The sequence below is a fragment of the Aotus nancymaae genome, unplaced genomic scaffold (genome assembly GCF_030222135.1).
Source record: "Aotus nancymaae isolate 86718 unplaced genomic scaffold, 86718_ANA_hifiasm-v0.15.2.pri h1tg000036l, whole genome shotgun sequence".
Lineage (NCBI taxonomy): Eukaryota > Metazoa > Chordata > Mammalia > Primates > Aotidae > Aotus > Aotus nancymaae.
The window spans coordinates 93,425,867-93,497,232 of NW_026988450.1; the positions used below are offsets into that span (position 1 = coordinate 93,425,867).

General features: G+C 43.4%; 2 protein-coding genes across 7 annotated transcripts; one reads left to right on the forward strand and one right to left on the reverse strand.

Moving 5' to 3' along the window:
• The first annotated feature begins 7,190 nt into the window (after positions 1-7,190).
• Positions 7,191-35,433, forward strand: LOC105731546 (zinc finger protein 16). Of its 6 annotated transcripts, none has more exons than XM_064384743.1 (3): positions 7,191-7,271; positions 10,011-10,215; positions 32,931-35,429. In XM_064384743.1, the coding sequence occupies exons 2-3, from the start codon at positions 10,020-10,022 to the stop codon at positions 34,781-34,783; spliced, it is 2,049 nt and encodes a 682-aa protein (XP_064240813.1). In that variant the 5' UTR covers positions 7,191-7,271; positions 10,011-10,019; the 3' UTR covers positions 34,784-35,429. The 6 variants fall into 6 exon arrangements, with proteins under 6 accessions (XP_064240813.1, XP_012328799.1, XP_064240814.1 ...); XM_012473376.3 differs by lacking the exon at positions 7,191-7,271 and adding an exon at positions 7,656-7,755 and having other exon boundaries at positions 32,931-35,430; XM_064384744.1 differs by lacking the exon at positions 7,191-7,271 and adding an exon at positions 7,790-9,123 and having other exon boundaries at positions 32,931-35,430.
• Positions 35,434-48,980: 13,547 nt separating this feature from the next.
• On the reverse strand, positions 48,981-49,523 carry LOC105731545 (ADP-ribosylation factor 5-like). The gene has a single exon (XM_012473374.1). The coding sequence runs from the start codon at positions 49,521-49,523 to the stop codon at positions 48,981-48,983; it is 543 nt and encodes a 180-aa protein (XP_012328797.1).
• Positions 49,524-71,366: the final 21,843 nt, after the last annotated feature.

The window sequence follows — 71,366 nt, forward strand, 5'->3', positions numbered from 1 at the left end:
ATTTTGGTAATTTTAAGTCTGCAGTAGCTGAACTCATAAACTCCCTTTTCTTCCCGCCAGGTGTTCTGTCCCAGGGAGTTAGGGCTTTATGATTTTCAGCTCTCTTGCTGCTGTTTTCCCTGCCCACAAGGTGGCAGCCTAGTCACACTCAGCCTGCAGAAGCTTCACTTAGCTGCTGTGGGCTCCGCCCAGCTTCCGTGTGAACTTCCCTGCTGTCCTCTTTATATGGGTGTAGTTAGAACTGCTTCTGCTATGCTGGCCTGCCCCTGTAGTGATGTAATCTCTGTCGTGGCGGGTTGTCTTGGTTACAGCAAATTGCCCTGGGAACTGCAGGGTGTTTCCAGGTGGTAGACGCCCCTCCTCCACAGAGCTGGAGCGTCCCGGGTTCAGCCGTGTTTCCGGTGGCACCCTCTTTGCCCGGGAATCTCTTGGCTTGACTCCCTGCCTCAGCTCCCCTTGTGGGCTCAGAGGGGACTCAGACTCTCTCACTCTGCATAAGGAGCCGCTGCTCCCCACCCCATGGCATAGGCCGAGCGGCTGCGCCGCTCAAACCAGCGGTGCTGGCGACCCATGGGGCTCCTCCTCCTGTGAATCTCCTGGTCTGTGGGCAGTAAAAATCCGCTGCCCTGTGTGCCACTGCATCAGCCGAAGCAGCGGCTCTGAGATTCGTGGTGCGCCCATGCCCAGGAGTCTCCTGGCTTGACTCCCTGCTTCAGCTCCCCTTGCTGGCTCAGAGGGGAGTCAGACTCTCTCACTCTGCATAAGGAGCCACTGGTCCCCACCCCAGGGCGTAGGCTGAGCAGCCACGCTGCTCAAACCAGCAGCGCTGGCGACCTGTGGGGCTCCTCCTCCTGTGAATCTCCTGGTCTGTGGGCAGTAAAAATCCGTCTGGAAATGTGGCATCCACTCACCCTCTGTGCCTTCTCTTGGAGCTGCGATCCCAAGTTCCTCCTATGCGGCCATCTTGGATCAATCCCTCCCTGAGGTATATTTTCTAATGAGTAGGCAAGTATGTATGCTGGGCTCAATGCTCATTCCTTATGACTACAATGGAAGATTGTTGACCTTTCTAGGAAAGAGACTTCCTAGCTAAGTAAGACAATCAGTGTTGGTACTGTAAATGCAACCAGACTGTTGATTTATGACCAAAAGGGGGAATGTGAGACAAAGCACCAAATACCTGTCTCTGGCCAGCTACATAGTTTGCCCTTGCCATAAAGAAGATGTGTCTTTCCATGCATTTGTCAGCAAACTTCACAAACCCCTGACTCAATGACTGAGCACAGCCTTCCAGGAGAATGCCTTGAACACAAAAAGCAGGATAGAGCCCAGGTCACCAAGTCTCTTGCCTGAATCATTGCTTTATTTATTTATTTATTTATTTATTTATTTATTTATTATTTATTGTGACAGAGTCTCATTCTATCTCCAGGCTGGAGTGCAGTGGCTTGATCCCAGCTCACTGCAACTTCCGTTTTCTGGTTTCAAGCAATTCTCCTGCCTCAGCCTCCTGAGTAGCTGGGACTACAGGCACGCACCACCACACCTGGCTAATTTTTTGTATTTTTAGTAGAGATGGGGTTTCACCATGTTGGCCAGGATAGTCTCGATCTCTTGAACTTGTGATCCCCCTGCCTCGGCCTCCCAAAGTGCTGGGATTACAGGTGTGAGTCACCTTGCCTGGCCATCACTGCATTTTTAGAAAAGGTAAGTTGAACAATTCTAGCCCTTGCCTTTTCCTGTATATAGGATAATGTCTGACAAGATTAATGATTATGCCTCTGTGACCAGATGTACTCTTGCACCCAGACTATCATGAGATTTTGCTCTTATGTAACTTGTGAGCATGTGCAGAACCTCTGCCATCTGATATATAAACTGTGAGCTGAGCCAGCCATGGTGGCTCAGGCCTGTAATCCCAGCACTTTGGGAGGCTGAGGCAGGTGGATCACCTGAGGTCAGGAGTTTGAGACCAGCCTGACCGACATGGTGAAACCCTGTCTCTAAATGAATAAATAAATAAAATAAAATAAAATAAAATCATGAGAAGATATTTGTTTAATAAAAAATAAAACAAAACTGTGAGCTGAAACACTGCTTTGGAGTAGTCTAACAGAAATTCTCTGAGAGACTCTCCTGGTTTGCAATCCTGAGTAAGACTCTAAATAAAACTGACTAATTCTTTCAATACCTGATTTTTTTTCTGTAGCTGACAGTCCGATGCTTAATTAGCAAAGGATTTCTTCCATTCTAGGGTCAAAAACAGTATTTCCTGTATGTTTTTCTGTAGCCTATTTGCATATTTAGGTCTTTAGTTCATTTAGAGACCCATTGTTTACATTTTTAGGTAGGAGTTCAGTTCAGTTTTTCACCACTGATGAGTTCATATTCTCAACACCTTAAACTAAATGACCTACACCTTGCCACGGATTATGGTGCCACTTTTTTCATCTATGAAATGCCCATTTGTACAAAAGTCTGATACTGAACGCTTTGCCATGCTGCTTCTATTTGTCAACTCTTGTGCCCTTACTGGTAGCACATCCTCCTTTTCCTTTTTAAAACTGATGCAAGTTCATTTATTTTTCTATGTAATTTTCAGCTTCCACCTAAAATTTCAAGTAGAACTTGGATTGTATTACAGTGAATTTGTAGGTTAAGTTGGGGGAAATGTACACCTTTAAAGTATTTTGTTCCATCTAAGAGCAAGTAATATCTCTCCATTGATTCAGATCATTGTGTTCTTTACCAGAATTTCAGAGTGTTCTCTGAGCAATGTTGGGTATTGCAGTCTTAAGTGATGTTTGTTAATTCCCCAGTATTTTATGATGTGTAGGATATTTTGTTACAGTATTTGGTTGGTTATTGCTGGTGTAGAGAAATGCTATCAATGCTTTTCTAACTTAGTTTAATTGACTCACAGTTCCACATGGCTGGGGAGGCCTCAGGAAACTTACAATCATGACAGAAGGCCAAGGGGAAGCAAGCACCTTCTTCACATGATGACAGGAGAGAGAGCAAGGGGGAAAACTGCCAAACACTTCTTTTTTGAGTTGGAGTCTCACTCTGTCACCCAGGCTGGAGTGCAGTGGTGCAATCGCAGCTCACTGCAACCTCTGCCTCCTGGGTTCAAGTGATTCTCCTGCCTCAGTCTTCTGAGTAGCTGGGACTACAGGTGCCTACCACAACACCCAGCTAATTTTTTTTTTTGTATTTTTAGTAGAGATGAGGTTTCACCATTGTGAGAAACACACTCACCTGTTCAAACCCAAAAAATGGACTTAGAGGCATGAAGAACAGGGAAAATGAGAGTTTTAATAATGGCCTTGCCAAGATAGGGTGTCTGGTAGGCAGGCATATCTGGGGCAGTCACAACAAGTAAATTATCCCCTAGCATGCAAGTCCCTCCCTTAGTTCCTCACTGGTTGAGTACTATGGGGTTACAATCTTCCCAGACGTCACCTAAGTTTTATTATACCACTTGTAACATTATACTGTGTCCCCTTTCCCGCTTATGTTTTGATTTCCCAATAATGAAACTTTCCTCCATTTTATGGGCTGACTCCTCCTCTACATTCTGTTTGCTTATTGTGATATTCTAGGTGCATAAGCCATGTGGTTTGTTACATTTGCAGGCTGGCTGCTAGTACTTAGATTTATCATGCCTTGAAAATGGACCATTTAAAATGTTTTCTCACTAATTCTCTTCTCCTTCCTGCTTACTTCCTTTGGTCTAATTTTCATTTAAACTCTTTTGGTCCTTGAATCGCTCTGGAAGTCATTTACTTTATTCTTCATAGGAGAGTGAGTTTAATTTTGTTTCTAACAGTAGCAGGTTATTTTGCTGGTATGTCATGGTCATTTATTTATTAATAGCTGTTAAAATTAATCTCTGTGCTCATCCCCTCACTGCTAGTAAGACTTCTGCCACAATTATGAGAGATGTAAGGATTGAGGCTACCATGCCTTTCCATTTTCCAAACCAACCTTCTAGCCAATCCATAAATGGGTCATCAATTGCAGCATTTTCTGCCAGTTCATTGGATAGAGTTGTTAGTCCTTGTAAAGCTTTTGTGATGATCCCATCTGGGGCAGTATACTTGGGAATGAAAGTACAACATTTCCCACCCACATAACCTTTTATGTTGGGTGGCATAACTAGCCACGTTTTTCTGCTAGTATAATGTCTAGCACAAGTCTATTCTCCTAGGCCATTTGGCTAGTGGCATTTAACTGGCTAGTCACCCATTTGAGGGCATCCCGAGTATAACTGATGAATCTCTATTGATTATAACAGATGTAGTTAATCCAATCCACATTCTTATTAATAGTTGACCACCAGAAGAGTGCTGACTCAAACCCAGCAGCTATTTGGTTTTGGGCCTTAAATTCATTAGGCACCTGCCTAGGGATGCCTAACAAGTTAACATATATTGGGCTCAAAAGAATTTGTCAAATCTTTCCAATTTTGGTCACCATGTGTATTTTCGTGTATCTTATGGAATGCCAGGGTGAAGGGAATGACCAATTGGGCTAAATCACAAGTCTCAGTTCAGTTGGATAATAACAGGTTATGGACATCAGCCCAGGGTATATGGAGAGCTAATTGCCATTGCTTGACTCACCAGTGATGTTTAGGATGTGGGTACAAGTTGAGAGTTCTCCCACAGTCTTATTGAACTCTGCCCCCTGCCTTGAGAGGCAAGAGGAGTGGTTTATATTCCCTATGGAGAAAAAGGGGATTGCTCTGGGATCTGACCTCTGCAATGTGGGAAAGAGCAATGACAGATTCTTTTTTTTTTTTAAGATGAGTCTCACTCTGTCGGCAGGCTGGAGTGCAGTGGCACAGTCTCAGCTCACTGCAACCTCCACTTCCTGGATTCAAGTGATTCTGCTGCCTCAGTCTCCCAAGTAGCTGGGACTACAGGTGCACACCACAATGCCCAGCTAACTTTTTATTTTTAGTAGAGACGTGGTTTCACCATGTTGGCCAGGATCATCTCGATCTTCTGACCTCGTGATCCGCCTGCCTCAGCCTCCCAAAGTGCTGGAATGACAGGCATGAGCCACTGCACTCGGCCAATGACAGACTCTCGTAAGTGTCATTTCCCCATGCAGCCTTGTCCTGGTATAGAGCCAACATGCAACACATTCCTTTAGGATTTGTGTCCCATCCAAGGGGAAACAGAACCACCTGTGCCTGAGGTCATCCCACAGCACACACATGGCAGTTACTCTTGTTGAGGGCTTGTACCAAAAATTTGACCCAGGGGTCCACTGCCAACCAAAACGCAGAGTCCGGCAGTGTCCACACACTTTTTTATTGAGTACAAAGCTGGGGGCAGGGTAGGTAGGGTGAGACATTGGTGGTCAGTGATAGGGTCAAGTACATCACATGAGGGCCCAGGACTTTCAAGTAGCCGAGATGAGGTAAGAAGCATAATGTGTCAGCGCTTTTTCCGTACTTGCCAAGAAAGAACAAAGACATTTAGATTTACGTTACTTTTACTGATTATATCTTCTAAGAAAAAGAGGAAGCAGGTGCAGAAGCGGAACATGAAAGTGGACATGGAATGTTACCACCGAAGCCCAGCATCACATAGAGACAATTAAGCCCCCAATGTCTACCACAAGAGCTTGGGGGAGCAGAGTTTTCTCCTAACTCCTCCGGGGAGGGAGACATCTTGGATGTCTCCTTCCATAGCTGTCTAAACAGCGGGTGCTTTCCCATCGCTGGTGCTGCCACACAGCCAACGTGCCCTCCAGTAGCCCTTACACAGGCATGACAGAGGGCTTAAAGCATCCCATCTTGCCTTAGGGTCCCTTCTTTCAAAATGTCACTTTAGGTTCACACTTAGCAACCTGAGAGGCATTAGTAAAATATTATGCTGAGTATATATATATATATGTATGTATGTATCTTCTTTCAAAATGTCACTTTCAAAACTAAGATCACCTATGAATAACTAAATCACCTATGAATAACTAAGATCACCTATGAATAACTACTATGGTTATATCTCTAGTTATTTTCATTATTTGCATGGGAATAGGCTGAGGCTTCTGACTCCTGCCTTGGCACTTACGGAGTCTCCCACCCACAAGAAATTTCTTCTACCAGTTGCCCTAAATTCTCTCTCTCAAGCTCAAAGTTCCACAGATCTCTAGGGCAGGGCCAAAATGCCACCGATCTCGTTGCTAACGCATAACAAGAGTGATCTTAGCTCCAGTTTCCGGTAAGTTTCTCATCTCCATCTCAGAGCACCTCAGCCTGGACTTCAAAAAAAAAAAAAAAAAAGGTTATCTAGACAGTTTTTCTTGAATTCCAATAGAGTTTGTTGTGAATTTTTTAAAATGTATTCCTGATTTTGATAGTTTAATCTGCCTGCAAAATGAACATTAAAATATTTGTGGGTGTTTTTTGTTGTTTGTTTGTTTTATTTTTTTGAGACAGGGTCTCACTCTCTCACCCAGGCTGGAGTGCAATGATGTGATCCTGGCTGACTGCAGCCTCATATTCCCTAGCTCAAGCAATTCGCCCACCTCAGCCTCCTGAGTAGCTGGGACTATAGGTGCACACCACCACATCTGGCTAACTGTTGTATTTTTTGTAGAGAAGGAGTCTCCCTATATTGCCCAGGCTGGTCTCAAATTCCTGGCCTCAAGCTATCTGCCCACCTTGGCCTTCCAAGTGCTAGAATCACAGGCATGGGCCTCTGCATCCAGCCTTATTTGTATTCTTTATGTCCAAGTGTACCATTCATTTCTGTATTATAAATGATCCATGTACAATCACACGAAAACGTATTAGCTACTGAAGGAATCTGAATTCTATTTATCTATCAAATCACTTATTGATTGAGGGATTCAGTTCTTCCAAAAAACGTATCCTTATGTTTTTATCAAGCTACAATATGTTCAGATTCTGGGGACCTGTGTATTAAAATCTCCCACTACGATAGTATAGCTCATTATCTCTGCATTTCTAACAGTGTTCCCTTTTCTTTATTTGTCGCCTTGTTCAGTGCACGGGTCCACTCTGATAAAGAGGAACAGAAGGGTCTCTGGGCTCAGGATTAGCGGAAACAGGTCTGGGGCTGAATCACAGAGTCGCCCCGGCCTCCCGTTGTCTAGAGAGACTACGCCGTCCCAGATAGAATGAGCCGCGGGCCGGAAGTTGAGGCGGGACTTCCTGGAGGATCAGCCGGCCTCGGCTGAGGCGCCTTCGTGCTGCGGTGCTGTCTCTCTTCCAAGCGCGACCCCTTGAGGAGGTGAGTTGGTTCTGTGAAGCTCCACGCTTGGGACCACGCGTCCGTTTTGTCCCCAATGGTTGGGGGCCCAGGGGCCCCTTAGGGCTCATACGGGGCGGGCGGCGAGACTGGTTCCCCCGGGCGGGGGCGGAGCCGCGCGGTGGGGTTGTGGGGCGGGGGCGGGGCAGGGGCCGCTCGGCCTGGGCCGGAGGTCGGAGCCTGGGAGCGGCCTCCGGGAGAGGGATCTCCAGGGAGGGCCCTCGGGAGGGTCCAGGAGCCAGGACTCCTCCCGCAGACTGGCGGCGGTCAAGTTCAGGCGGAGCGACGGGGCAGCAGTGACGTGGGGTGGTTCCCGGGGCGTGGGAGACAGAGTGGGTTCGCCGTTCCTGGTCTTCTGTGCGAAGTCGGAGATGCATGGAGCAGAGCCGGGGGAGAAGGGGGGTTTCTCTCGGCCTCGGATGTCCGCTGCCCAGTCAGTGGCGGAGTCGCTCTCCGTATGCAGGAGGTGCTCTGGGGAGGGAGGAGAGTTGGACTCGGACTCCCGCTAGGGGGAAGGCGCTGCGGGGTGGCCAGGGCCCGACCTGTGCTGCTTGCTATGGGAGGCGGCGACCGGCCCTTGCAGTTGCCCGTCTCCTCACGAGCAGCCTTAGTTAGCCTTTAGCCAGGAGGCTCCGCTTCCGAGTTTGTTCAAGCTGTTGGGCGAATCTTTTTCCTTGGGGTTGGTCCTTGGAAGTGTTGGCAGTCTGCCCGGGTGGCCCTTAGCTCTCCGAGGTCCTTCCTTGTGGCCCTGTCAGATCCTTCTCAGGCTTTTAAGGGGTCATTTGATTAGATTGGGTCACGCCCATAACCTTAATTCCCTCTGCAAAGTCCCTTTTGGCATGTAGTGTAACATAAGCACAAGTTCCAGGGATATGGACACGGGGGAGAGGGAGCGTTTATTCTGTGGGCTGATAGGCAAGATCCCACACATAATGAAGTGAGAAAAATAAGGTGTGAAGCAATAGCATAGTTGGGGGTGTGTGTGTGTGTGTGTGTGTGTTTATATATACATGTGTGTATATACATGCTGTGTAAGCCTAGATTAATTTGGAAGGGTACACTAGAAATAAGGGAAACTGAGTGGCTGTTTGGGCGTTTTTCACCATAAATCCTTTTTTACCTTTTAAATTTTGAGCCATATGACTATGTCCCCATTCAGAAACAATGAGAATTTAAAGTATTTTTAAATAAAATGAACTAAATAAATATTGCAGATTATTACATCTCCCCTTCTCTGGGGAGAGGTTTCCCTCATTGAAACTGGGCATCTGCACTGTAAGGGCAGGCAGATGCAGTCATGAAGGCCTTGTCACCCCCACCCCCCATGTCTGCTGCTCTGTTTCTGCTGCCACGTGGTAGACGCCTTAGTGCTCTGCCTGCTTTGAATCTCATCTCACACCATTCCTCTGAGCACCCAGCCAGGTTAATCTTGAGATGTTTTGTTAGTTTTATCTCTCCTGACATAGAAATGTGGCCAATGCTTCACCTTCGTCTGGTAGCCAAGCCCACTTATCATCGGTCCACAGTGACCATCACTGTGAGCTCTGTTCATATCTCTTTGCCTTCTCCCTCAAGCTTTGTCCCTACACTTGTCCTCTGACCTTTTCACCCAGACCACTAGCTGTGCACTCCTCCTTGATGATGATCTGAGTCCAGGTGCACTACCCAGCCCTTCTTTCTTCCCCACATAGCCTATGGGTGACACCTACCAACACTTTGACTCCCTGCACCATCCTTCTGGCACCTTTATTCAGATCCACTTTGCAGATCCCCTTGACCAAACCCTCACTCTCAGCTGGTCCCATGAGGGCAGAGGAGTCAATGTCAGTACAATGTGAGTGAAGGGCCGAGGTGTGTCAGTTCTCCCAGTGGGCCCCTGGGCAGGGTATGGTGCATTTACACAGAGGGTAGGGAGAATCAGTAACTTGGTCCATGTGAGGAGCCCATCATGCCTCCACATGAGAGTGTCTTATCTCCTGCTCAGAGAGAGTGGTTAGGACTGGGGATGAGCCTAAGTTTGTGAGTCTTAACAGGGGTGTTGATGCCTTAAGGCTGGACATAATCACCAAGGAAGTTGGTGTCAGTACGGAAGTGAACACTGGGGTACCAACATGAAATGGGGAATGAGAGGCTAGGAGGGAGTAGCTGGTGCACTGGGAGAACGTCCCAGGCAAGTAAAGATGGGAACACCTGCTGTGGATGCTGCCAGGATGGTGCATCTCAGAATTGACCACTAGGATTGGTAGGCATTGATGCATAATGACTACAAGTGGGTCTGCGGCACAGGCTGTCCCTGGCTGCTCAACCTTTGGAGCTGCTGTTCTCCCACTCTAGTTGGGTCTGGCATGCCCAGCTTCAGAGCACTGTGAATGTCAGCAATATGGAGTGAGAAGAGTGGACCCACAGCAGAATACAGACCCTGTGGGGGCTGCCCTCCTATCAGGGCAGGCCTGGGCCCCGTTAGCCCACTTTGCCTTAGGGTCAGCAACTTGCCCCTTTGTACCTGTGGCCCTGGCTTGTGAGTCTGTGTCTCCATGTCTGACTCCCTCTTTTTGGGTTCAGGATCAGGGAACATAGCATCAGCCCCTGAGCCCTGACAGCACCAGGCCGTCTTCAGGTCTTGGGCTGTAAGAGTGGAGGAAGAGACCCCTTTCTTATGGGAGGATGAATCCCTGGAGCTAGCCTGTCTGTATACTTACCTGTGTTCTTTCTGGTCTTCAGGTCCTAGTCATGCCCAGCCTTAGAACTCGCCATGAGGAGGCAGAGATGAAGCTCTCAGCTCCAGGACCATCCCCTTGGACCCCAGCAGCCCACGCCCATGTGAGTGATGCTCCTGCTGTGACCCACTCTGGATCTGTAGTCTGTAGTGCCCTCTGCTGTGGTGATACTGAGCCGGAAGCCATCTGCCCTCACTACCAACCACCAGGTACTTTAAGAATATTTCCCCACTGGTGCCCTTATTCTGGGGAAATGATGTCCATGGAACCCTGTGCTTACCTCTAGGAGGCATCTGTGTCATCATAGGTGGGAAGGGTGAGGAGGGTACTCATTGACTTAAGGAGCCAAGACTGGATGTCAGCAAGGAAGTTGACCTGGCCTGGCCCCTGGCACCTTGAGCAGAACTGTGATTTCCCCACTTGACACAAAGAGGCATGACATGATGGCCTCTGAGGTGCTTTGATTTGCCCTATAGTCCTGACCCCTTCCCAGTTCAATAACCAGGCTAGTGGCAGCCCCCTCCCCCCAGGACTCTACTCTAGTCCTGGCTTTTGTACTATGGTTACCTATATAGTTAGCCATCTAAAGCCTAGGAAGAAAAGCTGAGGAGTTTCTTGTGTGAAAATAAAGGCATTCCAAAAGCACCCTTGGACTGGGTGTGGTGGCTCATACCTGTAATCGAAGCACTTTGAGAGGCCAAGGCAGGATGATTGTATGAGGCCTGGAGTTCAGGACCAGCCTGTATAACATGGCACGATCCTGTCTCTACTAAAAAATTAAGAAAGGCTGGGTGTGGTGACTCATGCCTATAATCCCATCACTTTGGGAGGCCAAGGTGGGTGGATTGCTTGATGCCAAGAGTTTGAGACCAGCCTGGCCAACATGGCAAAACCCTGTCTCTACTAAAAGTACAAAAATTAGCCAGGTGTGGCGACACGTACCTGTAATCCCAGCTACTCGGGAGGCTGAGGCATGAGAATCACTTGTACCTGGTAGGCGGGGGTTGCAGTGAGCTGAGATCATGCCACTGCACTCTAGCCTGGGAAACTGGAGTGAGGCTCTGTCTCAAAAAAAAAGGCACCCTTTTATACTGGTGAATCCAGGAAGTCACATGCATACCCATGCATGAATGTGTGCTCAGAAAAGACCAGTTAAGACCATAAGCTTTCTTCTCTGGCTAATCTCTAGGCTAAGTGAAGGCAATAAACTCAAAAAGAGTTCTGAACAGTGTTTAAAAAGTACCCCAACACACTGTCAATCCACAAAGACTGAGGGAAGTGTTTTGATTTTTCCCTTAACATTCAAAGAAATCAAAGTTTGACAGTGTTCAACTGTCAAAACACTAGTTGAACACAAGCTGAAGAAAAAGACTTCAGTGACTGTACTTGACAAAGAATAGGCTTTGCAAAAATAATTTGATTAAGTAACTAAATGAACATATGACTAGTCTTCAATAATCAAAAACAGCAAAGTCTAGGATAGGGGTACCACATTTTAATATTCAGATGTGCAGTTTTTAACAAAATAAAAATCATGAAGCATACAAAAAAATATGTCCCATTCAAAGGAAAAAAGTAAACTGACAGAAAGTGTCCTGGAGAAAGTACAGACATTGGACTTAACTAGATAAAAACTTTAAATTGACTGTTTCAAATATGCTCAAAGAGCTAAAAGAAACCATAGAGAACTACAAGAACCAAGAAAATGATGTGTGAGCAAATGAAAATATCTAAAAAAATACAAATTATAGAAGAAACATAGAAAATCTGGAACTGAAGTGTTTAATAAAATGAAGTGGAAATTTTGCTAGAGAGTTTCAGCAGTAGATTTGAGCAGGCAGATACATCTGCAAACTTAAAGATAAGACAATTGAAATCATTAAGTTTGAGGAGAGAAAAAAATCCAAGAAAAGTGAACTTAATGAACCATGGGACACCATCAAGTAGACCAACGTGCATAGTATGGGTGTTCAAAAAGGAAAAGAGTAGAGAAGGGAATGAAAAGAATATTTAAAGAAATAATGGCTGAAAGTATTCCAGATGTGATGCAAGACATGTCTACACATGCGAGAAGTTCAACGAACTGAATAGAGTCAGTTTAAAGAGATCCACACCAGGTCTCTTTCTAATCAAATTGTTGAAAGACAAACCAGGAATCTTGAAAGCAGCAAGAGAGAAGGGACGTATCCTGAACAGGGGGTTCTCAGTAATATTTCATCAGAACTCATGAAAGTCAAAAGGCAGTGGGACAGCTTAAACTCCTAAGAGGCGGAAAAAAAAACCTGTCCACTAAGAATTCTGTTATCTAGCAAAATTATTCTTCAAAAAGAAGGAGAAATTAAAATACATCCAGACACATAAGAGCTGAGGAAGCTTGTTACAAATAGACTGCCCTACAAGAAATGCTAAAGGGAGTCCCAAAGGTTGAAATGAAAGAACACTAGACAGGGACTCAAAGCCATACAAAAATAAAGACCTCCAGTAAAGGTAACTAACTATGTAGGTAAGTATAAAAGTTAGTATCCCTGTTTTTGGTTTGTAAATCCACTTTGTATTGGGTTGGTGCAAAAGTAATTGTGGTTTTTGCCATTGCGTATTTCCTACGTCACCTAAAGGACAAATACATAAAAGGTCTGCATTATAAGTCTATGTTTTTTACCCCACCATATATAAAGATGTAATCAGTGATGACAATAACATAAAGGGGGTAGCAGCTGTAGAGAAGCAGAGATTTTGTATGTTTTTGAGGCTAAATTGGTATAAATTGTTTTAGGATGTTAGAACATTTATTGCAATCATTGTGGTAACCAGTAAGAAAATATCTTACAGATAGGCCAGGGACAGTGGTTCATGCCTATAATCCCAGCACTTTGGGAGGCCAAGGCAGGTGGATCACCTGAGGTCAGGAGTTTGAGACTAGCCTGACCAACATGGCAAAACCCCATCTTTACTAAAAATACAAGAATTAGCCAGGTATGGTGGTGAGCACGTGTAATCCTAAGCTACTTGGGAGGCTAGGCAGGAGAATCACAGGAACCCAGGAGGCAGAGGTGTAGTAAGCCGAGATCGTGCCACTGCACTCTAGCCTGGGTAACAGAGCAAAACTCCATTTAAAAAAAAATCTTGGCCGGGCACGGTGGCTCACGCCTGTAATCCCAGCACTTTGGGAGGCCGAGGCGGGTGGATCATGAGGTCAAGAGATCGAGACCATCCTGGTCAACATGGTGAAACCCTGTCTCTACTAAAAATACAAAAAATTAGCTGGGCGTGGTGGCGCGTGCCTGTAATCCCAGCTACTCGGGAGGCTGAGGCGGGAGAATTGCCTGAACCGAGGAGGCGGAGGTTGCGGTGAGCCACAATCGCGCCATTGCACTCCAGCCTGGGTAACATGAGCGAAACTCCATCTCAAAAAAAAAAAAAAAAAAAAAAATCTTAAAAATGAACACAAGAGGGAGGCCGAGGTGGGTGGATCACGAGGTCAAGAGATCGAGACCATCCTGGTCAACATGGTGAAACCCCGTCTCTACTAATACAAAAAATTAGCTGGGCATGGTGGCGCGTGCCTGTAATCCCAGCTACTCAGGAGGCTGAGGCGGGAGAATTGCCTGAACCCAGGAAGCGGAGGTTGCGGTGAGCCGAGATTGCGCCATTGCACTCCAGCCTGGGTAACGAGCGAAACTCCGTCTCAAAAAAAAAAAAAAATGAACACAAGAAGTAAGGCAGGTACACTACAAAAAAGGTAATATACAAAAATACAGCAGCAGAGGAATTGAGGAACAAAAAGGTAAAAGATATATCAGAAACAACAAAATGGAAGAAGTCCTTCCTTTTCAGTAATTACTTAACATGTACACTCTTCAGTCAAAAGGCAAATATTTACAGAATGTATAAGAAAGCGTGGTCCAACTGTGTGCCACAAGAAACTTTAGATTCAAAGATACAAATAAGTTTAAAGTGAAAGGTGGAAAAAATATTCCATGCAGAGAATAACCAAAAGCGAGCTGGGGTGGCTATACTAACATTAGACAAAATAGACAGCAAAGAAGGGCGGTATATATTTATAAAAGGGTAGATTCATCCAGAAGATACCGCAGTTATAAGCAGATAAAAAAGGGCTCCAAACTATCCGAAGCAGACATAGAGAGGTTGGAAGGGAGAAATAGATAGCTCTATAGTAATAGACACTTTGGTACTCTACTTTGAAAAATGGATAGAACATCTAGACAGAAGATCATTAAGCATATAGGGGACTTGAATAGCACTATAAACCAACTAGATCTCATGGACATTGCTATGGTCTGAATGTTTGTGCCCCACTCCCACCCCTCCATTTGTATCTTGAAATCTAATCCCCAGTATATTGTTATTAAGAGGTGGGGCCTGGGCTGGGCACAGTGGCTCACGCCTGTAATCCCAGCACTTTGGGAGGCTGAGGCGGGTGGATCACGAGGTCAAGAGATCGAGACCATCCTGGTCGACATGGTGAAACCTCATCTCTACTAAAAAAATACAAAAAATTAGCTGGGCATGGTGGCGTGTGCCTGTAATCCCAGCTACTCAGGAGGCTGAGGCAGGAGAATTGCTTGAACCCAGGAGGCAGAGGTTGCAGTGAGCAGGGATCGTGCCATTGCACTCCAGACTGGGTAACAAGAGCGAAACTCCATCTCAAAAAAAAAGAAAAGAGATGGGGCCTTTGGGAAGTTACTAGGTCATGAGAACAGAGCCCTGTAAATTGGATTATACCCTTATAAGAGGCCTGAGGGAGCTTGTTAGCCTCTTTTCTTGCTCTTCTACCATGTGAGTACACATGGAAGGCAATACCTAGGAGGAACAAGCTCTCATCAGGCAGTGAATCCCCTGGCACCTTGATCTGAACTTCACAGCCTCCAGAACTGTGAGCAACAAATTTCTGTTGTTTATAAATAACCCAGTCTAATGTATCTTGTTATAGTAGCCCAAATGGGTGAAAACAAAAGTATATAAAAATTCAGAAAAGAAGATAAACATTTTTCTTAAGTGTACATGTAACACAAACTATATGTTAGACCACAGAACAAGTCTCAATAAATTTAAAAAGATTGAAATTTTACAAAGTGTCTTATCTGACCAGTAACAGTGGGGAAACTGGAAAGTATACAAATGTATGGAAATAAAGCAACCAGTGGGTCAAAGAAGAATTCAGACAGTTAGACAATACCTACAGACGAATGAAAACACAACATGCTAAAACTTATGGGATGCAGTGAAGGCAGTGTCAAAAGGGAAATTTATAGCAGTAAACACTTCGTTAAAAAGGAAGAAACAGGCCAGGTGTGATTGGGAGGCTGAGGTGGGTGGTTTCCTTGAGCCCAGGAGTTCAAGACCAGCCTGGGCATCATGATTGAGACCCTGTCTCATACCAAGAATATAAAAAATTAGCCAGGCATGGTGGCTTGTGCTCATAGTCCTAGCTACTTGTAAGGCTGAGGTAGGAGGATCACCTAGGCTCAGGAAGTAGAGGCTGCAGTGAGCTGAAATCATGCCACTGCATTCCAGCCTGCGCAATGGGAGTGAGACCCTGTCTCAAAAACAAAAACAAAACAAAAATGGAAGGAAGAAAGAAAGATATAAATCAGTAGCTTAATTTTACATCTTAAAGGACTGAAAAAGAAGAGCAAATAAAGTTCAAAGCTAGCAGAAGGAAGAAAAAAATAAGAATTAGAACAGAGTTAAATGAAATAGTGTAGAAAATCAATAGAATCAACAAAATCAAAAGTTGGTTTTGTGAAAAGATAAACTTAGATTGATTTAAAAAAAGACAGAAATAACTAAAATCAGAAACGAAAGTGGGGACATTACTAACCTTACAAAAGTAAAACAGTAAGAGAATATTGGGTCTAGTTGTACACCAGCAAATTAGATAATTGAAAGGGACAAATCAATAGAAACACACAAGTTCCTAAAACTGACTGAAGCATAGGTAGAAAATCTGAACAGACTTCTAACAGAGATTGAGTTAGTAAAGACTCCCAATAAAATAAAGTCCAGGACAATGACTTTTCTTTATTATTATTTTTTAAGGCAGAGTCTCACTCTGTCACCCAGACTGGAGTACAATGGCGAGATCTCAGCTCACTACAACCTCTGCCTCCTGAGTTCAAGTGATTCTCCTCTCTCAGCCTCCCAAGTAGCTGGGATTACAGGCATACACTGCCATGCCCAGCTGATTTTTTGTATTTTTAGTAGAGATGGGGTTTCACCATGTTCCCCAGACTGGTCTCGAACTCCTGAGCTCAGGTAGTCCACCTGCCTCAGCTTCCCAAAGTGCTGGGATTACAGATGTGAGTCACCATGCCTGGCCCACAAGGACTTTAAAGTTGAATTTAATGATTTAATACCAAGCCTTCTACCAGCATTTAATGAATTAATACCAAACATTTGCAAACTGTTCCAAAGGAGAAGAGAACACTTCCTAACTCTTTAAGGTCAACATTACACTGATTCCAAAGCCAGATGAAGATATTTCTTTCTTGACAAGAAAAGAAAATTACAAACCATTATCCCTTATGGCTAGAGATGTAAAACTCCCAACAAAAAAACAGAAAACTGAATCCAGTAGCATATTAAGGATACTATACCTGATGACCAAGTGGGATTTAACCCAGGATATAAGGGTGGTTCAATATAAGAAAACCTGCTGTTGTAATTCGTCACGTTAATGGAATGAAGGAGAATAACTATGATCATCTCAATTTATGCAGACAAAATAGACCAAATCTAACAGTTTCATAATTTTAAAAAAAAGCATTCATAAAACTTGTAATAGAAGGGGACCTCCTGAACATGATAAAGGGCATTTGTGAAAACCCTCAAGTTGACATCATACACAGTAGTGAAGAGCAAAGCTTTTCCCCAAAGGTCAGGAACAAGATAAACGTGCCACTGTGTAACCTTGTATTGCAAGTTCTAACCAGAGCAATTAGTCAAGAAGAAATAAAAGGCATCCAGTTGGAAAATGAAGTAAAATTATATTTCCATAAAGTGTGACTCCATATATATGAAATCCCAAAGAATCCATGAGAAAGCTACAAGAGCTAATAAACAAATTCAGCAAAGTTGCAGCAACTGAACAACACATGAAATCAGTTGTTTCTGTATACCAGCAATGAACAGTCTGAAAAGGAAATTAGGAAAGCAATTCCATATACAATGACATCAATAGGAAAAATAAAAACCTAGGAGTAAATTTGTCCCAGGAGGTTTAAGACTTATTCACTGAAAATTGCAAAAGATTTTGGAAAGGAATTAAAGAAATCATAAATAAATGGAAGGCATATTGTGTTCATGTATTGGAAGACTTTAATATTAACTGTCAAAATACCTAGAATGTGGTGTTGGTCATGTTGGGGTCACCACCTGAGACATTGATCAGCACCTGCTGAGGTCTGTCCTGCAGACCCTGACTCAGCGACGGATGAATAAATACACTCACACACACCAGAGTACAGTGTAAGAGTCAGGCTAGGGATGGTTGTCACCTGCTTTCAGAGGGTGATTGTAGCTAACTGACCCCTACTACTTGTCCTTCCTCACATTTATTCAGTATAGATTTAATGACAGAGGTTCTGAGTCAACACACTTGTGGATAATTAACATGATTAAGAGTTGTTTTACAAATGATAAAAGCTTTTAGTTCTGGGGCCCAGAATAAACACCATTAATGGGTAATTCTCCTTTGACCTCCCCCCTGAGAGGGCCACTCAGCACACAGTTTACATGACTAAACAGTAGAGACAAAAGAATGTGGGATAAACAGACTTAACTGGGGAAGCTTTTATTTTCTTAATCTTTATCCTATGACTTAATGCTCTAACTTAAGAACTGGCTGCCTTCAGCCCATCTCACTAAAAACCTTTCAGCCTTCCATAAGCTTTGAGACTGTAATCTATAACTTCCCTAATATTTCCCTTAATATTTTGTCAGCCACTCTGAGTGGATCCCAGTATCTCCCCCTTCTCTGTTATTAATATTAGGCTTTGTTGTCTGCCAGCTACTGATGCGTTCAGCCATGGGTCTGTCAGGTGAGGCGGTCATTGCTCTTATTCCGGCTTTGTATCGTAGAATTAATAAATAACATAAGACAATTCTGAGTACAATTAACAACATTCTTTTCTAGTCAAAGAGCGACTCCTAGGAATGGGGGTTTAACTAGGAGAGAGGATCTCGCACACCTTTCCACATGGCTGTTTGTTGGGTATGTAGATCTATAATGTGAAGAGATTCTAGAAGTTTAGTTTTAAATTGCTTTACATCTGATGTTAAATTGTCTTGAAAGTTCCTTAGAGGTGTTGTTTTACCTCATCCACTGCAATGCTGTCAGTTGCTAGGATGACTGTGGCTGAGAATATAAAGGCTATAAGTGTAACTATGAATCTTTTGTGTCTGACCTGTAGTGTTACTTGACATCTCAGTTCACTGTATGCTATTAATGAGGAACTTCACTGGGGGTAAGTTAGTCTCTTTTATTTAAGCAGTTGGGTTGTTAGTAGCTTTGAAGGGGGTATTAGTTTTAAGTTACAGGGCAGAAAAATGTAGATTAGAAGATGGGCTTGATAGAGTGTAGTAAGTACAGGTTGCAGGCAAAGTAAGAGAATAAAAAATAAAAAGGTTATCTGGAGTGAATGATGTCTCTGTCTGGAGCAGGATTTGCTTTGCCTCCTATGTTGTCTTCTTCAGCATTCTCCAGGTGATGTCCAGGGCTGTGTTGTCTGTGGAAGCCTCATTGTTTGGAGTTGTGGATCCTGTAGAGTCTTTCTTAGGATGGCTCGAGTTTTTTCTTCTTTCCGTCCTTTGATGAGGACACAGTCTCTAGACTGGTGCTAGTGTACTGGAAATTCTATAAGTGGTGCCTGTGCTAAGAGACCTTTTATAATCTTTGTAAAAGAGCAGGTTAGTAATTTTAAAAAAACTTGTAGTGCTTTATCTTAATGTCTTGTTTACAGAAAAACTAGATGTTACTTCTTTAACTTATAACCAATATGTTTACACACAGTAAAGGTACATTTTTTTATTTTTATTTTTTATTTTTATTGCATTTTAGGTTTTGGAGTACATGTCAAGAACATGCAAGATTGTTGCATAGGTACACACATGGCAGTGTGATTTGCTGCCTTCCTCCCCATCACCTATATCTGGCATTTCTCCCCATGCTATCTCTCCCCAACTCCCCATCCCCACTATCCCTCCCCTATCTCCCCCCGACAGACCCCAGTGTGTGATACTCCCCTCCCTGTGTCCATGTGTTCTCATTGTTCAACACCTGCCTATGAGTGAGAACATACGGTGTTTGATTTTCTGTTCTTGTGTCAGTTTGCTGAGAATGATGGTTTCCAGGTTCATCCATCCACGTCCCTACAAAGGACACGAACTCATCGTTTTTGATGGCTGCAAAATATTCCATAGTGTATATGTGCCACATTTTCCCTGTCCAGTCTATCATCCATGGGCATTTGGGTTGGTTCCAGGTCTTTGCTATTGTAAACAGTGCTGCAGTGAACATTCGTGTGCATGTGTCCTTATAGTAGAAGGATTTATAATCCTTTGGATGTATACCCAGTAATGAGATTGCGGGGTCAAATAGAATTTCTATTTCGAGGTCCTTGAGGATACACCACACTGTATTCCACAATGGTTGAACTAACTTACACTCCCACCAACAGTGTAAAAGTGTTCCTGTTTCTCCACATCCTCTCCAGCATCTGTTGTCTCCAGATTTTTTTAATGATCGCCATTCTAATTGGCATGAGATGTTATCTCAATGTAGTTTTGATTTGCATTTCTCTAATGACCAGTGATGATGAGTATTTTTTCATATGTTTGTTGGCCTCATGTATGTCTTTTGTAAAGTGTCTGTTCATATCCTTCGCTCAATTTGAGTGGGCTTGTTTGATTTTTTTCTTGTAAATCTGTTTTAGTTCTTTGTAGATTCTGGATATCAGCCCTTTGTCAGATGGGTAGACTGCAAAAATTTTTTCCCATTCTGTTGGTCTCTAGTTCACTCTAATGACTGTTTCTTTTGCTGTGCGGAAGCTGTGGAGTTTGATTAGGTCCCATTTGTCTATTTTGGCTTTTGTTGCCAATGCTTTTGGTGTTTTGGTCTGAAGTCCTTGCCTACGCCTATGTCCTGAATGGTTTTGGCTAGATTTTCTTCTAGAGTTTTTATGGTGTTAGGTCTTGTGTTTAAGTCTTTAATCCATCTGGAGTTAATTTTAGTGTAAGGTGTTAGGAAGGGGTTCAATTTCTGCTTTTTGCACATGACTAGCCAGTTTTTCCAACACCATTTATTAAACAGGGAATCCTTTCCCCATTGCTTGTTTTTGTCAAGTTTGTCAAAGATCGGATGGTTGTAGATAAGTTGTGTTGCCTCCGACGCCTCTGTTCTGTTCCATTGGTCTATATCTCTGTTTTGGTACCAGTACCATGCTGTTTTGATTACTGTAACCTTGTAGTATAGTTTGAAGTCCGGTAGTGTGATGCCTCCCACTTTGTTCTTTTTGCTTAGAATTGTCTTGGCTATGCGGGCTTTCTTTTGGTTCCATATGAAGTTTAAGGTGTTTTTTTCCAGTTCTGTGAAGAAGGTCTTTGGTAGCTTGATGGGGATATCATTGAATCTGTAAATTACTTTAGGCAGTATGGCCATTTTCACAATATTGATTCTTCCTAACCATGAGCATGGAATGTTTCTCCCTCTGTTTGTGTCCTCTCTTATTTCATTGAGCAGTGGTTTGTAGTTCTCCTTGAAGAGGTCCTTTACGTTCTTTGTTAGTTGTATTCCTAGGTATTTTCTTCTCTTTGTAGCAATTGTGAATGGCAGTTAGTTCTTGATGTGGCTCTCTTTAAGTCTGTTATTGGTGTATAGGAATGCCTGTGATTTTTGCACATTATTTTTGTATCCTGAGACTTTGCTGAAGTTACTTATCAATATCAGGAGATTTTAGGCTGAGATGATGGGGTCTTGTAGATATACAATCATGTCGTCTGCAAATAGAGACAATTTGACTTCCTTCTTTCCTATCTGAATACCCTTTATTTATTTATTTATTTTTGCCTGATTGCTCTGGCTAGAACTTCCAGTACTATATTGAATAGGAGTGGTGAGAGAGGGCATCCTTGTCTAGTGCCCGATTTCAAAGGGAATGCTTCCAGTTTTTGCCCATTCAGTATGATATTGGCTGTTGGTTTGTCATAAATAACTTTTATTATTTTGAGATATGTTCCATCAATATCTAGTTTATTGAGGGTTTCTAGTATAAAGGCACGTTGAATTTTGTCAAAGGCCTTCTCTGCATTAATTGAGGTAATCATGTGGTTTTTGTCTTTGGTTCTGTTTATGTGGTGAATTACGTTTATAGACTTGTGTATGTTGAACCAGCCTTGCATCCCTGGGATGAATCCTACTTGATCATGGTGGATAAGCTTTTTGATGTGCTGTTGCAATCGGTTTGCCAATATTTTATTGAAGATTTTTGCATCTATGTTCATCATGGATATTGGCCTGTAGTTTTCCTTTCTTGATGAGTCTCTGCCGGGTTTTGGTATCAGGATGATGTTGGTTTTATAAAATGATTTGGGAAGGATTCCCTCTTTTTGGATTATTTGGAATAGTTTCAGAAGGAATGGTACCAGCTCCTCTTTGTATGTCTGGTAGAATGCGGCTGTGAACCCATCTGGACCTGGGCTTTTTTTTGGGTGGTAGGCTATTAATTGCTGCCTAAACTTCAGACCTTGTTATTGGTCTATTCAGGGGTTCAACTTCTTCCTGGTTTAGAGTTGGGATGTTGCAAGTGTCCAGGAATTTATCCGTTTCTTCCAGGTTTACTAGTTTATGTGCATAGGTTGTTTGTAATAATCTCTGATGATGGTTTGTATTTCTGTGGAATCTGTGGTGATATCCCCTTTATTGTTTTTTATTGCATCTATTTGAGTATTCTCTCTTTTCTTTTTTATTAATCTATCTGGTGGTCTGTTTTGTTGATCTTTTCGAAAATCCAGCTACTGGATTTATTGATTGTTTTGAAGGGTTTTTAGTGTCTCTATCTCCTTCAGTTCTGCTCTGATCTTAGTTATTTCTTGTCTTCTGCTAGGTTTTGAGGTTTTTTGATCTTGCTTCTCTAGCTCTTTCAATTTTGACGATAGGGTGTCGATTTTAGATCTCTCCTTGCTTCTCATGTGGGCATTTATTGCCATATATTTTCCTCTAGACACTGCTTTAAATGTGTCCCAGAGATTCTGGTATGTTGTATCTTCATTCTCGTTGGTTTCGAAGAACATCTTTATTTCTGGCTTCATTTCATTGTTTATCCAGTCAACATTCAAGAGCCAGTTGTTCAGTTTCCACGAAGCTGTGTGGTTGTCAGTTAGTTTCTCAATTCTGAATTCTAACTTGATTGCACTGTAGTCTGAGAGACTGTTTGTTATGATTTCCATTCTTTTCAATTTGCTGAGGATTGATTTGCTTCCAATTATGTGGTCACTTTTAGAGTAGGTGTGATGTGGTGCTGAGAAGAATGTATATTCTGTGGATTTGGGGTGGAGAGTTTAGTAAGTGTCGATTAGGTTCGCTTGGTCCAGGTCTGAGTTCAAGTCTTGGATATCCTTGTTAATTTTCTGTCTCGTTGATCTGTCTAATATTGACAATGGGGTGTTAAAGTCTCCCACTATTATTGTGTGGGAGTCTAAGTGTCTTTTTAAGTTATTAAGAACTTGCCTTATATAGCTGTGTGCTCCTGTATTAGGTGCATATATATTTAGGATCATTAGCTCTTCTTGTTACATTGATCCTTTTACCATTATGTAATGTCCTTCGTCGCCTTTGATCTTTGTTGGTTTAAAGTCTATTTTATCAGAGATGAGAATTGCAACTCCTGCTTTTTTTTGCTCTCCATTTGCTTGGTAAATCTTCCTCCATCCCTTTATTTTGAGCCTTTGTGTATCCTTGCATTTGAGATGGGTTTCCTGGATACAGCACACCGATGGGTTTTGGCTTTTTATCCAATTTGCCAGTCTGTGTCTTTTGATTGGGGCATTTAGTCCATTTACATTTAGGGTTAATATTGTTATGTGTGAATTTGATCCTGCCATTTTGATGCTAGCTGGCTGTTTTGCCCGTTAGTTGATACAGTTTCTTCATTGTGTTGATGCTCTTTACCATTTTGTGTGTTTTTGGAGTGGTTGGTACTGGTTGTTCCTTTCTATGTTTAGTGCCTCTTTCAGGAGCTCTTGTAAAGCAGACCTGGTGGTGATGAAATCTCTGAGTACTTGGTTGTTAGCAAAGGATTTTATTTTTCTTTCACTTATGAAGCTTAGTTTGGCGGGATATGAAATTCTGGGTTGAAAGTTCTTTTCTTTAAGGATGTTGAATATCGGCCCCCACTCTCTTCTGGCTTGTAGGGTTTCTGCTGACAGATCTGCTGTGAGTCTGATGGGCTTCCCTTTGTGGGTAACCCAACCTTTCTCTCTGGCTGCCCTTAGTATTTTCTCCTTCATTTCAACCCTGGTGAATCTGATGATTATGTGCCTTGGGGTTGCTCTTCTAGACGAATATCTTTGTGGTGTTCTCTGTATTTCCTGGACTTGAATATTGGCCTGCCTTGCTATGTTGGGGAAGTTTTCCTGGATAATATCCTGAAGAGTATTTTCCAGCTTGGATTCATTCTCTTCGTCACATTCAGGTACACGTATCAAACGTAGATTAGGTCTTTTCACATAATCTCATATTTCTTGTTGACTTTGTTCATTCCTTTTTACCCTTTTTTCTCTAATCTTGCCTTCTCATTTTATTTCATTGAGTTTATCTTCGACCTCTGATATCCTTTCTTCTGCTTGGTCAATTTGGCTGTTGAAACTTGTGTATGCTTTGTGAAGTTCTCGTGTTGTGTTTTTCAGCTCCATCAATTCACTTATATTCCTCTCTAAGTTTTTTATCTCATTAGCATTTCATCAAATGTTTTCTCAAGGTTCTTGGTTTCTTTGCATTGGGTTAGAATGTGTTCTTTTTGCTCACACAAGTTTCTTATTACCCACCTTCTGAAGCCTGATTCTGTCATTTCATCATACTCATTCTCCATCCAGCCTTGTTCCCTTGCTGTGAGGAGTTGTGATCCCTTGTAGGAGGTGAGGCGTTCTGGTTTTGGGTGTTTTCATCCTTTTTGCACTGATTTTTTCCCATCTTTGTGGATTTATCCACCTGTCGTCTTTGTAGTTGTTGACTTTCAGGTTGGGTTTCTGAGTGGATGTCCAGTTTGTTGATGATGAAGTTAATTTCTTTCTGTTTCTTAGTTTTCCTTCTAACAGTCTGGCCCCTCTGCTGTAGGACTGCTGAGGTCCACTCCAGGCCCTGCTTGCCTGGGGATCACCTGCAGTGGCTGCAGGACAGTAAGGGTTGGTGCCAGTTTCTTCTTCTGCTATCTTTGTCCCAGAAGGATACCTGCCAGATGTCAGTCTGAGCTCTCCTTTATGAGGTGACTCTTTGGATATACGGGGGTCAGGGAGCTGCTTGAGGAGACAGTCTGTCCTTTATAGGAGCTCAAGTGCTGAGCTGTGAGCTCCATTGTTCATTTAGAGCTGCATGCAGTTACGTTTAAGTCTGCTGCAGCAGAACTCATAAACTCCCTCCCTTTTTTTTCCCCCAGATACTCTGTCCTGGGGAGTTAGGGCTTTATTTATGAGTTTCTGTTGTGCTGCTGGCTTTTTTCAGGTCTGCCCTGCCAGCGAGGAGGCAGCCTAGTCACTGTCTGCCTGCAGAGGCTTTGCTCAGCTGCTGTGGGCTCCGCCCAGCTGCTGTGTGAACTTCCCTGCAGTCCTGTTTATACGGGTGTAGTTAGAACTGCCTCGGCAATGGCAGCCCACCTCTATAATGGTGGACTGTCTCTGTAATGGTGGGCTGCCTCAGCAATGGCAAACTACCTCCGTAGTGGTGGACTGCCTCGGTAATGGCGGATGCTCCTCCCCGACAGAGCTGGACCATCCCTGGTTCAGCTGTGCTTGCTGTGAAACTGTCAATCCAGAGCGGTTCCAATTGCTATTTTTTTGTGGGGGTGGGACCAGCTGAGCCTGATCACCTGGCTCCCTGCCTCAGAGTCTTTTTTTCTTTTTTTTTAGTTGAGTGGTCGACTGTCTCCCAGGTGTTCCAGTTGCCTGTTGAAAAGGCGCCAGGATCTGTGTGATTTCCTGGGCAGCGACCCAGTGTGCCAGCTGAAACAGTGGCGCTGAGATTCGTGGCGCTTTATTGCCTGGGAATCTCCTGGCCTGGCTCCATTTCAGTCCCCTTTTTAATCATATGAATGGGCAACTCAGCATTCCCAGAGCTCCAATTGCCAGCTAAAATGGCGCCCGGACCTGTATATTTTATATGGAGAACCACCATGCCGGGGAACCGGCAAAACAGCCGTGCCAGACAAACCAGCCACACTGGTGACCTGTGGAGCTCCTCTGCCTGGGAATCTCCTGGTTTGTGGGCAATAAAAATCCATCTGGAAATGCGGTGTCCACTCACCCTCCGCGCTTTCACTGGGAGCTGCGATCCTGAGCTGCTCCTAATCGACCATCTTGGATCACATTCTAAAGGTACATTCTTGTATCTATAACTTTCTTGGTATTTATTTCTCTATTTCCTACTTTTTCTCTCTCTTTTGTCTTTCTGTGCCTTTTTCTCTCTTTGCCTCCTTATGTCTTTCTCTTTCTCTGAGTCTCTTTTTTCTTTTTACGCTATTTCTTTCCTTAGTCTCACTTTCTGTATTTCTCTCTGATTTCTCTCTCTTCCAGTCTTTTTTCTTACTTATTCTTTCTATTTCTCTGTCTTTCTATTTCTATCTGTCTGTCTTGGTCAAGCAGTGATGTCATCACTTGTAAGTCTGCTTGTTCATTGCCATGAGCTAATGGACTGGCAGTGAGCTGTGGGTTCGACATTAGACTTATTTAAAGCTGTTTCAAGATTTTGTAGTAGATAAACTGAGTAAGCCAAGTCATTTACTATATTTATGGGTTGAACGGAAAAAGTTTTTAATGCCAGAATCAGGGTTCCAATCTCAGCTGACTGTCTGCTAGTAAACTTAGTGATTGAATTATGTGGTCTTTATTAGACTTCAGGTTTTCCTTGTTTACTTGATCTATCAGTAAACAGTGTTAAAGCATTAGGTATAGAGGAGTATAATATTGCTTCCAGTTGCTCTTTCTTTCTTTTATTTTATTTTATTTTTATTTTTTGAGACAGAGTCTTGCTCTGTTGTTGCCAGGCTGGAGTGCAGTGTTGTGAGCTCAGCTCACTGCAACCTCCACCTCCCAGGTTCAAGTGATTCTCCTGCCTCAGCCTGCTGAGTAGCTGGGACTACAGGTGCATGCCACCATACCCAGTTAATTTTTGTATTTTTAGTGGAAATGGGGTTTCACCATATTGGCCAAGATGGTCTTGATCTCCTGACCTCATGATCCACCTGCCTCGACCTACCAAATTGCTGGGATTATAGGTGTGAGCCACCACACCCAGTCTGCTCTTTCTTTAAAGGAATCTTGATGATATCAGGATCATAACTTAGCAATTGACTGCATTAATCAATCCAATGGCAAGTTGAAATTGGTAACATGAATTTTAAGAGGAAATCTGAAAGCATCTCTGGAAGCAGAGACTCAAAGAATATACTTTATGTGCTTAAAGCCACAGGCAGAAGAGCTTAAATCTTGTAATTGAGTTTTCAAGCTGACCAAATTTATGGACTTTAAACTGGTAAACAGTTCTGAAAACAGTGACTCACTAGCTGAGCAAAGACTGTCTCTAATCAGTGTTTCATGTATGTGTTTGCAATACAGTTATGTGCAAATTTTCTTCACTTTCTGAGAATGGGTATAACATTTTGACTTCTTAATTCAACAAATATTATTTAATTTGGTTTAAAGTGTTCCTTTAAAGGGTAATGTGTGGTTTAACATGCCTAGCTTTTAATTGCTTTTTAATTCTTGGGCCTTCTGTAATAATCTCTTTCCTTTCAGAGGTTACTGTTTTACTTAAGTTGGATTTTAAAACAGCCATATTAAGGGTAAGAGAGAAATAACAATGGCCATTATCAGAATTTAAATTTAACTTGAATTTTAGCAGAGAATTACCATTTGGGATGTTGCTGTATACAAAGAACACACGAAATTTCACTGTGGGATGTCTGCAGAGCCAGAGGCAGTGGTGTGGATCCCAAGACAGCAGCCATGCTGCACTTGCCTAGGTGCTGCTCTTTGTCTGCCCCGTGTTCTGTGTGCCCTGCTCCCTCCTCCCATCCTCGGGAGGCTGCTGGGTGGACCTTCCTGTGCACACCTGCTGCCCCTCCCTAGCAGGTTAACTCAGGTGCACTGGGCCTGGCTCGTCATCTCTTTTTCTGCTGTGCAGGCTAAATTCCTGGTAGCCTTTGCTGGCTCTGGGTTTGTGAGATTTTTCTCCTGTCGCTCGCTCCCCCTGCTTGGGCTGTAGCTGCCAGCTTGTGTAGAGCTTCCCTGCCATTGTCTGTTCTTTCACCTACCGTCTGTTTAGCCATGTGGTTTCTGCCTCTAATGCTTTTTTTCTTATGTTTTTATAAACATGCACTTGATTGCCTTGCTGGGGCCAGATGTGGTGGCTCATGCCTGTAATCCCAGCACTTTGGGAGTCCAAGGTGAGAGGATCGTTTGAGACTAGGAGTTTCAGACCAGCCTGGGCAACATAGCAAGACTCTGTCTCTACAAAAAATATAAAAAAAATTAGCCAGGTTTGGTAGTGCCTCCACCAGGGGTGCCGAGACAGGACGATCCCTGGAGCCCAACAGCTCAAGGCTGCAGTCATCTGTGATCACCACTGCACTCCAGCTTGAACAACAAAGTGAAACCCTGTCTCAACAAAGGAATGAAGTTGGACCCCTACCTTATGCCATATGCAAAAATTAACTCCAAATAGATCAACAAGCTAAATACAAGAGCTAAGAACTCTAAAATTCTTAGAAGAAAACGTAGGGATAAATCTTCCAAATCTTGGATTTGGCAATGGATTCCTAGATGTGGCACCAAAACAGGAGCAACAAGAGAAAAAATAAATTAGACTTTATCAAGTTTTAAAACTTGAATATCAAAACATATTATCAAGCATGTGAAAAGAAGCTGGGCATGGTGGCTCACGCCATTAATCCCAGCACTTTGGGAGACCAAGGCAGGTGGATCACCTGATGTCAGGAGTTCGAGACGAGCCTTGCCAATATGGCAAAACTGAATCTCTACTAAAAGTAAAAAAATTAGCTGGGTGTGGTGACATGCACCTGTAGTTCCAGCTACTTGGGAGGCTCTCCCTTGAACCCAGGAGGCAAGAGGTTGCAGTGAACTGAGATTGTTCCAGTATACTCCAGCCTGAGTGATAGAGCAAGGCTCTGTCTCAAAAAAAAAAAAAAAAAAAGAAAAAACATCATGCAGAATGGGGGGAAATTTTCAAATCATACTTTTGATAAGGGTGTAGTATATAGGATATATAAAAAAGTCTTACATCTCAGCAACAAAACACAAGCTACCCAATTTAAAAACAGGTAAAGTGCTGGGAATGGTGGCTCACACCTGTAATTCCAGCACTTTGGGAGGCCGAGGTGGGGGATCACCTACAGTCAGGAGTTCAAGACCACCCTGGCCAACACGGTGAAACCCTGTCTCTACTAAAATTACAAAAATTAGCTGGGATTGGTAGCATGCACTTGTAATCCCAGCTACTTGTGAGGCAGAGGTTGCAGTGAGCCGAGATCTTGCCATGCACTCCAGCCTAGGTAACAGAGCAAGACTCCATCAAATAAATAAATAAATAATGGGCAAATAACTTGAATAAACGTTTCTCCAAAGAAAATATGTGAATGGTTAACAAGCAAAAGAAAAGATGCTTAACATTGGCCAGGTGCTGTGGCTTATGCCTGTAATCCCAGCACTTTTGGAGGCCGAGGCAGGCAGATCATCTGAGGTCAGGAGTTCAAGACCAGCCTGGCCAACATGGCGAAATCCTGTCTCTACTGAATATACAAAATTTAGCCAGATGTGGTGGAGGGTGCCTGTAATCCCAGCTACTTGGGAGGCTAAGGCAGGAGAATTACTTGAACCTGGGAGGTGGAGGTTGCAGTTAGCTTAGATCATCCCATTGAACTCCAGCTTGGGCAACAAGAACGAGACTCCATCTCAAAAAAAAAAAAAAAAGATGTTTAATATTGGTCATTAGAGAAATGCAGATCTAAACCATAATGAGATTACTATTTTACATTCATGAGGATGTCTATAATCAAAAAACCAAAAGGTTAAAGATATTCAAGAGGATGTGGAGAAATTGGGATCCTCACACATTGCTGCCAGGAATGTTAAATGGCACAACTACTCTGAAAAATAATTTGGTGGTTCCTCAAAAGTTTGAACATAGTACCACTTCTAGGTATATACTCAAAAGAATTGAAGATACATAATCAAACAAGTACATATGTATCATGTTCACAGCAGCAGTATTCATGATAGCCAAAAGGTGCAAACAGCGCTAATGTCCATCAATGGATGAATGATACATTGTGGTATTAACATACAAATGAGTATAATTTATCCATGAAAAGGAAGTATTGTACATGCTACACGTGGATGAATCTCCAAAACATGCCAAGTGAAAGAAGCCAGACACAAAAGGTCACATACTGAATAATTCCATTTATATGAAATATCCAGAATAGGTAAATTCGTAGAGACAGAATCCAGACTGATGGTTGCCAGGAGCTGGAGGGAGCAGTAGATGGGGATAAACTGCTTCATGGGTAAGAGGTTTTCCTTTGGAGTGATGGGAATGTTTTGAAAATAGAGTTAGTGGTTGCATAACATTATAGATGTACTAAATGCCAGTGAATTGCTCATTTTAGAATGATTTTATGTTTGTGAATTTCCCCTCAGTAAATTTTTAAGTCAAATGAAAACAACTTGCTGTAGGAGATGAAGAACTAAGGAGCCCCCTGCCCCGACCTGAATATGAGGTGCCTCTGGGGTTTGTTCAACAGACAGCCCAACCAAGGCACTGAGGGAAGTTGTGATGCAACCATGGATGCGTCACAGTCACACACGGCATTCACACAAGCATGGTTTATGACCTGAGTAATTATCTAAGCTGTTTCACAAACCTGGAAGTGACTCATTGCAAGTCTTTAATCATAAAGATGTTTCCTCTGCAGGTTTGTTTCATTTTAGAAGGGCTCAGAGCCCTTGTTCTTTTCTCCAATTGGGTGTCTGTACAGTGTGAGCAACTGTATTTGCTTTCAAGTCTTTTCCTTCACCTTTAAGCCCAAATTTTACTGACTTTTAAAAAAGATTTTGTTACAGGAAAATAATAGTTTTTATTTTCTATTTCCTTTCTATAGAGGAACTCATTTTTTCCCCACAGTTCTTATATTATAGAGAAGAATTACATTGAATTTAAAATGTCAGTCCAAAAAGTGATCTCTCACCATTTTACCTACAGAATTCATCTTTAGTTCCTATCTCAATAAAAGACTTTATCTAAACAGTGGCATGGGCTAGAAAACTAGTTCCTCATGGTCACCATCTCCTGGTCCACACCAGTGACATCTCATCTCAGTTGGAAGTCACCAAATCCAGCTAGTGGGCTGGTTTTTACATCCTGCAAGCTAAGAATGGTTTTGTGGTGTTTTTCAAGGGTTTTAAAAACAAGACCATATGACAAAGATCATACAGCCATAATGCCTAACACAGCTCCTCTCTGACCCTCCACAGAAATGCCTTTCTGACTGCTGTCTGTGTTGGCACATCCTTCTTCATCCTTGGGTCACTTCTCCACATAGAAGAGGGCAAGGGTCTCTTAAGTCAGGGTTTGGCAGGGGCGGAGGATGACGGGACAGCGAGTCCCAGCACATCCCTGTCAGGGCTGAAGACTTCTGTTCAGACCTCACCTGTCCCAGCAGCCCATATCCCTCATTGCTCCTGGGAGCCCAGCAGCATTTAGATGCCACACTTCCCAGACACCCCCTGGAGCCAGGGCTTGGGTTTCTGACGTGGAGAGCTGAAGCTGGTGGGGGATATGGGGAGGCCTCCTGCGGCCCATGTGAAATGTATATCAGGCCTGCCAAGGGGCAGCAGGGTGGTAAAGAAAGACACCTGCGTCTGTGTGTTGGCATGTAGGGCAGCTCGGCAGGAGAAGAGAGGCCTGAGCCCAGATTCCAGGAAGCAGGCAGCTACAAGAGGGTGTTCTGGCTGAAAGCAGCACAACACAGTGTGTCTGAGCCACAGGTGTCAAGTGACCCAGCATGAAGTGTCACCAAGAATGCAGTGGGCAGAGGGGCAGGTACCAGGAAGGTCATGGTGATGGCTGGCCCAGTGGCCAGATTGGATCTGCATTGACACCACAGCTCCTTGGGAACAGACAATTCAGAGTGGAGGCAGAAATGGAATGCTTTTATGGCAGATTCTTGAAGTCCCAGATGGGGAGAGGCAGTGAGGGAGCAGGATGGGCCCCAGGAGGTGGGTGGGAGGGGCATTCGAGGAGCATCCTTCACCACGCAGTCATTACTACTGACTGCAGCTAGACCAGAGGGCTTCCATTTTTGGGGATGCAGTCCTGTATCAGGGAGTGATCCAGGCTGCAAGAGATAGCCAGGATGGTGGTGAATAAACTGGGTAGGGTGCTGGCATTTATGATCATGAAAGGGCTCTCCAGCAAAGCCTGTGGAAGGGAAGCAGGCAGCCCGAGGGCCATGTGGAGAGTGCTCTGGGCAGGGCAGACCCAAAGGTGGACACATCTGCCCTGCTCAGAGCATAGCAGCAGCAGAGGTGGAGGTGGGGTGTGGGAGGGCCTGGGTCACAGGCCCAAGAGGCACTGACAGGATGCTTGAGTGCATGATGTTGCTCGGTCTGATGTCACCAGGCTGTGGGCAGGAGAGGAGTTTGGAGGCCAGGGAAGCTGCTCAGCATCCAGGTGGCAGTGTGGCCTGGGATGTCAGTTTCAATGAGAGACTATTCATCTTTATTTGAGTAAGGGATGCAGGGACATGAGGGTTTCTTTGTTCTGCAGGTGTGAAGAGGGGAAAGGGTGCTGAAGCCTTTTCTGGCAGACACGGAGCATTGTGTGCGTTTCTGCCTGCAGAAAGATGATGCACATTGTTACTAGGCCAAAAGCCGTCTAGCAAACCAATCAGGATTGCAGGTTTTTGAAGGTACAGGTGTCTTTGACAGGACATAGCAGTCTCTAAAGGGACCTCTGTTGAATAGGGTGGGATCTGACATTCCACACAGGAGTGGTTGAGTGATGCCTCCATGCAACTCAACCTGCCATGCCCTGAGAGCCAGCTATGTTTCTCTGTGTGCAACAGGGTCTCTCTCCACACTAGTGACTCCTAAGACCAAGCTGAATGCCATTAGCGTGCACTGAGAGAACTGGAGGTAGCCGATTAGGCTCACACCTGGCAGTGTGGAGAGAACAAAGGGTAAAATATATAAAGAGTGGTGTCAGATGTTTTTCTGGTACAGGTGGGAGAGGTGAGAAGCACCTGGATTTGGGCTGCATTCCAAGGTAGAGCTGACAGAACTTGCCAGTGGCTTGCTGTGGGTGTCAAGGAAGAGGGGAGTCAAGGGACACCCAGGATTTTGGCCTGAGCCGCAAGGCAGACTGCAGGAACATTTGCTGAGATGTGGGGTCCTGGGGAGGGCAGGTCATCAAGAGCTCTCACTCATCTACAGCCCCCATGCAGCCTTGTCACCCAGCGCTCCTCCCTCCCCTCCCTGATGCCCTCTGATCTGGACTGCTACCCTGGCAGTGCCCTGCACCCCTTGCCTCATCCACAGTTATTGGGTGCAAGTCTGGCTGTCTGAGTTCCTGCTCCTGCTGCAGCACTGCCTTCAAGTGACATTATATTTATTGTTTCAGATTGTGACAGCAGGACCGAAGACAAGGAGTTTCTTCACAAGGAAGACATTTATGAAGATTTGGAATTACAGGCAGAAATACCAGAAAACTATGCTGGTGATGTTTCCCAGGTGTCCGAGCTTGGAGATCTATGTGATGATGTAGCAGATAGAGACTGGGGAGTCCCTGAAGGCAGGAGGCTGCTGCAGTCCCTCTCCCAGGAGGGGGACTTCACACCAGTGACCATGGGGCTCCTTAGGGGCCCCTTAGGGGAGAAAGATCTGGACTGTAATGGTTTTGACAGTCGCTTCAGTCTGAGCCCTAACCTGATGGCATTTCAGGAAATCTCTACAGAAGAGAGGCCACATCCATATGACATGGATGACCAGAGCTTCCAGCACAGTGTGGACCTAACCGGTCATGAGGGGATTCCCACAGCTGAAAGTCCACTCATATGTAATGAGTGTGGGAAAACCTTCAGAGGAAATCCTGACCTTATTGAGCATCAAATAGCCCACACCAGGGAGACTTCCTTTATATGTGATGATTGTGGGAAAACCTTCAGCCAGAACTCAGTTCTTAAAAACCATCATCGATCTCACATGAATGAGAAAGCCTACCAGTGCAGCGAGTGTGGGAAAGCCTTCCGTGGGCACTCAGACTTTTCTAGGCATCAGAGTCACCACAGCAGTGAGATGCCTTATATGTGTAATGAATGTGGAAAAGCTTTCAGCCAGAACTCGAGCCTTAAGAAGCACCAAAAGTCTCACATGAGTGAGAAGCCCTACGAATGCAATGAATGTGGGAAGGCTTTTAGGCGGAGCTCAAACCTCATCCAACATCAAAGAATCCATTCTGGGGAGAAGCCGTATGTATGCAGCGAGTGTGGGAAGGCCTTCAGGCGAAGCTCAAACCTCATCAAACACCACAGGACTCACACAGGTGAGAAGCCTTTTGAGTGTGGTGAGTGTGGGAAAGCTTTCAGCCAGAGCGCACACCTGAGGAAGCACCAGAGGGTCCACACTGGAGAGAAGCCTTATGAGTGTAATGATTGTGGCAAGCCCTTCAGTCGGGTCTCGAACCTCATTAAGCACCACAGGGTTCACACTGGAGAGAAACCCTATAAGTGCAGCGACTGTGGGAAAGCATTTAGTCAGAGCTCCAGCCTTATTCAGCATCGGAGAATTCACACTGGAGAAAAGCCTCATGTGTGTAATGTATGTGGAAAAGCCTTTAGTTACAGCTCAGTTCTCCGAAAGCACCAGATAATTCACACGGGAGAGAAGCCATACAGATGCAGTGTCTGTGGGAAGGCCTTCAGCCACAGCTCAGCCCTCATTCAGCACCAGGGCGTGCACACAGGTGACAAACCCTATGAGTGCCATGAATGTGGGAAGACCTTTGGTCGTAGCTCCAATCTCATTCTTCACCAGCGAGTCCACACTGGAGAGAAACCCTATGAATGTACTGAATGTGGAAAAACCTTCAGCCAGAGCTCAACCCTCATTCAGCACCAGAGAATTCATAATGGGCTGAAGCCGCATGAATGTAACCAGTGTGGTAAAGCCTTCAACCGAAGCTCAAATCTCATTCATCACCAGAAAGTTCATACTGGGGAAAAACCCTACACCTGTGTTGAATGTGGTAAGGGCTTCAGCCAGAGCTCACACCTCATTCAACATCAGATTATCCACACTGGTGAGCGCCCCTACAAATGCAGTGAGTGTGGGAAAGCTTTCAGTCAGCGTTCTGTCCTCATCCAGCACCAGAGGATTCATACTGGGGTGAAGCCCTATGACTGTGCTGCTTGTGGGAAAGCCTTCAGCCAGCGATCAAAATTGATTAAACACCAGTTGATTCACACCAGGGAGTAGCCTTTTGGTTTGGTAGGAGTGAAACAGAATAGTTTCCTCTCCACCTCCTGTCTGGCCATTGTCTCAGCCTCTGCCACTTCCCAGACCTAAAGCCTGGACCTAGCTCACTGCCCCACTGCCCCACTTCTGGTGGCCACATGGCCTAGGACCCTCCTTTAAAGCATCCTTTACAGGCTCCCTTCTCACTGCCACTGCTCCTGCCTCTTGTGACGTCTTGGGTTTGGTTTGGTTTTTACAGCTTGTAATCAGGCTGCACATTTGTTATGAGGGAGAAGATTACAGAAGCTGCATATTCATCAATAGAGTTTTTGTTGTAATCAAAAGTTACCAAAAAAAATAAAGTGACATTTGGTTTGAGATAACCATAGTAGTTTTTTTGTTTGGAAATTAGTTTTGTGGGGTAAATTCTTTGTCACTGGCTGCAATTGATATTTTGTTTATATAAGTCAAGAGTTTTTTTCAGGTCTCATTGCTCTGTCATCCTCCCCAGAAGTGGTACCTACTCCTCACCACCAATTCCTTGCCCTTCTTTGTCCCTCTGGTTCCAAGACTTGGACCCAAGGCTTGCCCACTGCCCCAATTTTCTTTATGCATATCTGCAGTCTGAACTCAGCTTTCTCCTCTCACTGGTCTGCTGTGACTCAGGCCCCCATCTCCCATTCTGGGCTGCTGCACAGTTCTACATGGCTGTTCCAGCTTCTAGTTTCACGGCTACAGAGGAAGCTCTCTCCATGCACTTCATTTTCATGCCCGTAGGCTTCCAGGCTGTTGTTTCCACCTAGTCAGTGCCCTGCCCTGTGGGCCCAGCTCACCCACCCTCATCCTTAGTTCTCAGAGCTGTGCTCCAGTCCCCTCAAGAAGGAGAAAGCCTGGATACTGAGAGGTCCCCTCAATACTATCCAGCTGGTCTGGGGGTGTCAGGACACAGTTTCATGAAAAACCAAGCCCTGACCCAAGTTTTGTTGGAACACGATATACCCATTTGTTTACAGATAGCTATGGCAGCTTTTGCACCACAGAATCAAGCAGTTGTGATTGCATATGGTGCACAAAGCCAAAGTATTTACTTTCTGGTCGTTTATAGGAAGGTTTGCTGACCATGCCTTGGAATGCTCCCTGTGACCTAAATTGACTATCAGAGCTAGATTTTCCCGGAGACTTGGAGTTCTTGCAGGAGTTGAAATATGTTTTGGGACCACAGGACTATACTGTGGAGTGGTTGCCTGTGTGCAGGTGGGTGATTCCTGCACAGTTTCCACAGCCACAGAGCATCCATCTGCCTTGCCACTCCCCAACACACAGTATATCCTCTGGAGAGATACAAAACCTAAGTGTTGACCACAAAACTCTTACTGCAGTTAAGAGTTTTGTGAAGATTGAATGAAACGGTATGTGCAAAGTATTTTAAACTGTACCCAGTCCTTGGCAGTCTGTGCTAGGCATTGTTAACATTAACTGAAAATTATTCTCTCACAGAAGCACTAAGAGAGCTGAAGAAGTAGACTGGGGTCCAAGCTTCCAGGAAAGAATACAGAACCATCCTGTGGAACTCCCTGCCAAGGGAAATGCTGACTAGGAATCCCACTGCTTTGCTGTGACCTAGGTGAGCGGGCAGAGGTCTAATTTTCCTATTTAACTCTGCTTTGACTTCAGAGTTGTCCAGACAGATCTGAGCACCCGAACCAATTCTTGTTCACCACTAGCAGCAAGGGAGGCCAGGAAGTGTAGATGATGGCTTCTTTGTTGGAAAGGCTGTAGAGAGCTCCTAAAACATGAGGAAGTTTTATGAGACTTTGAATAGTCATAAATGATATATGTCCACTATAAGCTACATTTTTTGGAGTTTTTACATTTTGAAATAATTACACACAGAAAATTATTGCGAGTACCACAAAGAACACTCAAATCTCTTCAGTCAAATTCCCCAGTTAGCATTTTGCCATATTTGCTGTTTCATTTTCTTATTCTCCCTCTCTGTAGATACAGATATTTTTACCCTGAGACTGAGTTGCAGATGTGATGCACTTTACCCCTAAATACATCAGCATGTGCTTCCTAAGAACAGGGATGTTCTATTTCATGACCATAATATTAGTTGGAAAATGACCATCCTGGCCTCAAGTGATCCAACCAAAGTGCTGGGATTATAGACATGAACCATTGTGCTTGGCCAGGAAAGTGAATGTTGATGACATGCTATAATCTGTAAACCTTATTAATGTTTTGCCAGTTGTCCTGGTAATGCTCTTTATAGGATTTCTTTTTTTAATTTTCCTGGCTGAGAATCCAATCTGTGATCACACATATGTAGTTGTCATGTCCTTCTATCTGGAGTACTTCTTCAGTCTTTTTTTACTTTGAGACAGAGTCTTGTTCTGTTGCCCAGAATGGAATGCAGTGGCATGATCTTGGCTTGCTGCAACCTCCACCTCTTGAGTTCAAGCGATTCTCATGCCTCAGCCTCCCAAGTAGCTGGAACCACAGGCATGTGCCACCATGCCTGGCTAATTTTTTTTTTTTTTTAGGTGGAGGCGTATTTTCAGTAGACACAGGATTTCACCAAGTTGTCCAGGCTGGTCTTGAACTCTTGACTTCAAGTGATTCTCCCACTGGGGCCTCCCAAATTGCTGGGATTACAGGTGTGAGCCACCGTGCCCATCCAGTCTTTCTTTCAAAGATAAATATTGCCATATTTGAAGAGCATGAGGCAATTATTTTGTAGACTGTCCTTCACCTTGAGTTTGTCCAGTGCTTCCTGATGATTTTGCCAGGAACCACATAAGATATTTGTCCTTGGTGTGTCATATCAGGAGATCCATGATGGTTTTTGTGGTCCGTTTCAGGTGATATAATCTTTATCACTTGGTTAAGATTGTGACTGCCAGACTTCCCCACAGTAAAGCCCCAGCTGTGGAATAAGTCCTTTTCCCAGGAGCCCTGGTGCCTTTCTGTGGAGAATAGTTTTTACAGAACAAGATCTGGGTGTTAGGTGTGCTTATTGTCATGAAGGTGTCACTGCTTCTGGGCTCTTTCAGCAGAGAGCTAGGAAATAAATGTAAGTATCTGTTTAAACACACTATCTTGTATCAATTTCCGTAGCCATCAGTGTATTAAAAACTTTTAATTTATTCCAGTGCCACCAGTTCCATTTCAATCCCACAGGGTTCTGTCTATTAATTCAAGTCCTATGCCACAGGGTTCAATCTTTCAGTTCCAGTCAAATATCACAGGGTTTAATCTATCAGTTCCTATCCAATACCACAGAGTTGTCTATCAGTTCCAGTTCAATACCACAGGGTTCAATCTATCAATTCCAGTCCAATACCACAGGGTTCAATCTGTCAATTCCAGTCCAATACCACAGGGTTCAATCTGTCAGTTCCAGTCCAATACCACAGGGTTCAATCTGTCAGTTCCAGTCCAATACCACAGGATTCAATCTGTCAGTTCCAGTCCAATACCACAGGGTTCAATCTGTCAATTCCAGTCCAATACCACAGGGTTCAATCTGTCAATTCCAGTCCAATACGACAGGGTTCAATCTGTCAGTTCCAGTCCAATACCACAGGGTTCAATCTGTCAGTTCCAGTCCAATACCACAGGGTTCCATCTGTCAATTCCAGTCTAACACACAGGGTTCCATCTATCAATTCCAGTCTAACACCACAGGGTTCAATCTGTCAATTCCAGTCTAACACCACAGGGTTCAAGCTGTCAGTTCCATTCCAATACCACAGGGTTCCATCTGTCAATTCCAGTCTAACACCACAGGGTTCCATCTGTCAATTCCAGTCTAACACCACAGGATTCAATCTGTCAATTCCAGTCTAACACCACAGGGTTCCATCTGTCAATTCCAGTCTAACACCACAGGATTCAATCTGTCAATTCCAGTCTAACACCACAGGATTCAATCTGTCAATTCCAGTCCAATACCACAGGGTTCCATCTGTCAATTCCCGTCTAACACCACAGGATTCAATCTGTCAATTCCAGTCCAATACCACAGGGTTCCATCTGTCAATTCCAGTCTAACACCACAGGATTCAATCTGTCAATTCCAGTCTAACACCACAGGATTCAATCTGTCAATTCCAGTCTAACACCACAGGGTTCAATCTGTCAATTCCAGTCCAATACCACAGGGTTCAATCTGTCAATTCCAGTCTAACACCACAGGGTTCCATCTGTCAATTCCAGCCTAACACCACAGGGTTCCATCTGTCAATTCCCGTCTAACACCACAGGATTCAATCTGTCAATTCCAGTCTAACACCACAGGATTCAATCTGTCAATTCCAGTCTAACACCACAGGGTTCAATCTGTCAATTCCAGTCCAATACCACAGGGTTCAATCTGTCAATTCCAGTCTAACACCACAGGGTTCCATCTGTCAATTCCCGTCTAACACCACAGGATTCAATCTGTCAATTCCAGTCCAATACCACAGGGTTCCATCTGTCAATTCCAGTCTAACACCACAGGATTCAATCTGTCAATTCCAGTCTAACACCACAGGGTTCCATCTGTCAATTCCAGTCTAACACCACAGGATTCAATCTGTCACTTCCAGTCTAACACCACAGGATTCAATCTGTCAATTCCAGTCTAACACCACAGAATTCAATCTGTCAATTCCAGTCTAACACCACAGGGTTCAATCTGTCAGTTCCAGTCCAATACCACAGGGTTCAATCTGTCAATTCCAGTCTAACACCACAGGGTTCAATCTGTCACTTCCAGTCCAATACCACAGGGTTCCATCTGTCAATTCCAGTCTAACACCACAGGGTTCCATCTGTCAATTCCAGCCTAACACCACAGGGTTCCATCTGTCAATTCCAGTGTAACGCCACAGGATTCAATCTGTCAATTCCAGCCTAACACCACAGGGTTCCATCTGTCAATTCCCATCTAACACCACAGGATTCAATCTGTCAATTCCAGTCCAATACCACAGGGTTCCATCTGTCAATTCCAGTCTAACACCACAGGATTCAATCTGTCAATTCCAGTCTAACACCACAGGATTCAATCTATCAATTCCAGTCTAACACCACAGGATTCAATCTGTCAATTCCAGTCTAACACCACAGGATTCCATCTGTCAATTCCAGTCTAACACCACAGGATTCCATCTGTCAATTCCAGTCTAACACCACAGGGTTCCATCTGTCAATTCCAGTCTAACACCACAGGATTCCATCTGTCAATTCCAGTCTAACACCACAGGGTTCAGTCTATCCTTCCCTCTTTCCGTCCTTGTAGCCCCCCAGCACCTCTTTTTTCAAAACAAAAATGTCCCTAATATCCTCAATAATAGATTTTCTTAATCTTGGAATATACTAAGATTAGTTTCAGAATTCCTGGTCCATAACCACCGTGTAACAACAACCTATTGATTGTTCAATATCTGTCTACTGGCTTTTGCATTTTGATTTGAAGCTGTAGAGTCAGAATACGGCATACAAAACATACCTGAGTCTTGGTTTTCTCTTTTTTTTCTCTCTCTCTTTCATGGTAGCTGTGTTATTCATGTGTAACAATTAGTTGTATTTGTTCCTGTTGTGTTCATATCAGTGGTTTCCCTCATCCTTGTTGATTTCTTTTTTTGGTAGGTAAGTGATCTCCATTTTTAAACTGTAAAATTCTTCAGAGTGACATTAGGAAAAGAGAAACATGAATAAATACTGAAGTCTTTCTTGTTCATTCATAGACTCAATATCATGAAGATGAAAATTTTTCCTAAATTGATCTCTGATTTCAGTGCATCCTCAGTCAAAATCCAAATAGGAAGCATTTGTGAACTAGTCCAAATTATCTCAAAGTTCACCCAGCAAAAGACACATTCAAGTAGCAGGTGTCTTAATGTTTGTTTGGTAGCAAATGAAGATATCCATTCCCCTAGCATAAGTTAGAAGGACATTTCTTGTCATGGGGAACAGGAAGTGAGTGCCGTCAGGAACAAGTGCAAGCTCTTTGTTCCCCCATATCCATTTCATTCTTTTCTCTTTAGATGTAGCAAGAAAATGGCTGCCCCACAGTCTGCTCCAAAATTCACTTGTCCTCACATGCCTAGGGACAGAACCAATCTGTGAAAATTGCTGTGTCCTCAATTCATGGCCTCTTGGAGAAAATCTGACAGGGCCAGCCTCAGGCGGGTAACCCAATTCAGTCACCTCTCTGGGACAGCAGAGTGTGGGTCTTGGCCCGCAGGCCAGTGCCAGTGGGTGGAAATCAAGATTTCTCTTGTGGGCATGCTAAGCTTGAGGTGTCTGTGAAATAAAAGAGAAATTGAGGTCTTAATCAACTATGAATTTGGAGCTTAAAGACAGATTTGGGGTGGAGATGAACTTTGGGAGTTATCAGCATTTTTAAAAAATGAGTTACGCATCTTTGGGAAAGCATGAGTTACCCTGGAAAGATAATTAGAGGCCTTGGGACAGAGGCCTAAGAGTCCCCAGCTTTGAACATTCTGGTGGAGGAAGAGAAGCAGCAAAGGCATCTGAATGGAAGAGACAGACACAACCAGGAGAGAAACTATCACATCAAACACTGAGGAGGAGGGAGTCGAGACTTGGCTTCAGGGAATGGCTGGTGGTCCTGCCAGGGCCCATCTTGGTGGAACAGAGGGGCAGATACTCGGTGGCTGGTGTGAGGGTAACTGGAGGGTCTGCACAGTCAAGGGGAGCAGAAGTGCTGGGGGCTGGTGGAGCTGAGAGGGAGGGAGAATGTACAAAGATCCCCCAGAAGTTGAGGGGTTGGTCTTGGATAGACAGATACCTCCTGCAGTGCACCAAGAAGAAAGGAGAAAAATGGGCAAATGTAGTCAGTTTGTAGGTTTGGTGGGATTGTTTTTGGCTTCCATGTTTTTAAGGATGCAGGAGGCAAAGTCAGTTGCAAATGGGGAGGGAGAGGTTGTGAGAAGTTTGAAAAGAGGAGAAAGTGTGGAAGTGTTGACTTGAGGATGGGAAGGTCAGTGCCGCAAGCTTGAGCCTGTGCTCACTTCAGAGGCCGGCACTCCACCCACAGGGTGTTGGTTACCCACACGCTCCCCAGGTCTCACTGTCACCTCCACCACAGCGCCCTTTCCCAGGGCAACACCTGGAATTTCAACAGCAGCATGGCCCTGTTACCCTCCTAACTCAGCTGTCCAGACTTTAAATAGCTTTCGGGCCAATCTGCTGACACGTGCCTCCTCAGTCAGGCCCCTCTCTGGCCTCATGTTTCTCCCTTTCTAGCCTGGATTTGATTACTCATTTTTTTCCAGTAAATACTTGTCGGATGCTTTCTATATGCCAGGCATGAGGCACCAAGGTGCAAGGATACAGCAGGAACAAGACAGGCATAAGTGCCTGCCCTGTGGAGTTTATGTTCTAGTGGAAGAGAAAAGGACCTAATGGTCATGGTTACTGGAAAGCAAAACTAAAGCAGAGAGGGATTGGGGTCCATGTGGGGTTCAGGAGGGATCTGGTTTTCAATGGGGACAATCGGAAGGTTTCACTGAGATGACAATTGACCAGTGACTCAAAACACATGAGTGTCAAATGAAAATAAAAGGATGTTCATGTATCAGGTAGAGAGAATAGTTAGTGGGACACCAGGCCTGAGACCTGGATTGTTTCAGGGTAGCATGTCTAGGAGTAGAGTGAGGGAGGGAGAGAATGGGGAGGTGAGAGATGTGCTAGGATATGTCATGAAGGTCTGTGCCCATGACTAAGACTTTGGCTTTTGCTTTGCGTGAAATGAGGAGATCCTGGAGGGTTCTGAGCAGAGGAGGAGGATCTGACTTGCATCTGATATGATCACTGCTGTGTGGAGAGGAGACTGTGCATTTCTTACTGTGTTTGATCCCTTCTGACTCCATTTGCTCCCGTGAGTCCACCCTTCACCTCACCTCAGTGCCATTGGGAGTTGGCCACCAGGAGACCCACAGCAGCTGAGGCACAGGATAGGCCACACTGATGGACGCAGTGGACTGTGCAGGGGCCACAGGAAGGTGCTGCCTAGGACAAGTAAGTGACGAGCTCTTCCCGGTCCCTGGCGCTGCCCAGCGTCCAGCCAGACTTGACATGTGTTGGGATGCTTCATCCAAAGCCTAGGGAATTTTAATTTCAGCACGTCATCATGTTTCCAAAGAGAAATACTCTTGAAAAGAAATTTGTCAACCACAGTTTGTTTCTGCCCTTTGATTTTGATGATGTCCTCAGAAGTGTTTCTCAGGGAACAAATACCGTCTCCATATGATGGGGAAAACCTAGGTCGTATATTTACTGACTCCATGACCCTGGGATGCCTCTGTTCAGTGGGGGCTAGGGTGTGTGGAAGGTGATACAAAAGTCCTTTTTTTTTTTTTAAATCTTGGAGCTGGGCACGGTGGCTCTTTGGGAGGCCAAGGCAGGCAAATCACGAGTTCAAGAGATCAAGACCATTTTGGCCAACATGGTGAAACCCTATCTCTATTAAAAATACAAAAGTGAGCAGGGCACGGTGACACATGCCTGTAGTCGCAGCTACTCGGGATGCTGAGGCAGGAGAATCACTTGAATCCGGGAGGCGGAGGTTGTGATGAACCGAGATCATGCCATTGCACTTCAGCCTGGCAACACTGTGAGACTCCATCTCAAAAAAAAAAAAAAAAAAATCTTGGTAGACTAATTATTTTTCTCAAAAGACCCTAAATTATTTAGCTAATTGCTTAATATTATAATTACTTACCAAATACTGGGCTGTCATGATCCCAAAACAGAGAAATTGGAGAGAGAAGAGAAAGGAAAAAGAAGGGGAAGGTGGAGAGAAAAGACACCCATTCTGTCTGCTGGGACTGTGAGCACTGAACCCCAAATCTTCCACATTAAAATGTCCATCCCTTTCTCACAGCAGTGGCCATGTGACCCCTGTCATGCACTCATTGCCCTAGCTGCTTCATATGTCTCAGAATGGTGTTTGTAAACAGGCTTGAAACTGCCCCTATAAACTATCAAATTAATCAGGAAATAAGAGAGGGGAGAAATGAAATAAATCTTGCAGCACATTCAGCATTAATCATTAGGTCAGCCTACTCTCTGACATGCTTTCATATAGTCATTTGGTGCCTATTGTCCTATAGTCACATAGACCCTAGATTATAGTTGCCTTTAACTGATCTATAGATAACAACTTGAATGTTATGAAATGTTAAGTTTTCCCTTTGAGATATGCCTTCAGGTCCTGTATAACGATCAGACTACTGACTCAGCTGGTCTGAAGGACCCTGACCACACCAAAGGATGCAGTTTCCACATCCTGATGACTTCATCCCCTTTGCCCTGGCCAATCAAGTACACAGATTTTCCAGCCCCTCACCCTTTATGATCCCCTTCAAAACCCCAGATGGATTTGAGGGTCTCCCCCCGTCTCCTCACTTGGTGTCCTGCAATAATTAAATGATCTGCTGCGTCTCTGCTGTCTCAGTGTAATTGGTCTGTTACTGTGCAGCCAGCATACAAACCTGTTGGTCCTCTAACAGGCTTAAATCAGTGAACAAGTGAGAACTAGCGCCCACCCCCACCCTGCCCACTCTGGTGGCTGCCAGTCTGCAACTGTCATGTATGATCCCTTCTCACCTCATGCAGGGGCTGGGGCCCACCAAAGACTGCAGCACTGAGCTGTTGTAATCACATGCTATACAGAAGCCCCTGAGAGGGTTATAGCCCGGATTTCAAATGTGGCTTGTCCAATTTACATATTTTAATTTTCAAATCAACATAATTCTAGAAAATGCAAATTTGAAAAAGGGGAAATATGTATCACATGTAATTTCACCACTTAAGACATTCCCTAGGGACACCACTTCCAAAGCTAAGACTTAATATCTATTAAGCTCTCTCTAGGACCATTTTTAGCAGGAGCATGAAAGAATCCTTAGCAAGTTTAGATAGACAGGAAAATACGTGTAAGCAATGACGAAGGATCACTCATAGTATCCAGAGATATACCTCCTATATTTTAGGAAAACAGCCTGTTGCATGGCAAGAGTGGTGTCATCTTGAAGCAAAATTGCCATGATGACCGATGGTTGACTCCTGCATACCAAGGTGTCTTGCACCAAGGTCTTTACACAATGTCTGTAGCACAGATAACCCCTAATAAAGATGCTTACCTAAATTCCCTAGCAGTCATGAATTTTGCAAGCATGTCTGAGATGTTTTACCAAAAAAGCTTACTATATAAATGATACTTTCAGGAGGAGAGGTGTGGAGATCCACTGTCTCCAGGCCACCCGAAACATCAGTTTTTCTGTTTGTAAATTCCTATTAAATGTTTATTTCTGAGAAACTGAATTTGTTAGCTTCTTTCTCCAGCCTTTCAGCTTTTGGGGGTAGGTTTGTATAGACCTGCTCACGATGGAACATTTGGCAATCCCAGTTGAGAGACCAAGAAATGGGTGGGGAAAACCTTAGAGTGGCAGTCACTTCTATGTGCAGTGCTGTGGCTCAAATGGCTTCAGGAGGAATTATAATTAGAGAAAAGATCTTTTTAAAGGAGCTCTATGGTCAGAACCCAGCTTAATTAAAAGCTGAGATTCAGGCTATCATATATTTTGCAGTGGTGGTGGGGGTGGTGGGGGGAAGACCTTTCTGCTTATTTCTGTTTTGGATCCCGTTTCTGGGAATTTTTTTTTTCAGTCAACTAAAACACCCTCCACCTTTTTCATATTATATGTTTGGCCCCTCTGGTTTGATGTTGGCATGACTTTTGCCTTCTGTAAAACTTAAGAGCTCCTCAGTCTGGCTCCTGTAAGACTTGTTCTTCCATTTCCATCTACTTCTGCTTCTCCTTCCCTTTGCCATTTTTGATACCACATGCGGAAATCTAGAGACTTTTAGCAGCCCTGCAACCCTTTGAAGAACACAGAAAAAGTCATCACGCGTTCCCTTTTCGGAGTCCTCTGCCTTCCTTGTGGAATCCTGAGTTATAAGAAGGGTTTTCTCAAGTGTAAAGTTCTGCTCTCTTTTGCATTGAGTTCCAGATCCCTGTAGCTTTGGGGGATAACAGGAATTATTATTATTTTACTGGGAATTATTTTCTACTACGAGAGAACGGGACCTATAGGTGTACAGTGGTTGACAAGACCCTGGTAAGGGCTGAAGTTTTGGAGATGGCTGATGGTGTTTGCAATGAGTGGTTAATACTGTAGGGAGCTATTCACTTCTTTATGTGTTTAGATAAGAAAAACATGGTTTGGACACCTAGAAGTCATGGAAACACTTGCCACTGAGAGATAAGACTCCTATGGGGAATGGACTGATTGGTGATAGGTCACTCAGCCTTAGGGGAATGTAGTTGCTGTAAGGTGCACTGTGGAAGCATTGCTCTGTCCCATCCCATGGCATTTCCCTCTTTTGGGGGACCAAGGATTCTGTGTAAAATGGAATCCTTGATTTTGGAAAATCTAAGTGTTTTGCCTTCTTAGGGCCTGGAAACTGCAAGTACCTTCTTGGCCCTGTTAGTGGGCTCCACCCTGAGCTTAGTTGTCCAGTTGGAAATGGAGAATCAATTTGAAGGTTCCTATCTAAATGAAATTAGTTTCCTTATAAAATGCTATGAGGAACTCCTATGATTTTGTGTTACCTTGGCATCCATTTTTTTTTACCTTCCTATAACACATTCAGGCTCCTTTTTAAAAAGCTTAAATGCCAGGTGTAGTGGCTCATGCCTGTAATCCCAGCACTTTGGGAGGCCGAGGCAGGTGGATCGCCTGAGGTCAGGAGTTGGAGACCAGCCTGGCCAGCATGGTGAAACCCTGTCTGTACTAAAAATAAAAAAATTAGCCTGGTGGTGTGGCAGGCACCTGTAATCCTAGCTACTTGGGAAGCTGAGGCAGGAGAATTGCTTGAATCCAGGAGGTGGAGGTTGCAGTGAGCTGAGATCATGCCACTGCATTCCAGCCTTGTGAGACTCCATCTCAAAAAAAAAAGAAAAAAATTAGGGCCCATGAAAGGCCAAGAGAGACATATTAGGCTAATTTGGTATGTTAAAATTATACAGGAAACATTGTCAAATAAGAATTGGTATCTAGGCTGGGCATGGTAGCTCATGCCTGTAACCCCAGCACTTTGGGAGGCCAAGGTAGGTGTATCACCTGAAGTTAGGAGTTTGAGACCAGCCTGGCCAATATGGTGAAACCTCATCTTTACTAAAAATATTAAAATTAGTCAAATGTGGTGGCATATGCCTGTAATCTCAGCTGCTCAAGAGGCTGAGACAGAATTGCCTGAATCTGAGAGGCATAGGTTGCAGTGAGCCAAGATTACACCACTGCACTCCAGCCTGGGTGACACAGCAAGACTTTGTTTCCAAAAATAAAAATAAAAAATAAATGGTGTTTTCTTTTCTTTTCTTTTTTTTTTTTTTTTTGAGATGGAATTTCGCTCTTGTTACCCAGGCTGGAGTGCAATGGCGCGATCTCGGCTCACCGCAACCTCCGCCTCCTGGGTTCAGGCAATTCTCCTGCCTCAGCCTCCTGAGTAGCTGGGATTACAGGCATGCGCCACCATGTCCAGCTAATTTTTTGTATTTTTAGTAGAGACGGGGTTTCACCATGTTGACCAGGATGGTCTCGATCTCTTGACCTCGTGATCCACCCGCCTCGGCCTCCCAAAGTGCTGGGATTACAGGCGTGAGCCACCGCGCCCGGCCTTCTTTTTTTTTTTAATGGGCAACACAGAAATAAGTTTTGTATGTTTGTTTATTTTTATTTATTGTACTTTAAGTTCTGGGGTACATGTGCAGAACATGCAGGTTTGTTGCATAGGTATATATGTTCCAAGTCTTTGCTATCATGAACAGTGTCACAATAAACATACATGTGCATGTATCTTTATAATAGAGTGATTTATAATCCTTTGGGTCTATACCAAGTAATGGGATTGCTGGGTCAAATGGTATTTCTAGTTCTAGATCACTGAGGAATAGCCACACTCTCTTCCACAATGGTTGAATTAATTTACACTCCCACCAACAGTGTAAAAGTGTTCCTATTTCTCCACATCCTCTTCAGAATCTGTTGTCTCCTTATTTTTTTATGATCGCCATTCGAACTGGCATGAGATGGTATCTCAATGTGGTTTTGATTTGCATTTCTTTAATGACCAGTGATGATGAGCTTTTTTTCATGTTTGTTGGCTGCATAAATGTCTTTGAAATGTGTCTGTTCATATCCTTCGCCCTCTTTTTGGTGAGTTTTTTGTTTTTTTTTTTGTAAATTTGTTTAAGTTCTTTGTAGATGCTGGATATTAGCCCTTTGTCAGATGGGTAGATTGCAGTTTTTTTTTTCCCATTCTGTTGGTTGCTGGTTCACTCTAATGATAGTTTCTTTTGCTGTGCAGAAGGTCTTTAGTTTAATTAGATCCCATTTATCAATTTTGACTTTTGTTGCCATTGCTTTTGATGTTTTAGTCATGAAGTCCTTGCCCATGCCTATGTCCTGAATGATATTGCCTAGGTTTTCTTCTAGGGTTTTTATGGTGTTAGGTCTTATGTTTAACTCTTTAATCCATCTGGAGTTAAGTTTTGTATAAGGTGTAAAGAAGGATGCTGCTTTAGCTTTCTGCATATGGCTAGTCAGTTTTCCCAGCACCATTTATTAAATATGGAATCCTTTCCCCATTGCTTGTTTTTGTCAGGTTTCTTGTAGATCAGATGGTTGTGGATGTGTGGTGTTATTTCTGAGGCTTATGTTCTGGTCCGCAGGTCTATATCTTTGTTTTGGTATCAGTACCATGTTTTTTTTTTTTTTTTTTTTTTTTTTTTTTTTTTTACAAACCACAGCAAATTTATTACTCAATATCCAGTGCCACATTATAGCACCAACCGGAGCCCTCACCTTCCCCCTCCAACCTGGCCCCAAGCGTACACCCAAAACAGAAAAAAAAGGAAACCCAGATCCTGCTCCTCCTCTGGAAGAGGGCGCCTTGGCCAGGAAGCCCCTTCCATAGGTCCCGGCAGGCAGGAGAGTAGACCCCTCTGTGCCCAGAGAGCAAGGCTCCAGGCTCCAACAACAGAGAGAATGTGCAGGCAGGAGCAGGAGCAGAGGCCTGTGGCTGTGGGGGAGGAAGAGTGGGGGAAAGGGCACTGCCTGAGGAGTCCGGGAGTCTGGTCATCCCGGGGGATGCACGCAGGAGCTTCCGGGCATAAGGGTCCTGTCCTGGCTGGTTAGCGCTTTGACAGCTCATGGGACAGCCAGTCCAGGCCATCGTACAGACCAGTACCTTGGGTGGCACAGGTGGCCTGGACATACCATGTGTGGCTGCGCAAGTGCTGTAGCCCCAGCTTGTCAGTCAGCTCGCTCATGGGCATGGCATTGGACACGTCCTGCTTATTGGCAAACACCAGCAGCACCGCATCCCGCAGCTCATCCTCCTGCAGCATCTTCTGGAGTTCATCAGCAGATTCTTGGACCCACTCCCGGTCATGACTGTCCACCACAAAGATGAGGCCGTGAGTGTTCTGGAAGTAGTGCCACCACAGAGGCCGAATCTTGTCCAGACCTCCCACGTCCCAGACTGTGAAACAGATGTTCTTATATTCCACTGTTTCTACATTGAAGCCTATGGTTGGGATGGTGGTGACAATCTCCCCCAACTTCAGTTTGTACAGGATTGTGGTCTTGCCAGCTGCATCCAAGCCAACCATGAGAATCCGCACCTGCTTCTTTCCAAAGATCCGCGAAAAGAGCGCAGACACGGTGAGGCCCATGGCGGGGCCTGGGGAGGGGGTGCGGGCACTGACGCAGGGTGCGGGCTGAAACTGGCTAGCCACGGGGGGATGGGGCCCAGCAGCAGCAGGAGGAGGCTCCGCCCCTCCACCCGTCACTGCCCTACCATGCTTGTTTTGATTATGGTAGCCTTGTAGTGTAGTTTGAAGTCAGGTAGTGTGATGCCGCCAGCTTTTTTTTTTTTTTTTTTTTTTTTTTGCTTAAGATTGTCTTGGCTATGTGGGCTCTTTTATGGTTCCATGTGAAGTTAAAGGTGCTTTTCTCCAATTCTGTGAAGAAAGTCAATGGTAGCTTCATGGGATAGCATTGAATCTATAAATTACTTTGGGCAATATGGCCATTTTCACGATATTGATTCTTCCTAACCATGAGCATGGAATGTTTTTCCATCTGTTTGTGTCCTCTCTTATTTCCCTAAGCATTGGTTTGTAGTTCTCCTTGAAGAGGTCCTTCATATCCCTTGTTAGTTGTATTTCTAGGTATTTTATTTGTAGCAATTGTGGATGGGAGTTCACTCATGATTTGGCTCTCTGTTTGTCTGTTATTGGTGTATAGGAAGGCTTGTGATTTTTGCCCTTTGATTTGGTATCCTGAGACTTTGCTGAAGTTGCTTATCAGTTTAAGGAGATTTTGGGCTGTGATGATGGGGTCTTCTAAATATATAATCATGTCGTCTGCAAATAGAGACAATTTGACTTCCTCTTTTCCTAATTAAATCCCGTTTATTTCTTTTTCTTGCCTGATTGTTCTGACCAGAACTTCCAATACTATGTTGAGTAGGAGTGGTGAGAGAGGGCATCCTTGTCTTGTGCCAGTTTTCAAACTGTTTTTGCCTATTCAGTATTATATTGGCTGTGGGTTTGTCATAAATAGCTTTTATTATTTTGAGATACTTTCCATCGATACCTAGTTTATTGAGTTTTTAGCATAAAGGGCTGTTGAATTTTGTCAAAGGGCTTCTCTGCATCTATTGAGATAATCATGTGGTTTTTGTCTTTGGTTCTGTTTATGTGATGGATTACATATATAGATTTGTATATGTTGAAGTAGCCTTGCCTCCCGGGGATGAAGCCAACTTGATCATGATGGATAAGCTTTTTGTTGTGCTGTTGTATTAGGTTTGCCAGTATTTTATTGAGAATTTTTGCATCTATGTTCATCATGGATAATGGCCTGAAATTTTCTTTTTTAGTTGTGTCTCTGCCAGGTTTTGTTATCAGGATGCTGTTGGTCTTATAAAATGAGTTAGGGAAGATTCCCTCATTTTGTATTGTTTGGAATAGTTTTAGAAGAAATGGTACCAGGTCCTCTTTGTACCTCTGGTAGAATTCAGCTGTGAACCCTTCTGGTCCTGGACTGTTTTTGGTTAGTAGACTATTAATGGCTGCCTCAATTTCAGACCTTGTTATTGGTCTATTCAGGGATTCAACTTCTCCCTGGTTTAGTCTTGGGAGGGTGTAAGTATCCAGGAATTTATCCCTCTCTTCTAGATTTACTGGTTTATTTGCATAGAGATGTTTGTAGTAATATCTGATGGTAATTTGTATTTCCATGGGATCAGTAGTGATATCCCCTTTCTCATTTTTTATTGCATCTATTTGATTCTTCTCTGTTTTCTTTCTTATTAGTCTGGCTAGTGGTCTCTCTATTTTGTTTACCTTTTCAAAAAACCAGCTCCTGGATTTATTGATATTTTGAAGGTTTTTTTGTGTCTCCATCTCATTCAGTTCTGCTCTGATCTTAGTTATTTCTTGACTTCTGCTAGCTTTTGAATTTTTTTTATCTTGTTCCTGTAGTTTTTTTAAATCATGTTGTTAGGGTGTCTATTTTAGATGTTTCCTCACTTCTCTTATGGGCATTTAGTGCTATAAATTTCCCTCAAGACACTGCTTTAACTGTGTCCCAGAGATTCCATTATATTGTGTCTTTGTTCTCATTGGTTTTGAAGAACATCTTTATTTCTGCCTTCGTTTCATTATTTAGCCAGTAGTCATTCAGGAGCAGGTTGTTCAGTTTCCATGTAGTTGTTTGGTTTTGAGTGAGTTTCTTAATCCTGAGTTCTAATTTGATAGCACTGTGGTCTGAGAGACTGTTTGTTATGATTTCCATTCTTTTGCATTTGCTGAGGAGTGTTTTATTTCCAATTATGTGGTCAATTTTAGAATAAGTGCAATGTTGTGCTGAGGAGTATGTATATTCTGTGGATTTGGGATGGAGAGTTCTGTAGATATCTATTAGGTGTGTTTGGTCCAGATCTGAATTCAAGTCCTGGATATCCTTGTTAATTTTCTGTCTCATTGATCTGTCTAATATTGACAGTGGGGTGTTAAAGTCTCCCACTGTTATTGTCTGGGAGTCTAAGTCTCTTCGTAGGCCATTAAGAACTTGCTTTTGTATCTGGATGCTCCTGTATTGGATGCATATATATTTAGGATCGTTAGCTCTTCTTGTTGCATTGATCCTTTTACCATTATGTAATACCCTGCTTTGTCTCTTTTGATCTTTTTTGGTTTAAAGTCTGTTTTATCAGAGACTAGGATTGTAGCCTTTGCTTTTTTTTTTCTCTCCATTTGCTTGGTAAATCTTCCTCCATCCCTTTATTTTGAGCCTGTGTGTGTCTTTGCTTGTGAGATGGATCTCCTGAATACAGCACATTGATGGGTCTTGACTCTTTATCCAATTTGCCAGTCTGTGTCTTTTGATTGGGGCATTTAGCCTATTTACATTTAAGGTTAATATTGTTATGTGTGAATTTGATCCTGCCATTTTGATGCTAGCTGGTGGTTTTGCCCATTAGTCTATGCAGTTTCTTCATAGTGTCAATGGTCCTCACAATTTGGTGTGCTTTTGTGGTGGCTGGTGCTGGTTGTTCCTTTCCATGTTTACTGCTTCCTTCAGGAGCTGTTGTAAGGGAGGCCTGGTAGTAACAAATCTCTCAGCATTTGCTTTTCCATAAAGGATTTTATGTCTCCTTTGCTTATGAAGCATAGTTTGCTTGAATATGAAATTCTGGGTTGAAAATTTCTTTCTTTAAGGATGTTGAATATTGGCCCCCACTCTCTTCTGGCCTGTAGGGTTTCTGCTGAAAGATCTGCTGTGAGTCTGATGGGCTTCCTTTTGTGGGTAACCAGACCTTTCTCTCTGGCTGCCCTTAGTATTTTTCCTTCATTTCAACCCTGGTGGATCTGATGATTGTGTGTCTTTGGGTTGCTCTTCTCAGAAAATATTTTTGTGGTGTTCTCTGTATTTCCTGAATTTGAATGTTGGCCTGCCTTGCTAGGTTGGGGAATTTCTCCTGGATAATATCCTGAAGAGTGTTTTCCAATTTGGTTTCATTCTCCCCATCACTTTCAGGCACATCAATCAAACGTTGATTTGGTCTTTTCACATAGTCCCCATATTTTGTGGAGGCTTTGTTCATTTCTTTTCACTCTTTTTTCTTTAATCTTGCCTTCTCACTTTACTTCATTGAGTTGATCTTCAATATCTGATATCCTTTCTCCCACTTGATCGATTCTGCTATTGAATCTTCTGTATGCTTCGCGAAGTTCTTGTGCTGTGTTTTTTAGCTCCATCAAGTCATTTATGTTCTTCTGTATGATGGTTATTTTAGTTAGCATTTTGTCTAACCTTTTTTCAAGGTTCTTAGTTTCCTTGCATTGGGTTAGAACATGCTCCTTTAGCTCAGACAAGTTTGTTATTACCCACTTTCTGAAGCCTGCTTCTGTCAATTCACCAAACTCATTCTCCATCGAGCCTTGTTCCCTTGCTGGTGAGGAGTTGTGATCCCTTGGAGGAGAAGAGGCATTCTAGTTTTTGGCAATTTCAGCCTTTTCGTGCTAGTTTCTTCCCATCTTTGTGGATTTATCTACCTTTGGTCTTTGTACTTGGTGACTTTTGGATGGGATCTCTGAGTGGATGTCCTTTCTCTTGATGTTGAACCTATTTCTTTTTGTTTGTTAGTTTTCCTTCTAACAGTCAGGACCCTCTGCTGCAGGTCTGCTGGAGTTTGCTGGAGGTCCACTCCAGATCCTGCTTGCCTGGGAATCATCCGTGGAGGCTGCAGAACAGCAAAGACTGCTTCCTGTTCCTTCCTCTGGTAGTTTTGTCTCAGAAGGGTACCCAACGGATGTTAGCCAGAACTCTCCTGTATGAGATGTCTCCCAGTGAGGATACACGGGAGTCAGGGAGCCACTTCAGGAGGCAGTCAGTCCCTTATCAGAGCTCATGTACTGTGCTGGGAGTTTGTTGCTCCCTTCTGAGCTGCCAGGCAGGAACATTTAGGTCTGCTGAAGCAGAACCCACAACTGCTCCTTTTCCCAGGTGCTCTGTCTCAGGAAGTTGGGGGTTTATTTTTAAGTCCCTGATGGGCTGCTGCCTTTTTTCAGAGATGCCTTGCACAGCAAGAAGTGAGTCTAGCTGATAGTCTGCCTGCAGAGGCCTTGCTGAGCTGCTGTGTGCTCTGCCCAGTTGCTGTGTAAACTTCCCAGTGACTTTGTTTACACAGGTGAGGTTAAAACCGCTTACCAGAGCCTCAGCAATGATGGATGCTCCTCCCTCTACAGAGCTCAAATATTCCAGGTCGAGCTCAGACTGCTGTGCTGGCTGTGAGGATTTCAAGCCAGTGGATCTTAGCTTGCTGGTCTTCGTGAGGGTGGGACCTGCTGAGTCAGATCACTTGGCTCCCTGGCTTCAGCCCCCTTTTTCAGGGGAATGAGCAGTTCTGTCTTGCTGGCATTCCAGGTGCCACTGGGTATGAGAAAAAAACTGCTGCAGCTAAAACAGCCACCCAGTTTTGTGCTGGAAACTTGGGGCGCTGGTGGTGCAGGCACTGGAGGGAATCTCCTGGTCTGCAGGTGTGAAGACCATGGGAAAAGCACAGTATCTGATCCAGAGTGCCAGAGTGTTGGGAAACATCCCTAAAGGCTTCTCTTGGCTAGGAGATGGAGTTCTCTGGCCCCTTCCATTTCCCAGGTGAGGTTATGCCCCACCCTGCTTTGGTTTGCCCTTCTTGGGATGCACCTACTGTCTAAACAGTCCCAATGAAATTAACCTGGTACTTCAGGTGGAAATGCAGAGATCACTTGTTTTCTGGATCGCTCTTGCTGGGTGGGAACTGCAGACTGGAGCCATTCCTATTTAGCCGTTTTGGCAGAAGTTTCTGGTGTTTAACTTACATTGCCTTTTATTTATAGGATGCTTTATTAATGTATCCTCCAAAATTATATGAGGTTCCTAAAATCTCATATATCTTGACATATGCCATAAATTGCTTTATTCTGCTGCTGTTTTCGAAAAGCATTTTGCAAACCCTAAAGTGTTGTGCCTTCAGGGAAATTCATGGAGAAGACCCTAACAAGTAATCTTGAATAAAGGTTTCTGATAACTTTGAAGATCCTACCACTAGACTAAGTTAAAACTTCCAGTACTCTAATAAAAAACAAGTGTGTTCATGATGATTACTAACCCAACATCAAGAAGAGCAAGAATTACACGGGATTGAACTGTTGAAGGGCTAATATGATTTTTATGACTTTTTTGTTTGAAATCTTGCTGATTATTTTTATAGTTGTTTCCCAGTCAAGAAAACTTTTTTCTATATAGCACTTGGGTAAAATATCCTTTTGTAAGCAATAGTGAAACATTTACTATTCTTTTTACCTGATTTCTCCAAACTTTGGAAGCTATTCATGAGTATTCTTATTTTATGGCAATATAGTTATTTGCATACATTCAGCAATAATATGTTTTCTTTTGTGACAACATACACTGAAGACACTGGAAATTTTACCAAGTGTCTTAGCAGACATGGTGGCAGGCACCCATAATCCCAACTACTAGGGAGGCTGAGGCAGAGAATTGCTTGAATCAGGAAGCAGAGCTTGTAGTGAGCTAAGATTGTGCCACTGCACTCCAGCCTGGGCAACAGAGCGAGACTCCGTCTCAAAAAAAAGCTTCTCAAGGCTAGGAAGCCAAGCCAAGCATGGTTTACCAAGCCTTTGCCAAAGCTTTGAGAAAACTGGCATATTCTCAGATATGACCAGAAATTCAAGTTGACTCTATAGAGGAACCAAAAGACCCTTGGAAAGACTGGCCTGGTACCTTGTCTATGACAGCTCCCTTACAAGGTTTCTGACTCTGTGGTAAGTAAAGAATGCTACTTTCAGACAGATTCAGGAATCTCTAGATATTTCAGGATCTTGAGAAGAGAGGAATTCAATGAATTTGTACAGGCATTACAGGTACAGTCTGATGGCAAATGCTTGGCTTGGTTTCCTAGCCTTGAGAAGCATTTTTTTGTGATGGAGTCTTGCTCTGTTGCCGAGGCTGGAGTGCAGCAGCACGATCTTGGCTCACTGCAACCTCTGCTTCCTGAGCTTGCTACAGCCTCAACCTCTCAGGCTCAATTGATCCTCCCACCTCAGCCTCCACAGTAGCTGGGACTACAGGTGTGTGCCACCATGCCAAGCTAATTTTATTTATTATTTCTGTGTAGAGACAGAGTCTCATTATGTTGCCAAAGCTGGTCTCAAACTCTTCATGCATTCCTCTAGTCTTGGCCTCTCAAAGTGCTAGGATTACAGGTGTAAGCCACCACACACAGCCCAGATTCTCTTTTTGATTGTAATCCTTCTGAACATATTTCTACTATTCAAATTATTGTTACATATCACTCATTTTACTTCTGAGAAAACAAAAATGGTATTTGTATTAGTCCATTCTCATGCTGCTGAGAAAGACATACCCAAGACTGGGCAATTTACAAAAGAAAGAGGTTTAATGGAGGTACAGTTTCACATGGCTGGGGAGGCCTCACAATCATGGTAGAAGGCAAGGAGGAGCCAGTAATGTCTTACATGGGTGGCAACAGGCAAAGAGGAGAGTTGTGCAGGGAAATTCCCATTTTTAAAACCATCAGCTCTTGTGAGACTCATTCACTATCACAAGAACAGCACAGGGAAGACCCACCCTCATTATTAAACTATGTCCCACCAGGTTCCTCCAGGACATGTGAGAATTGTGGGAGTTACAATTGAAGATGAGATCTGGGTGGGGACACAGCCTATCCATATAATTCTACCCCTGGCCCCTCCCAAATATCATGTCCTCATATTTCAAAACCAATCATGCCTTCCCAACAGTCCCCCAAAGCCTTAACTCATTTTAGCATTAACTCAAAAGTCCACAGTTCAATGTCTATTCTGAGACAAGGCAAGTTCCTTCTGCCTATGAGCCTGTGAAATCAAAAGCAAGTTAGTTACTTCCTAGATACAATGTGGGTACAGGCATTGGGTAAATACAGCCATTCAAATGGGAGGAATTGGCCAAAACAAAAGGACTACCAGCCCTGCGCAAGTCCAAAATCCAGCAGAGCAGTCAAATCTTAAAGCTCCAGAATTATCTCCTTTGACTCCATGTCTAATATCCAGGTCATATTGATGCAAGAGGTGGGTTCCCATTGTCTTGGGCACTTCTGCCCCGACCTATACTTTGACCTCTTTCAGTCACGGCTGTAGCAGCAGGGACACAGGGTGCAAGTCCCTAGTCTGCACACAGTACAGGGTCCCTTGACCCAGCACATGAAACCATTTTGACCTCCTAAACTTCTTGGCCTGTGATAGAAGGGGCTGCCACAAAGGTCTCTGACATTCCTTGGAGACATTTTCCCCATTGTCTTGGTGATTAACATTTGACTCCTTGTTACTTATGCAAATTTTTACAGCTGGCTTGAATTTCTCCTCAGAAAATGGGATTTTCTTTTCTATCACATTGTCAGGCTGAAAATTTCTAAAACTTTTATGCTCTGTTTCCCTTTTAAAACTGAATACCTTGGCTGGGCACAGTGACTCACGACTGTAATCCCAGAATTTTGGGAGGCCAAGGTGGGCAGATCACTTGAGGTTGGGAGTTCAAGACCAGCCTGGACAACATGCCAAAACCCTGTCTCTACTAAAAATACAAAAATTAGCTGGATGTGGTGGTGCACATCTGTAATTCAGCTACTCAGGAGGCTGAAGCAGGAGAATCTCTTGAACCCAGAAGGTTGCAGTGAGGAAGATCACACCACTGTACTCCAGCATGGGTGACAGAGTGAGACTGTCTCAAAACCAAAAATCAAAAAAACTGAATGCCTTTAACAGCACCCAAATCACTTCTTGAATGCTTTGTTGCTTAGAAATTTCTTCCACCAGATACTCTAAATCATCTTTCTCAAGTTTAAAGTTCCACAAATCTCTAGGGCAGCGGCAAAATGCTGCCAGTCTCTTTGCTAAAACATAGTAAGAGTCATCTTTGCTCCAGTTCCCAACAAGTTTCTCATCTCCATGTGAGACCACTTCAGCCTGGATTTCATTGTCCACACACTATCAGCATTTTGGTCAAAGCTATTCCTTAAGTCTCTACAAGGTTTTAAACTGTCCCACATTTTCCTGTGTTCTTCTAAGCCCTCCAAACTGTTCCAACCTCTGCTGTTACTCAGTTCCAAAGTTTCTTCCACATTTTTGAGTATCTTTTCAGCAACTGTTACCAATTTGCTGTATTAGTCTGTTCTCACATTGCTGATAAACACATACCCAATACTGGGCAATTTACAAAAGAAAGAGGCTTAGTTGACTTACAGTTCTACATGGCTAGGGAGGCCTCACAATCATGGCAGAAGGCAAGGAGGAGCAAATCACATCTTACGTGGATGGCGGCAGGCAAAGAGGAGAGCTTGTACAGGGAAACTCCCCTTTTAAAAACCATCAGATCTCACGAGACTCATTCACTATCATGAGAACAGCATGGGATAGACCCACCCCCATAATTCAACCACCTTCCACCAGGTTCTTCCCATGATGTGGGAATTATGGGAGTTAAAATTCAAAATGAGATTTGGGTGGGGACACAGCCAAACCATATCAGTATTCCAAAGACTGGAGATGATTCAACAAAGCTGGCAAATCTTTCTCATTTGGAATCCTGCTGGGCCTAGGCTGTTTTCCATTGGCAATACTCTGCTGCTAAAGCTATATATGAAGCACTCTCCCTGTATGCCCAGGGACTACTCCATAAGAGGAGGGCATGTGAGATTGTGAGGGCTGATTTCACAGAGTGGAGTGTAGGAAAATAGTCTGCTGCCTGGCAAGAATAATGCCCTCTTGAAGCAAAATGACTATGATGACCAGTGGTTGACTCCTGCATACCAAAGTGTCCTGCAGCAAGGTCTTTACACAATGCCTGTAGTATAGATAACCCCTTATAAGGATGCTTATCTAACCTCCCCACTGGTCACAAGCTTTGCAAGAAAGTCTGAGACATAACCAGATGCACACGTTTTACCAAAAAAGCTTGCTACTTTCTGGAGGGCAGGTGCAGCAATCCATCATCTCAAAGCTGCCTAAGACATCACTTCTAAGTCCCTGTTAAATGTTTTCTTCTGGGAAACTGGACTTAACTGCCTCTTTCTTTGGCCTCTCATCTCCTTTTGTCTTTGGCTGTAGATTTGCATAGAACTGCTCACTACAAAACATACTTCTTAAATGGAGTAATGAGCCACCTGGGGCCACTTTTTGATGTTTGATTATTGTCAATGTTTAAGTCTCACCCTCCCTCTTCCCTTTGTGCTCGCATATGGAGAAGCTGGCAAGAAAACCTGGGTCCTCCCTTCTTTTTTTTTTTTTTTAATATATATATAGAAAGAATAAAGTTTATTCAAGGTGGCATGCCATAGCAGAAAAGATTTTGTGTGCTGGGGTGAGAGCGATAGGGGTCCAAATCACAGTTTTGTCACTGCCTGGCACTTGATCTAGCAAGTTAAACATTATCTCTGAAACTCAGTTTCTTCATCTGAAAACTGGCAATAATAATATTGCTAACTTTATAGGACATTTGTGAGAATTATTTATAATACTCTGTCTTGGCATGATGCTCAGCATAAGGTTAGGACTAGTGAATGGAGGCTGTTATTATATAACTGCATAACCCTCTCTTTTCATCAGGTATGTGAAGGCATTGCAATGTACCTTTCTTGAAAAATGCTTCACCATTGAAATACGTCAAGAATGTTGTCAGTCTGATAGTTAAGTGGAGGTGACAAGGAGTCTACAATTCAAAATCAATAGCATATAAAATGTGGATCTCAGTTTTATCAGGTTTAATTCTAGGCACATGTAAAATCATCCTTCACATGCAGAATCAATCAATCACTTGAACATAAAGCATTTTATAATTTATATTTTATGGCAATTTTAATACTATCTTCTTTCCATACTATGAACTACTTAAAGCAGAAATTGTCTCTAATTTACCTTTCCTTGGAATTCATATGCAGAACAATTCCTGGCATATTGTAGCTACTTTTTATTTTTAGCCCTTATCGCAATTGTTCTTAAAAGTGTGTTTTTAATATAATTATGTTTAATGTATGGCTCTCATAAGGAACTGTGAGAATCAAGGAGAATTAAGACAGGAAAGGGACCTGCCTGGCTATTGGCACTTACTTAATTTTATTCCCTTCAGATATTGAGACCTCTGCAGACATAGCAGTTTTTGGATCCATGGGACACTGGAGACAAACATACAACTATTCCTCCAAACCTATCACTGTTCACACTTTGGGAAAAACTGTTCTAGGGTATGGGTCACGTATGTGACCATAGGGAGTCCCATGGGCTGTGCCTTCACTCACCGTTATATCTCAATGTCGACCACAGTGTCCGGTACTTAATTATTGGGCCTGAATGCCTTGTCTCACCAATATGGTGAAAGAAAGAGTCATGGGAAGGAATCTCAGAGAGCCTTTCTTTTCCAGCTACAGGTAGATGTGTCACTTATCTTCTTCCCTTGTGGCTCTCAGAGTTCAATCATAAGGATCATCTGGAAAAGTGGTTAAGGTGTGACTGGAGGTTGTGAGGACAGAGAAGACTCACCTCTAGGTACAGAGAGAAATTCTAGTTTGGCAAGACTGCATGCATGCAATTCCAAGGTAACTCAGAGAATGCCATGGAGCCGAGACATGCGCCCAGCATCATGGGTCACCTGGGAGCAACCTCAGGAATCCAGGCAGGGGTCAGAACATCAGAACGAACGGCCTATTAACATAGTGTGGGCCCTGATCATTGACTTGGGTGCAAAGAAAGGACTTGGATCTCTGAGAGAGCCGTTGACTAGGGCAAAGCAGGACTCCCGCCCTAGAGGCACTGGGTTGCCAAGGAAGGTAATTAAAAAAACAGAACTAGCACTTGAGATGAAGATACATGAGCTGTTTCTTTTCCTTAATGACACACAACTCAAGCATCTCTCCATTGTAGCTTATTTCTGCATCTTGCATTGTACTCATCAGGCTGCACTGGAGTGATCTGTTTATATTTCTGTCTCCCTCACTAAATTGTGAGCAATATGAGGGCATGGATCATGTATTATCATTATGATTTGTTGTTGTCTTCCTGTCTCTAGTGGTTAGTTCAGAGTCTGGCACATGATATCTGTTCATTAAATGTTTACTAAATGATGGCATGAGTGGATGGATGGCTGGATTTGTGAATGATTTTTTTTATGGCATTTTAGGTTTGGGGGTACATGTGAAGAACATGCAAGGTTGTTGCATAGGTGCACACGTGGCAGTGAGATTTGCTGCCTTCTCCCCTTCACCTATACGTGGCATTTCTCCCCATGCTATCCCTCCCCAACCTCCCACCCCCCGCTGTCCCTCCCCTATATTCCCCCAACAGACCCCAGTGTGTACTGCTCCCCTCCCTGTGTCCATGTGTTCCCATTGTTCAACACCCGCCTATGAGTGAGAACATGCGGTGTTTGATTTTGTGTTCCTGTGTCAGTTTGCTGAGAATGATGGCTTCCAGGTTCATCCATGTCCCTACAAAAGACGCGAACTCATCGTTCTTGATGACTGCATAATATTCCATGGTGTATATGTGCCACATTTTTCCTGTCCAGTCTATCATCGATGGGCATTTGGGTTGGTTCCAGGTCTTTGCTATTGTAAACTGTGCTGCTATGAACATTCGCTTGCATGTGTCTTTATGATAGAATGATTTATAATCCTTTGGATGTATACCCAGTAATGGGATTGCTGGGTCAAATGGAATTTCTATTTCTAGGTCCTTGAGGAATTGCCACACTGTCTTCCACAATGGTTGAACTAACTTACACTCCCACCAACAGTGTAAGAGTGTTCCTATTTCTCCACATCCTCTCCAGCATCTGTTATCTCCAGCTTTTCTAATTATCACCATTCTAACTGGCGTGAGATGGTATCTCAATGTAGTTTTGATTTGTATTTCTCTAATGACCAGTGATGATGAGCATTTTTTCATATGTTTGTTGGCCTCATGTATGTCTTCTTTTGTAAAGTATCTGTTCATATCCTTCGCCCACTTTTGAATGGGCTTGTTTGTTTTTTTCTTGTAAATCTGTTTCAGTTCTTTGTAAATTCTGGATATCAGCCCTTTGTCAGATGGGTAAGCTGCAAAAATTTTTTCCCATTCTGTTGGTTGCCGATTCACTCTAATGACTGTTTCTTTTGCTGTGCAGAAGCTGTGGCGTTTGATTAGGTCCCATATGTCTATTTTTGCTTTTGTTGCCAATGATTTTGGTGTTTGGTGATGAAGTCCTTGCCTACGCCTATGTCCTGAATGGTTTTGCCTAGATTTTCTTCTAGGGTTTTTATGGTGTTAGGTCTTATGTTTAAGTTTTTACGCCATCTGGAGTTAATTTTAGTGTAAGGTGTCAGGAAGGGGTCCAGTTTCTGCTTTCTGCACATGGCTAGCCAGTTTTCCCAACACCACTTATTAAACAGGGAATCCTTTCCCCATTGCTTGTTTTTGTCAGGTTGTCAAAGATCGGATGGTTGTAGATATGTTGTGTTGCCTCCAAGGCCTCTGTTCTGTTCCATTGGTCTATATCTCTGTTTTGGTACCAGTACCATGCTGTTTTGATTACTGTAGCCTTGTAGTATAGTTTGAAGTCCGGTAGTGTGATGCCTCTCACTTTGTTCTTTTTGCTTAGAATTGACTTGGCTATGCGGGCTCTCTTTTGGTTCCATATGAAGTTTAAGGTGGTTTTTTCCAGTTCTCTGAAGAAGGTCGTTGGTAGCTTGATGGGGATATCATTGAATCTGTAAATTACTTTGGGCAGTATGGCCATTTTCATGATATTGATTCTTCCTAACCATAAACGTGGAATGTTTCTCCCTCTGTTTGTGTCCTCTCTTATTTCGTTGAGCAGTGGTTTGTAGTTCTCCTTGAAGAGGTCCTTTACATTCCTTGTTAGTTGTATTTCTAGGTATTTTCTTCTCTTTGTAGCAATTGTGAATGGCAGTTCGTTCTTGATGTGGCTCTCTTTAAGTCTGTTATTGGTGTATAGGAATGCTTGTGATTTTTGCACATTGATTTTGTATCCTGAGACTTTGCTGAAGTTGCTTATCAGTTTCAGGAGATTTTCGGCTGAGACAATGGGTGTTCTAGATACACAATCATGTCATCTGCAAATAGAGACAATTTGACTTCCTTCTTTCCTATTTGAATACCCTTTATTTCTTTTTCTTGCCTGATTCCTCTGGCTAGAACTTCCAGTACTGTATTGAATAGGAGTGGTGAGAGAGGGCATCCTTGTCTAGTGCCAGATTTCAAAGGGAATGCTTCCAGTTTTTGCCCATTCAGTATGATATTGGCTGTGGGTTTGTCGTAAATAACTTTTATTGTTTTGAGATATGTTCTGTCAATACCTAGTTTATTGAGGGTTTTTAGCATAAAGGGCTGTTGAATTTTGTCAAAGGCCTTCTCTGCATCAATTGAGATAATCATGTGGTTTTTGTCTTTGGTTCTGTTTATGTGGTGAATTACGTTTATAGACTTGCGTACGTTGAACCAGCCTTGCATCCCCAGGATGAATCCTACTTGATCATGGTGGATAAGCTTTTTCATGTGCTGTTGCAATCGGCTTGCCAGTATTTTATTGAAGATTTTTGTATCTATGTTCATCATGGATATTGGCCTGTAGTTTTCTTTTCTTGTTGAGTCTCTGCCGTGTTTTGGTATCAGGATGATGTTGGTCTCATAAAATGATTTGGGAAGGATTCCCTCTTTTTGGATTATTTGGAATAGTTTCAGAAGGAATGGTACCAGGTCCTCTTTGTATGTCTGGTAGAATTCGGCTGTGAACCCATCTGGACCTGGGCTTTTTTTGTGTGGTAGGCTCTTAATTGCTGTCTCGACTTCAGACTTTATTACTGGTCTATTCAGGGTTTCGACTTCTTCCTGGTTTAGGCTTGGGAGGAGGCAAGTTTCCAGGAATGTATCCATTTCTTCCAGGTTTTCTAGTTTATGTGCATAGAGTTGTTTGTAATAATCTCTGATGGTGGTTTGAATTTCTGTGAAATCTATGGTGATACCCCTTTCTCATTTTTTATTGCATCTATTTGGTTATTCTCTCTTTTCTTTTTTATTAATCTGGCTAGTGGTCTGTCTATTTTGTTGATCTTTTCAAAAAACCAGCTCCTGGATTTATTGATTTTTTGAAGGGTTTTTTGTGTCTCTATCTCCTTCAGTTCTGCTCTGATCTTAGTTATTTTTTGTATTCTGCTAGGTTTTGAGTTTTTTTGATCTTGCTCCTCTAACTCTTTCAATTTTGACTATAGGGTGTAAAATTTAGATCCCTCCTTGCTTCTTATGTGGGCACTTATTGCTATATATTTTCCTCTAGAGACTGCCTTAAATGTGTCCCAGAGATTCTGGTATGTGGTGTCTTCGTTCTTGTTGGTTTCGAAGAACATCTTTATTTCTGCCTTCATTTCATTGTTTATCCAGTCAACATTCAAGAGCCCATTATTCAGTTTCCATGAAGCTGTGCAGTTCTGGGTTGGTTTCTGAATTCTGAGTTCTAACTTGATTGCAGTGTGGTCTCAGAGACTGTTGGTTATGATTTCTGTTCTTTTGCATTTGCTGAGGAGTGCTTTACTTCCAATTATGTGGTCAATTTTATAGGTGTGATGTGGTGCTGAGAAGAATGTATATTGTGTGGATTTTGGGTGGAGAGTTCTGCCAATGTCTATTAGGTTTTCTTAGTCCAGGTCTGAGTTCAAGTCCTGGATATCTTTGTTAATTTTCTGTCTCGTTGATCTGTCTAATATTGACAATGGGGTGTTAAAGTCTCCCGCTATTATTGTGTTGGAGTCTAAGTCTCTTTGTAAGTCATTAAGAACTTGCCTTATGTATCTGGGTGCTCCTGTATTAGGTGCATATATATTTAGGATCGTTAGCTCTTCTTGTTACATTGATCCTTTTATCATTATGTAATGTCCTTCGTCTCCTTTGATCTTTGTTGGTTTAAAGTCTATTTTATCAGAGATGAGAATTGCAACTCCTGCTTTTTTTTGCTCTCCATTTGCTTGGTAAATCTTCCTCCATCCCTTTATTTTGAGCCTTTGCGTATCCTTGCATGTGAGATGGGTTTCCTGGATACAGCACACCGATGGGTTTTGGCTTTTTATCCAATTTGCCAGTCTGTGTCTTTTGATTGGGGCATTTAGCCCATTTACATTTAGGGTTAATATTGTTATGTGTGAATTTGATACTGCCATTTTGATGCTAGCTGGCTGTTTTGCCCGTTAGTTGATGCAGATTCTTCATTGTGTTGATGCTCTTTACCATTTGGTAGGTTTTTGGAGTGGCTGGTACTGGTTGTTCTTTTCTATGTGTAGTGCCTCTTTCAGGAGCTCTTGTAAAGCAGGCCTGGTGGTGATGAAATCTCTGAGTACTTGGTTGTTCGCAAAGGATTTTATTTTTCCTTCACTTATGAAGCTTAGTTTGGCGGGATATGAAATTCTGGGTTGAAAGTTCTTTTCTTTAAGGATGTTGAATATCGGCCCCCACTCTCTTCTGGCTTGTAGGGTTTCTGCTGAGAGATCTGCTGTGAGTCTGATGGGCTTCCCTTTGTGGGTAACCCTACCTTTCTCTCTGGCTGCCCTTAGCATTTTCTCCTTCATTTCAACCCTGGTGAATCTGACGATTATGTGTCTTGGGGTTGCTCTTCTTGAGGAATATCTTTGTGGTGTTCTCTGTATTTCCTGGACTTGAATATTGGCCTGCCTTGCTAGGTTGGGGAAGTTTTCCTGGATAATATCCTGAAGAGTATTTTCCAGCTTGGATTCATTCTCTTCGTCACATTCAGGTACACGTATCAAACGTAGATTAGGTCTTTTCACATAGTCCCATATTTCTTGTTGACTCTGTTCATTCCTTTTTACCCTTTTTTCTCTAATCTTGCCTTCTCGTTTTATTTCATTGAGTTTATCTTCGACCTCTGATATCCTTTCTTCTGCTTGGTCAATTCGGCTGTTGAAACTTGTGCATGCTTCGTGAATTTCTCGTGTTGTGTTTTTCAGCTCCATCAATTCATTTATATTCCTCTCTAAGTTGTCCATTCTCATTAACATTTCATCAAGTCTTTTTTCAAGGTTCTTACTTTCTTTGCATTGTGTTATAACATGTTCTTTTAGCTCATGGAAGTTTCTTATTACCCACTTTCTGAAGCCTGATTCTGTCATTTCATCACACTCATTCTCCATCCAGTCTTGTTCCCTTGCTGGTGAGGAGTTGTGATCCCTTATAGGAGGAGAGGTGTTCTGGTTTCGGGTGTTTTCTTCCTTTTTGCGCTGGTTTCTTCCCATCTTTGTGGATTTATCCACCTGTCATCTTTGTAGTTCCTGACTTTCTGATTGGGTCTCTGAGTGGATGTCCTGTTTGTTGATGATTAACTTATTTCTGTTTCTTAGTTTTCCTTCTAACAGTCTGGCCCCTCTGCTGTAGGACTGCTGAGGTCCACTCCAGGCCCTGCTTGCCTGGGGATCACCTGCAGCAGCTGCCAAACAGTAAGGGTTGGTACTAATTTCTTCTTCTGCTTTGTCCCAGAAGGATACCTGCCAAATGTCAGTCTGAGCTCTCCTTTATGAGGTGACTCTTGGCTATACAGAGGTTAGGGAGCTGGTTGAGGAGACAGTCTGTCTTTTATGGTCACTCAAGTGCTGAACTGTGAGCTCTTTTCATTCAGAGCTGCTGGGCAGGTACGTTTAAGTCTGCTGCAGCAGAACTCATAAACCCTTTTTTTCCCAGATGTTCTGTCCTGGGGAGTTAGGGCTTTATTTATGAATTTCTGCTGTGCTGCTGCCTTTTTTTGTTTTTTTCATGCTGCCCTGCCTGGCAAGGAGGCAGCCTAGTCACTGTCTGCCTGCAGGGGCTTCGCTGAGCGTTTGTGGGCTCCGCTCAGCTGCTGTGTGAACTTCCCTGCAGTCCTGTTTATATGGGTGTAGTTAGGACTGCCTTGGCAATGGTGGCCCACCTCTGTAATGACGGACTCTCTCTGTAATGGCGGGTTGCCTCGGCAACGGCAGACTGCCTCTGTAGTGGTGGAATGCCTCAGTAATGGTGGACACCCTTCCCCCACAGAGCTGGACCATCCCAGGTTCAGCTGTGCTTGCTGTGAAACTCTCAACCCAGAGTGTTTCCAATTGCTGTTTTTTTGTTTTTGTTTTTGTGGGGGTGGGACCAGCCGGGCCTGATCACCTGGCTCCCTGTCTCAGAGCCTTTTGTTTTTTAGTTGAATGGTCGGCTCTCTCCCAGGTGTTCTGGTCACCTATTGGAAAGGTTCCAGGATCTGTGTGATTTCCCGTGCAGCGACCCACTGCGCCGGCTGAAACAGCAGCTCTGAGATTTGTGGTGCTTTTTTGCCTGGGAATCTCCTGGACTGGCTCCCTGTTTCAGTCCCCCCCTTTTTTCTAAATCAGAGGAATGAGCAACTCTGCCTTTCTGGAGGTTCCTGGAGCTCCCCGGAGCTCCCCTTGCTGGCTAAGAGGGGACCCAGTTCTGTTTACTCTGCAGTGGGAAGTGCTGCGCCAGGGCGACGGCAAAACAGCCGCGCCAGCCAAAACAGCTGCACTGGCGACCTGTGAGGCTCCTCCGCCTGGGAATCTCCTGGTCTGTGGGCAATAAAAATCCGTCTGGAAATGCGGCATCATCTCACCCTCTCTGCGCTTTCACTGGGAGCTGCAATCCTGAGCTGCTCCTAACTGGGCATCTTGGATCTCCCTCCTGGGTCCTCCCTTCTTTGGTGACAGCAGAAGATTCAAACCACACAAGCCCCTGCCCGTATTTGGGGACTCTCCCATCAGTCCCACCTCCAACCACAATAAAAACCCAGTCAGCCTCCTTTCCTTGCTGTCTCAAGCTCTCCTCTTTGCCTATTTCCTGGGAAGCCTTTGCTGCTGCCCCAATTATGTATTAAAAAAACCTTTTAATACCCCCTTGGGGTATGTGTTTATGTGGCATCATTTTCTCAAAATTTGGGGTGAGTCATCTGAGTCTGCAGGTAACTATACAATTGGCACTGTCAGCAGATGTCTGGATGATGACCACCCCACCCAGTGGTATGTCTTCCATTGCCTCAGCATATTCATTCACCAGCTCTCTGCTGGCTGGCCAGTTGTGCTGCTTTTTGTGTCATTGTTGAGTCCAATAAAACCCTCCAAAAAAAGCTCCAGGGTCTGTGGGGAAAATAGGATCCTTACTGGGCAAATTTCAACTGGACCACTCGCCTGAGGTTTTCGGGGCAAGAACTACAGTCACCACTGGCCCCTGTTGTGTGTTGGCAGGGGTGGGGAGCACCCTGGCTCCCAGATACTCTATGTGGCTTCTTCTATGTGCAGAGTTTCCTCTGCCCATGGGCTAAGTTCTGAGCATTTTCAAATGTCAGAACATCAACTGTGGAGACTGCTCTCCTATGGAAATTTGATGTAAGAAAATGGTGGCATCTCACCACCCTGGGTAAAGGATAAATGTCATAATGTGTGTATTGGAATAACCAGCTAGCCATTTGGAAGATAAAATTAGATCCATTCTCCACACCGTGTAGCAGAATAAACTGCAAATGGGACAGAGAGGTAAATGTTAAGAAACAAAACCAAACAAATACTAGATGAAAACATGAATAAATTATTCTAGAAACCGAAAGTTAGTGAAATTTTTACTATTACTCCAAATCAAGAAACAGATAAATTTAACCACATGAAAATTTTTTACATGACCAAAACCAACATAAAGTAAAAAGACAAATGACAAACTGAGAAAAATATGTGTAACTTATATTACAGATAGCATATATAAAGTAATGTACAAAATATTATTTTAAGATTAGAGTTGCCAGGCTGGGGTGGTTCACACCTGTAATCCCAGTACTTTGGCAGGCCAAGATAGGGAGACCACTTGAGTCTAGGAGTTCAAGATCAGACTAGACAACATAGGGAAACCTCATCTCCACACAAAAGAGTGTTTTAATTAGCCTTGTGCGGTGGCATGCTCTTGTGGTCCCAACAACTTTGGAGGCTGAAGCAGGAGGATTGCTTGAGTCCAGGAGGTTAAGGATACAGTGAGCCCTGGATGCACCACTTCGCTCCAGCCTTGACAACAAAGCAAAACCCTGTCTAAAAAACAGTAGGGTATCATTTTCAACAAATGTTCGAACTCAGGCGATCCACCTGCCTTGGCCTACCAAGGTGCTGGGATTATAGGCATGAGCCACTGTGCCTCACCCTCTGGCTTCTTTCAAGTTTTTTTTGTTTGTTCTTCATTTTCTGCAGTTTGAATGTGGTATGTTTAGGTGTAGAATTTTGGTATTTATCTTGCTGGTGTGGTCTGTACTTTCTGGAACTGTGGTTTGGTGCATGTTATTAATTTTGCAAAATTCTGACACATAGTCTTTCAGTTATATTATCCCCTAACTATACAGGATCTCTAGTGTTGAGGTAAGGCGTGAAGGGAGGGAAACATCACATAATCTTATGACCAAGTCTCACTCTTTGAGTGAACCTGTGACCCTCACAAATCCTTCTCGGTTTTATGTTGTTTCATCCCCCTTAGATGAGACAGAAAGGCTAGAGCAGGTTGGAGTTGGGTATTTCTCTTTCCCCAGGTCAGTTTGTCTATGGTAAAACCCCAGCAGGTTAGGCTCTGATAAAATAGTTTCTCCTGAGGTTGGGCTTTATTAAGAACAGTATGCTCTGGGCATATTTCAGAATGGCTACTTTCCCCCTCCCACTGCTGGAAATATGAAGGGATTTTTTTCTTTGATCTTCACTGTGAGAACCTGTTATGGCTTCAGCAGGTGAAGCTTGTGAAAGTGTGGAGGTTCCCTTAAAACTTGGCCACACTGGCATTTTTATTCTCAAACTTGTCAACACAGAGTCTCCAGCAATGGTTCCATAGAGTTTTATGCTCCTAGGCTTCTGCTCTGGTAAGTTATGATTCTCCAAATTTGCTTGTCTGTGTCTTCAATTTTGTGGACAGTAATTTAGCTCAATTCTGTAATCAATCTAAGAAGAGTTGTTGATTTTGTTTGTTCAGCTTAAAAAAAAATTTTTTTTTTACTGTGTAGATGAGAGTGATGACTTCCAAGCTCTTTATTTTGTTTTGTTTCAGAGGCAGCGTTCTGCTTTGTCATCCAGGCTAGGGTGCAGTGGCGTGATCATAACTGACTGCAACCTTGAACTCCTGGGCTCCAGAAATCCTCCCACCTCAGCCTCTCAAGTATCTAGGACTGCAGGTTTGCACCACCACACCCGGGTAATTTTTAATTTTTTTCTTTTGTAGAGACAGGGTCTCCCTATGTTACCTGGACTGATCTCAATGCCTGGGCTGATCTCAAACTCCTAGGCTAAAGCAATCCTCCTGCCTTGGCCTCCCAAAGTGTTGGGATTACAAGTGTCAGCCACCATACCATGGACCGACTTCCAAGCTTTTTATATGCCGGTCCAGAAGCTGAAAGTCTACTTTATTATTTTTTTAAATTTCTGATTAACATTCCACTGTTTGTATATGCCACATTTTATTTATCCATTTGTCCAATGATTGATATTTGGGTTCTTTACACCTTTTAGCTATTATAAGTAATGCTGCTATAAATATTCATGTATAAGTTTCTGTAAGTTTTCATTTCTCTTGGTAATCTACATAGGGGTGGAATTACTGAGTCTTATGATAAGTTGATGTTTAATTATTGGAAGAACTGCCTGATTATTTTGGCAGTACCATTTTATATTTTTACTAAGAATGTATGAGGGTTCTGATTTCTCCACATCCTTACCAACAGTTGTTGTTACTGAACTTTTTTTATTCTAGTCACCCTGGTGGATAGTAGTGGGATCTTACTGTGATTTTGATTTGCATTTCCCTGCTGACTAATGAGCTGAACAGCTGTTCATGTACTTATTAGCCATTTGTATATCTAAATGGAAAAAATGTCCATTCAGAGCCTGTGCCCATTTTAAAATTTGATTATTTTCTTTTGTATTATTTAGTCTAACATTTATTTATAGTTTTCTAAATAGAAGTCTCTTATTAGTTACCGATCTGTAATATTTTCTCCTGTTCTGTGGATTGTCATTTCACTTTCTTGACGGTGCCCTTTGAATCATAGAAGTTTTAATTTTGATGAAGTCCATTTCATCTATTTTTTATTTTGTTACTTGTGCTTTAGGTGCTATATCTAAAAATCTTTTGCCAAATTCAAGGTCATAAAGATTTACCTCTGTTTTTTTATAGGAGTTTTATAGTTTTTGCTTTTACATTTAGGTCTTTCACAATTTTGGGTTAATTTTTGTATATGGTGCAAAGTAAGGATTCAGCTTCATTCTTTCGCTTGTGGCTGGCTTTTCAGTTGTCCTAGCACCCATTTGTTGAAAAAACTATCCTTTGCCCATTGAGTGATCTTGGCACCCTTTTACAAGAAGTCAGTTGACAGTAGATATATGGGTTTATTTTGGTACTCGTAGTCCCGTT

What these genes read in the sequence shown, in the direction of transcription:
- LOC105731546 (XM_012473375.2), top strand. Translation starts at nt 25,327, where the DNA reads ATGGGCAACTCAGCATTCCCAGAGCTCCAATTGCCAGCTAAAATGGCG. An exon ending in TCTTGGATCACATTCTAAAG is followed by an intron (nt 25,610 to 32,930) that starts GTACATTCTTGT and finishes TTATTGTTTCAG; the next exon opens with ATTGTGACAGCAGGACCGAA.
- LOC105731545 (XM_012473374.1), bottom strand. Translation starts at nt 49,523, where the DNA reads ATGGGCCTCACCGTGTCTGCGCTCTTTTCGCGGATCTTTGGAAAGAAG.